Source organism: Vigna umbellata, chromosome 10 (genome assembly GCF_029865625.1).
Source record: "Vigna umbellata cultivar VRB3 chromosome 10, Vumbellata_1.0, whole genome shotgun sequence".
In the NCBI taxonomy this organism is placed as follows: Eukaryota; Viridiplantae; Streptophyta; class Magnoliopsida; order Fabales; family Fabaceae; genus Vigna; species Vigna umbellata.
The window spans coordinates 18,765,678-18,837,766 of NC_142174.1; the positions used below are offsets into that span (position 1 = coordinate 18,765,678).

General features: G+C 32.3%; 4 protein-coding genes and 1 long non-coding RNA gene across 5 annotated transcripts; 2 read left to right on the plus strand and 3 right to left on the minus strand.

Annotated features, from left to right (window-relative positions):
- Positions 1-8,055: 8,055 nt before the first annotated feature.
- LOC124830705 (uncharacterized) lies at positions 8,056-10,091 on the plus strand. The gene is made up of 3 exons (XM_047304502.2): positions 8,056-8,215; positions 8,693-9,024; positions 9,508-10,091. The coding sequence occupies exons 2-3, from the start codon at positions 8,709-8,711 to the stop codon at positions 9,759-9,761; spliced, it is 570 nt and encodes a 189-aa protein (XP_047160458.1). The 5' UTR covers positions 8,056-8,215; positions 8,693-8,708; the 3' UTR covers positions 9,762-10,091.
- A 9,119-nt stretch (positions 10,092-19,210) lies between these two features.
- ABCE2 (RNAse l inhibitor protein 2) lies at positions 19,211-24,594 on the plus strand. The gene is made up of 12 exons (XM_047304503.2): positions 19,211-19,439; positions 19,535-19,620; positions 19,698-19,795; positions 19,887-20,004; positions 20,088-20,177; positions 21,651-21,955; positions 22,069-22,264; positions 22,622-22,807; positions 22,892-23,164; positions 23,574-23,819; positions 23,922-24,059; positions 24,140-24,594. Exons 1-11 carry the CDS (start codon positions 19,337-19,339, stop codon positions 24,039-24,041), a joined length of 1,821 nt encoding a protein of 606 aa, XP_047160459.1. The 5' UTR covers positions 19,211-19,336; the 3' UTR covers positions 24,042-24,059; positions 24,140-24,594.
- Positions 24,595-25,773: 1,179 nt separating this feature from the next.
- LOC124830707 (Tetratricopeptide repeat (TPR)-like superfamily protein) lies at positions 25,774-28,825 on the minus strand. Its single transcript, XM_047304504.2, has one exon. It carries the CDS (start codon positions 28,502-28,504, stop codon positions 25,904-25,906), a length of 2,601 nt encoding a protein of 866 aa, XP_047160460.2. The 5' UTR covers positions 28,505-28,825; the 3' UTR covers positions 25,774-25,903.
- Positions 28,826-29,100: 275 nt separating this feature from the next.
- LOC148192087 (arabinosyltransferase XEG113-like) lies at positions 29,101-36,980 on the minus strand. Its single transcript, XM_088100508.1, is given in 14 exon segments — positions 29,101-29,580; positions 29,690-29,776; positions 30,370-30,412; positions 30,414-30,490; positions 30,583-30,681; positions 32,399-32,512; positions 33,691-33,744; positions 33,840-33,934; positions 34,087-34,222; positions 34,377-34,633; positions 35,158-35,263; positions 35,647-35,852; positions 35,990-36,286; positions 36,626-36,980. Coding segments are annotated over 14 exon segments (1,884 nt in total). The 5' UTR covers positions 36,771-36,980; the 3' UTR covers positions 29,101-29,412.
- Positions 36,981-40,316: 3,336 nt separating this feature from the next.
- LOC148192088 (uncharacterized) lies at positions 40,317-43,034 on the minus strand. Its single transcript, XR_015782683.1, has 2 exons — positions 42,744-43,034; positions 40,317-40,543 (listed from the first exon to the last, which is right to left on the minus strand). It is a non-coding gene; the product is annotated as an uncharacterized LOC148192088 (long non-coding RNA).
- Between the last annotated feature and the right edge of the window lie 29,055 nt (positions 43,035-72,089).

The window sequence follows — 72,089 nt, forward strand, 5'->3', positions numbered from 1 at the left end:
GATATTCTTATTATATTGTTTAGAGCAGATGCTTTTATATTTTTATATAAGTCAAATTAATTTCCTTTTCGAAAATAAAACTATACATATTTGGCTTTTGTCCAGTTAATTTATTTAATTATAAAATTACAAACTTATTCAATTATAAAATTACAAAACTATAAAATCATAAAGTAATAAAATTATGAAATTACGAAATTATAAAGTTATGAATTATAACATTATAAAATAATATATATTGACTATGAAAATAACAATCACTTAAATAATATAACTGAAAAGTTTAATAGTTCAAACTTAATAAATTAATAAAAGTAATTAGGAGTTAAATTGAAAGTTCCTAAATAATTAATAATCAAGCTTAGATCTAATTACAGTATAACTTCAAATTTCTTAAAAATTCATACATCTAAGTTTTTTCTTGTATAAAACTTAAAGATAAAACTTACACACACTTCCACCATAAAAATAAAAGTTTAAAATACTTCCACCACAAAATTAAAAGTTTAAAATTTGATATTTTTATGTATTGTAAATTAATAATTTATTATATTTCCAATTTTGTTTTTTTTTTCTTGTGTCACATTTCATTTTTAATAGTAAAATACTACTAAAATGAAATATTACATATATGATAGTGAAACCACTATATTAAAACAAACTTACGCAAGATAAGATCTACACTTATAGAATCATTTGACTTTCCAACTGTTTCACCCTCACCTGCTGAAGTAACGGTAAAGAACATCTCTCTAAGCTCACACCATTAAAGTGATCATCGCAAAAGAGAAAACATACACATAGACTGACAACACAAAAGCAAGGGTAAACCAGTGATAAAAGAGTTCATCATAATACAATAACATTTCATTATACATTATATTACACACATAATAAACATACATCATAATCATATCACAACATTTGATTTGACTCATCCATATATAGTATGAATGTCGAACTATGGTGGTTATTGCACTTGTAGTGGTCTCTACTACTCTGCAAAGCCCTTATCAATGGGTTTCACCCTACTACTAACAAAGTTAGTCCTCAAACGCCCTTTTGCCAACTCGAGAAAGGCCCTTCAGGCTAAGACCTTCTGCTACTCTCCACGACATAATCATCCATCTCTACTTGAGTTAGGCTTATTGAGAGTGTCAAGACGAACCACCAATACAAAACTCCATACATTCATACAACAACAACACAGGGCATCACCATGGATCCTCTCCATAAGAATCATGGAATTACGTTCATTAACACCATTCACACAATCAACTACATATTCATCATCAACATGTCCCTCTCATAATCACACACACACACATACTTCACACAAATATTGCATACTATCACTTGAAACCTCTGATTATACATTAAACATCTAGAAACACCCTTACAAGTAATCAGAAGTCACATAATAACATAAATTTTCTTTATAACATATTGATACCCACATTAGGTAAGGAAAACAACTTGAAAACTCACACCAACAACTTTGGAAAGGTCTAAAAACCCCCCAAAACGACCTAAGAACATCCAAAATTGATATCCAAAATCCTAAAAACCCCTCAAAAACTGGTGCAGTGACGCTCAAAGGGCGCTCTAGGGGCTGGCGCTCAGTGCCCTAGCCATTGGAAATCGGCGCTCAACTCTGGCGCCTCTAGAATGGGGCGCTTAGGGGGCGCCCAAGCCCCATGACAACACCCAAAATACTTCGAAAAAGGATTTTTATGCTCGCGGAACTTGTTCTATTGATCAAGTTGATTCTTTAAACATTATAATTGATAGGAAAACACATTTATAAGTGGAAATAAGTATCCATTTGATCAGTAGACTCAAGATTAGTTGCATCAAACCGTTTTTGACACTCCAAAATACCTAAACTAAGATTTACATCTTATACACCAAATTTTTGCAACCTAACCACTTGAACAAGTCCTAATAGACCCAATAACATATTACAACTCATCACTTATAGCCCAGAACTTCTAATTTGAAATCTCACTAGTTGAAACTCCTAAAATTGAACCTAAAACCATACAAAACTCAATATTTCAACTACTAATTCATTCTACCTCATATTTCTCTTAACTAAGAGTCTAAACAAGTTTCAAATGACTCCATGACAGTACTAAACCAGTTATTTGCTTATTCCAATACCTATCTCTCAAAATTCAAGAATTGGTTAATTTTCACTCCAACCACTTTGAATTCAATATTAAGCCTCAATACACTTCGTTATACACAATCATAATAGTAGAATTATTACAACTATGTCATACCAAACATTCAACCATCACATAGTCAATAATCATCATTTAAAGGAACTAATACTAACCAAAATATCTAGAATGCGATCAAATCAAATTATCATACATGCAAGCTGTGAAAGTTTGAGAGAGAAAATCTAATGGTAAAAATATTATTATTGTGTTTGTTGAAGTTTCTATTACACAAAAATGTCCTATATAAGGAACAATGGACCAGCACCTAAAAGCCCAAAACTAAAAGCCCAAAACTAAAAGTCCAATTATACAATACAATATATTTCAACACTTCCCCTCAAGCTGGAGCATATAGATCATATGCACCAAGCTCGGAACATATAAAATGAATCCTAGGCCCCCTTAGAGATTTGGTCATAATGTCTCCAAGTTGTTCATTAGAAATGACAAACTCAGTAATAAGTTCCTTAGTCAACAACTTCTCTCTAATAAAATGACAATCAATTTCTATATGTTTTGTTCTCTCATGAAACACTGGATTGGAGGCAATATGAAGGGTTGCTTGGTTGTCACAGTACAGTTTCAATGACTCATTTTCACAAAATTTCAACTCTTGGAGAAGTTACTTGATCCACACAAGTTTGCATGTAGTCAAAGCCATAGATCGGTATTCAGCTTCAGCACTAGATCTAGCAACAACACTTTGTTTCTTACTTTTTCGAGATATAAGGTTCCCTCCAAGTAGAACACAATATCCTGTAGTAGATCTTCGATCAATTGGAGAACCAGCCCAATCTGCATCACAATATCCTTCAATCTGAGTGCTTCCCTTGTCCTCATACAACAATCCCTGTCCTGGATTTTCTTTTATGTATCTGAGAATTCGAATCACTGCATCCCAATGGTCAACATGTGGATTTTGCATAAATTGACTCACAACTCCCACTGGATAAGAAAGATCAGGTCTTGTTATTGTAAGATATATGAGTTTTCCAACCAGCCTTCTATATCTCTATGGATCTGAGAAAGGTTCACCTTGATCTCTCATTAGCTTTTGATTTGAGTCCATAGGACTATCAATAGGCTTGCAATTTGTCAAGCCTGTTTTCTCTAAAATATCAAGAGCATATTTCCTTTGTGAAATGATGACACCTTCTTTTGACTGTGCCACTTCAATACCAAGGAAGTATTTTAGACGACCCAGATCTTTAGTCTGAAAGTGGTTGAACAAATGATTCTTTAATTGAGTAATTTTAGTGTTGTCATTCCTTGTAATAACAATATCATCAACATACACCATGAGATAAACACATTTGTCAGCAGAAAAATGACCATAAAACACTGAGTGATTAGCCTCACATCGTTTCAATCCAAAATTTTGCACAACCCGACTAAATTTACCAAACCAAGCACGAGGTGATTGTTTCAAGCCATAGAGGGAACGACATAATTTACAAACTAACCCAAACTCCCCCTGAGCAACAAACCCAGGAGGTTGCTCCATGTATATCTCCTCTTCCAGATCACCATGAAGAAAGGCATTTTTAATGTCCAACTAGTAAAGTGGCCAATGATGAATGGCAGCCATAGCAAGTAAAATACGAACTGTACTGGTTTTAGCCACAGGAGAAAAGGTATCACAATAATCAATGCCATAAACTTGAGTATATCCCTTAGCTACTAGACGAGCTTTTAGACGATCAATTTCACCAGTAGGACCAACCTTAATAGCATAAACCCATTGGCAGCCAACAGGCTTCCTACCAGGAGGAAGAGGAACAAGGTCCCAAGTACCATTGTGGTCAAGGGCCTGCATTTCATCAACCATGGCTTGATGCCATCCAGGATGATCAAGTGCCTCATAAATATTATTAGGAGTCTTAAGGGAGGATAAGGAGGAAACAAAAGAGAAATAGGTAGAAGACAAACGATGATAACTCAAAAAATTATAAACAGGATATGGATTACGAGTAGAACGAATACCTTTCCGAAGGGCAATGGGCAAATTATCATCTGAGTCAGTAGAAGACGAGGAGGATGAAGGATCCATGGTCTGGTGAGCTGATGGAGGAGGAGATGAGTCTAGAGGATCTTCATTGTTCTGAGCTTGAGATTGTCTCCGACGCTGATATGTGAGAAGAGGTGGAGGAACAATGTCATTCACATTTTGAGTTTGAGGTATAGAAGCAGGAATAACCAAGGGATCACACGATGGTAGAGGAAACATTTGTTGAACAGATGAACCATCCTCCACAGAGGACGAGAAAAACGGTGTATCCTCAAAGAATGTGACATCAGCAGACATATAATATCTCTTGGTGGAGGGAGAATAACATTTATACCCTTTTGAAGACGAGAATATCCCAAGAAGACACACTTAATAGCCTTTGCGGATAGCTTATCAAAACCTAGAGAAACATTATGGACAAAACATGTACACCCAAATACACGTGGGGAGATATGATATAGAGTGTCATTTGGAAAAATGACAGAATGAGGAATTTTATTCTCAAGAGAGGAAGAAGGCATCTTATTGATTAGAAAACAGGCAGTGAGGATTGCATCGCCCCAGTAATGCACAAGAATATTAGTATTCAACATCAAGGAGCGTGCAGTTTCAATGAGATGTCTATTCTTCCTCTCTGCAATACCATTTTGTTGTGGAGTGTGAGGACATGTTGACTGATGTAAAATTCCTTGGGAAGATAAGAATGAAGAAAACGCTGAAGAAAAATATTCCTTAGCATTATCACTACGAAGGATTTTAATTGTCTTCCCAAATTGATTCTTAATTTCATTAATAAAGGACACAAATATGGACAAAAGTTCAGATCTTTCTTTCATTAAATAAACCCAAGTACATCGAGAGAATTCATCAATGAAGGTTACAAAATAATGAAAACCAAAAGAAGTAACACGACTTGGTCCCCAAATATCAGAGTGAATAGTTGAGAAAGGAGAATTACATAGTGTCTCAAACTTTTTAGGATGAGAAGATCTAACATGTTTTCCTAATTGACACGACTCACAATCTAAGACTTGAATGTTCTTGAGACTTGGAACCATCATCTTTAACATGGATAAACTTGGATGGCCTAACCGATCATGCAAAAGTTCTGGGGATGAAGTGGTAAAACAGGAAAATGAAGAGCTATGTTTCAAAAAATAAAGTCCTCGAGACTCATGTCCTTCTCCAATCAGGCGACTCGTACCATGTTCCTGCATAACAAAGGAATTAGCAGTAAAGGTTACAGAACAATTTAAGGAACGAGTCAATTGGCTCAAGAAGATTAAATTGTAAGGACAATAAGGAATATACAAAACATAATTTAAATTTAGTGAAGGAGATAAGGAAACTCTGCCAATTCCCTGAGATGCAACTTTGGATCCATTGGCAACAGTAATGAAATGAGGGATTTTCTGATAGGACATGGAAGAAAATGAAGAAATAGTACCAGAGATATGGTCTGAGGCACCTGAGTCAAGGATCCATGGATTGTAACCTTCCACAGATTGAGATATACAGGCAGTTGACACATTGGACATGGAAGAGGATTGGTCCGGATTAGAAGATTTTCCAGACTTATACTTCAAAAATTCTTGGTATTCTTCATTTGAAATTTTGGGTTCGAGATCATCATATTTCGAAACATGAGCGACTTTGTCTGGATATCCATGTAAGGCATAACATTTCTCTCGAGTATGGCCTATCCTCTTACAATATGTGCACTGAGGACGCATACCACGACCACCACGTCCTCCTCGGTTGCCTCTACCTCCTCCTCTTCCTTGTGGTGCTACCATAGCTGATGTTTCAATATCACCAATTGAACTTTCGTCTTTAACTATGAAGGTACCCGAAGAAGTTGAGTAACTAAGCTGTCCATTGATGGAACTTGATCACCAACTAACATTTGATCACGAACATGATCAAAATCTGAATGTAGACCTCTTAAAATTAAGACCATGTAAAACTTATCAAGCTTCTTGTTTAGGCCTTCTAAAGAATCAGCCACAAAGAAATTCTTCAATTCTTCTACAGCAGCACGGGTCGTTCCTATGTAAGTAACCATATCATGATTATTTTGTTTGAGGGAAGTCACTCTTTGAGTTGCATCAAAGAGACGTTGCACATCGTTAGCAAAGATATCCTGAGCTTTTCTCCAAAAGGAGGAGTACGTTTTGTAAGGTCTCAAAATTTCTAAGACTTCTTGTTCAACAGATTGCCATAGGACAACACATAGTTGAAAATCAAGCTTCTGCCATTGAGATTTCTCTTCTTCAGGAACGGTGGAAACATCTTGTTGAAGATGATCATGGTATCCTTGACCAAGAAACCATAACTCCACGGAAGAAGACCAAGATAGATAGTTTTTCAATTGAGTTTTGTAGAAGTAATGGTTGGAGTAGCAGAGAGAGACGATGTTCCAAGACCAGCCATTATAAAGCCAAACAAGAAAAGAGGGGAAAAAAAGATTCTGGGAAGAAACCCTAAACGGAGCAATCCTCAACGAAACAGCAAATCAGATACCACAATACACCCAGGAGACGGAGGCGAAACGACCGACAGTGGCGCGGTGAAGATCCGACACGGGAGAGGCGGCGCGTGGAGCCCACACGCTCGAGAGATGTCAGAAAGAAACGACGCATGACGGCGCGTCGAGAGAAGGATGAGGCGGCGACCACTAGGGATGGGTTGCGCTCGTCGAGGCGCACCGAACCCTTAACTTCGCCGGAGAAAAGGCTGCGACGGCGACGGAAGCGACGGTGAACAACGACGGATACGGAGGCGGACAGTGAGCAGTGGCGAACGGCAAACCCTAACCTGTTCTGATACCATGTGAAAGTTTGAGAGAGAAAATCTAATGGTAAAAATATTATTACTGTGTGTGTTGAAGTTTCTATTACACAAAAATGTCCTATATAAGGAACAATAGACCAGCACCTAGAAGCCCAAAACTAAAAGTCCAATTATACAATACAATATATTTCAACACAAGCACTAAATTTACACAACAATCATAATAGAAATACAAACACTAGCTTCCCTTACTTTACACCGGTCAACGGAGCTCTAAAACGCTGACTCCTTGCATAAAATTCAAGGAACTCTAGAAACTTTTACAAAACGTCAAATTGAAAATGGAATGAGTCCTTAAGACCTCATATTACAAGATAATTAGGAAAAGAAACACTAAAATGCATGCAACAAAGAATCACTTCACGTGATTTCAAATTAGAAAAGAAAAAAAAAAAGAATTAAATTTTACTTATTTTATCTAAAAATTGGTGAGATACTCTATTCTAAAAATTGATCAAATTGAATTAGAGATTACTTTTGCCCTATTTCATACATAATTTCCTTACCAAAAGCATGGAAGGGTCAAGGGAAAGGAAAATCTTGGAGAAAATAATAAATTTTTAATTAACGTTAAATTTATTTATAATATATATTAGTAAAACACATGTTTTCACTTTTTCTATAACTTAATAAAATTATAATTATAAAAATAAGTATAACAATTTTATAATTTAATTATGATACTTTTGATTATTTAGTAAATTATCTTTATTTATTTAATTTAAAAATTAGTTTAATTTAAATAAAACTATAACTTAAAAAGTAAAAATGAAAAAAAATTAACACTAAAAATATTCTCTTTATATATATAGATATAAATCATAAAAAGAAAATATAAAAAATTTATAATTATAGAAAAAATTGAAAGGTAATTAGTGTAAAAAATATTTTATTGTCAAAATATCTAGAAATTCCACGTGTATCTCCACGGGCTTGATTGCTTATGCGCGTTCCTGACGCGTAAGGCTAACTCCTTTCATCAACCCTCTTTTTGCCCATATATAAGACACATTTTCCCCTTCTTATTCCCAATAATACTTATTATTATAAATACCAATTTCTCTCCCACTTTCTTTCTTTTCATTTTTTTCAATTTCTTCATCGCCTTTCTGCAAAATCTGAATCTGTGAGTTCTTTCTTTTTTCTTTATATTTTCCCAATTATTCGGAACCCTTAAATACCAATTTTCATTCAATTGTGTTTTTTTACCTTCTTCATCTGCACGCAAGTCTCCCTTTTCTTTTGTATATTTGCGATGCTATATTTCTTTTAATTCATGATGTATACAGGAGTGCTGGTTCAATGTTTTTGTGTTATGATTGATAATTCAGCGATGCTTGTTGTCTGATAACGTTTCTCCTAAAATATGGCACCTTCTGATGTTATTGTGTTTACAATGGCTTAACCAATAAAGATTGTGAAAATTCGGTTTTGCACCCAAGATCTGTGCGGGATTGTTTAATGTTTGTGTTGGATTGGAGAATGCCCATCTTTTTTAATTTGTAAAGCAGTGTTTGTCTTGTGTGGTTTTTTGTTTTCTTTACATATATGTGATTAATGCGTTACTCTTTTAATTTACTGATTCTTGATTGTGAATCATCAGCTTTTACCTTTGAAAGATGGGAGGTGGCAAGGACAAGCATGATGAAGAAGACAAAGGACTGTTCTCAAATCTGGCTTATGGGGTAGCTCATTCTGCCCATGGGTATCCTTCTGGGGGCTACCCTCCTCCAGGGGCGTATCCTCCTCCTCAAGGATACCCATCTGGTCATGGCTACCCTCCACAACAAGGTGGTTATCCTCCAGCTGGTTATCCCCCTGCAGGTTACCCTCCTGCAGGTTACCCTCCTGCCGGGGGTTACCCTCCTGCTGGTTACCCTCCACAACATGGCTATCCTGCGCCATCTGCTCCACATGGTTATCCTGCTCCACATGGTATTATTGCTTCATTTTTATATATCTGTATCAAATCTTTTAATCGACAAATGGTTGCAATTCAATTGTATAACTCTTGAAGTTACACGGAGCTCATGATTTAAAACGATCTTATTGGCATACTGGTGTCTTATAAACCAAAATATATGTTGTATGATTTACATTACAAGTTTCATTTAACATAAAATTGTTTTGCTGATAACAATTCATGGATGAGTATGTGTTAACTCTGACTCATGATAATGGGTTGTTAATGCTTTATGGCCACATTGTTGCTCTCAATTGTTGATTAATATATATTGTCTACAATAATGTTTTCAAAATTTCAATATGTATCGTGACTCTCCTCTGCTATATTTGGAATTTGTTGTGTATATTTAAACTCAGTTGACCTGTGGATTGCCTATTTAAAACTTTTTTCCCAGCTGTTGGAATTTTCAATAATATACTTGAAGGAAGCTAACTTTCATGCTTTGTCATTAGGATCTCATGGGTCTGGACACAGCGGTGTGGGGACAGGAGCATTGCTTGCAGGTGGTGCTGCGGCAGCAGCAGCTGCCTATGGGGCTCATCATCTTTCCCACGGTCACCATGGATATGGTGGACATGGTGGATATGGACACATGCCGCACGGCAAATTCAAAAACCATGGCAAGTTTAAACACGGGAAATTTGGCAAGCATGGAAAATTTAAGCACGGGAAGTTCGGCAAGGGTATGTTCAAGAAGTGGAAATGATGATAGTTTGAGTATATGCAACAGCTATTCTAAATGCTGGTGCGGATTGCCTTTATAAATAAACTCTACTTTGTTTGATGTCCATCCATACTTTGGTGGAACTCTAGTCTTTTTAATTATTTTTTAGTCAGACAAAGATGCATCATCGATTCCTTATGAACGGCAAATAGATCCCTGGATGATATGTGCGAGGTTGCAGTTCCTTTAGCAAAGGATTGATTAATGTCTATTGTGTTTTCTTGTGTGTACCATTTTAGTTTTAGCCTGGGTTGATTCTACTGAAATGAGAATGGATTCATGACTGTCTTTATAAGAAGACATTAAACCCAATATCTTGTATGTATGGTTTATATCTTGTATATACTGTATGTTGTGTATATATATGTACTGGTTAAAATAGTTCAAGGGTGGTTTATATATATAACAAATAGTATTCTGATGAATGCTGTTTGAATGGGACAAAGTCAAAAGGGTTGTCTTCACACCATCTATTCATCACCATTTTGTCCTCCTTTTCCCCTTGTAGAGGTTTAGACTTGATCCATGGCAGGTTTCATCTGCGCATCCAATTTTTCTATTTATCTTTTTTAAATAATAAAATTAATATGACATGTATGTTCATTTTAAATTTAAATGTTTATTTCTTATTGTTACATATGATATACTTTATTCTATTTCTTTCTACTGTAGAGTAAGAAATGTTATTTTTTAGTATGAATGGCAACTTATATCTTTTATTTTATTGTGTAAGGATTAAAAGCTGTTTTATAAAATTGTTATGTAAAATAAAAATAATTTAAGTTGATTTTAATTCTTCAAATTTCAGAACTTGTTAAGCCTGTTTGTTTTTTTCTGAAGGCAAGAACATAACATGTAAATTAGTGGCCTAATGGTAGTAAGCCTTTGTATCTTCTGTTTAACTATTTGGTATAGAATGAATGCTCATGAACACTAAAGTTGGAGTAGTACTGCAACATAAATAAATGACCTGCATCGATTTGTGACTGTGCTTTATTTATTCATTTTATAAGAGCAGAAAGCAAGAGATTGCAGGAATTGGTATCAGGGTACTGCATTGATTCATCAGTATAATTTTATTTTATTTTCCGGAGGGGTCTGTTTAGCACATTATAGAGTTTTATTTTGTTTTTAGATCAGAACAAATTAAATTAAACCTAGTTTCCTTGTTTGGTTTAAACTTGCAAACCGATTGATTAAAAGTGTTATTGTTATATTTTCTTTGCTTCTAAGCTTTTCTCGAACTTAACTTCATACATACATACATATACATACATATATATATATATATATATATATATATATATATATTAAAAAAATAAATATTTGATAAGTTTTAGTGTTGTATTAATTATATAATTTTCATACTAATTTTGAAACATTTTTAACTAGACGATTTTACTTTTATTCAAATTTAAATAATTGTATTATTTAATAAAATATATGATTGTATAATTTTTAATAAGAAGTGATCGCATAATCCATTAATTTAAAAATAATATCAAAATTTATTAATTTTTTTATATCATTATTTATGTTTATTTAAATGATGTTTTTCGTACATAAAACTATAACCACACATACACAAAAAACCATGAGGTTACCATGCAATAAAAATAATGTTAATTACATCCCATTGACAAATATAAAAAAGGAATGGATATTCCTGTAACTACATGAGCAAGAGAAAGGCCATATTTCACTTTTATCATTTTTTTTACCATAACAGAATAAATTACTATAAATCAAGTTACAAAATAACGGTTACAAACATTAAAAGTGAGACAATAAAAATTTATATGAAAAATAGTTATAAAATTATTATTTTATTGATTGTTATAATTATAAAACTGAAGAAATAGTTATCGATATTAAAAGTAAAATAAGAAGAAAATAGATGAAAAAATCAATTAAAATAAGTATAGCTGTAATTTAGTCTTAACTATGTCGGTTAGTGAGGTAGTGTATAACATTTTGAATTATGACATAAGCTTAGAAATAAGAAAACAGTAAAACAATGATAGTAATATTTTCCTTGTAATAATCTTTTCATGTTATTTATTAAATTTTATTATCAATTTATTAAATTTCATATCATATCTATGTAATTTTATTTCAGTAAATTATTAATATTAGGATTATTTCAAGGCAGTTAGCTTACAAAAATAACTACAAAAGATTTGTTATATGTAACATCTCAGTTAAATAATATAAATACTATAAAGAAACTATCAGATAATTAATAAAATACAATTAGTAAACTTAAAAATATATAAAATATCAATAAATTATCCAACATCACTGTACATAATATATGTATTTAGAAAGCTCTAAAGAAGAGTAACAGTTCCTCAAAATATAATTATATTAAACTAATTAGAATGTTTCAACTATATATTTGGACTATCACTTCTAGCACATACTCCATGGAGACATCTTCAGCTTATACCAACCATATTATCATTGCAAAAGAAATCAAACACACACAAATAAACAAGCATGAAACACACAAAAAGGGATAACTAATGTTAAAAAGAAATAAACACATAATATCATAATTTGTCATACATCACATTTTACACACAAAGTTAAACAAATATCTTAATAATGCCATGAACCTAGACTTGACCATTCGAATATAGTATGAATGTCGAGTTATGGCAAATCATGCACTTGTGGTGGCCTCTATTGCTTTGTAGAGCCATTACTAATGTGTTTCATCGTACGACACACACAAAGTTAGTTCGTTATGCATATTAGAGCACCTAGACTTGGACCTCCAACTACTCTCACTACATGATTCACTCTTCTCTAATTGAGAATAAATGCATACATTCATACAAACAACACTTGATACAACCACTTAGAATTTCTCCTTAGAAACTTTTATTCCATCACACCTTGATACATACATCAACCTCATTCACAACCATTAATAACATTTCATAAAGCATACTAAACATATTATACAATATCATTCAATCCTTAAGAGAACCCACAAAAACCAAAATTAGGAGAAAACAAAGAAAAAAACCATGCAAACTAGCTGAGCGACACCTCCTCACTGTTAAGTGTCATTCCTCTCGCATTTTTGGCGCCTGAGCGCCACCCCTTGCAGCTGGGCGCCAAACCTCTCGCAATTTTAGCGCTTAGGCTCCACCATGTTGAGCGCCACACCAGAATGTAAAATACCTCTAATTTCACCTTAATTGCTCTTCACACTTATCTAACTAATTAATATGACCTCTTAGACACTATGAACGATTTAAAAACATGTTTCCAATTCAAAATAAATACCCCAAACCAATTAACTACTCCAAATCACCTAATCTCACTTCTACTCTTTCTATTTCATAAATTAACAACTTAGGGGTCTAAACCAGTTAGAAATTATCCAACTACAGACCCCAAACCCTCTACTTCAGCCTAAACCTACTACATTAGAATTTTACTAGCCAAAACCTCTAAACTTGAACCTAAAACCTTCTAAAATCACCTTATTTACTAACCATCTTTTCTATTTCAGATTTATATTCACTTAAGGTTCAAATAAGTTTCAAATGACCCTAAAACAAACCCAAGGACTCCATTCTTCGCATTTAACCCTTACTTCACAAACTCACCTATCAAAACCCCATATTTAAGGTCTAAAACTCAACTTACACTTTGTATACTCTTTATTTCTCAATACAACACTAATTTTATATCATTAAACTCCACAACCACAACATTCATCATATAAATTAAGTCTAACACATAATCATTCAATGTCAACAATCATCATTTGGTCAAACACGTTCATCTAACAACAATTTACATTAACAATCATTTGAGTCACAATAATTCAATATACACTAACTACACACACTAATAAATATCATTTTATACTTCATAATGCAAAATAAAACGAACACTAGCTTCCTTTACCTAGTTAGGAAAAAATACCGCAGTTCTATACAACGCACTACCTTTGTCTCACCTCAAGGAACTCTAGAAACACCTACAAACTACATAACAATGATCAAAGTAAGTTCTTAGGACCTTTGATCAACAAGGAGTTAGAAAAAGAGCTTAGATGACACATGCTAGAAATCCTAATTACATGTTTCTTAAACTAAGAATTAAAGAAAAAAGAGTAAAATCTTACTTGCTCTAAAATTAAAATTGATCGATAGATGATGGAGAGCGCACTATTGTGATCTCCTAAACACATTATGATCGTAAAAACAATGTGTTGATAGGGGGAGTTATCCAACCCTTAATATCTATGTTTTTTATGATGAACAAAAGAATGATTTTATAGTTTCTTGAACAAAAAATGGCATAACAATTGTTTTATCTTTATTGTGTCTGTGCTTGATATATGAATTCATTGTTTGTAAATGAATCATGCCTTAAACAAATTGAACATATCATTTCTAGTAGAAATAATCAATTAAGCAAGTATATAATCTGTTAGATTTCTTCACATATCATTGTATGCTTAACAAGGGCAAACAATTGTGTAGTAATCGATTACATAAGTTGGACAATCGATTAAAACACGAAGCTATTCCAATATATGTTTCATTCGTGTATTGATCTATTTAGAATGAAAGTTGATTTGAAAATTTGCTTAAGTGTTGACATAACCGATTACATAAGTTTCATAATCGGTTAAATATGTTTTATATGTCAAAATAAATTTCATTTAAAGCCTGAACTATTTTAACGGTCAAATGAATTTATTGTTGACTTATGAGAATTATACAATCGATTGCATGTGTTGTATAATCTTTTAAAATCAATATAAGAAAACCTGGGAGAATATGTTAAAGCAGAAGAAAAAGTTTAACATATTACATAAATTTCTTAATCGATTATATTGCGTTAGGATTCAGAAAATCCTATAAATAATTGTCTTGTGCGTTGTTTCAAAACAATTCAATTGCAATCAATTTCATAACTAACTATTTTTTGAGTTTTTATTACAAGAGCGTCCAATAATTTTCTTGAGGAATCAAGGATCAATTTGGGTTTCATATACATCAAGATTCTATCAAGAAAGTGTGTTGAACAGTTATGATTCGATCTACACTATTGGAGTGTGTTTAGAATATCATATTCATCTTATACAATCTGTGTTTTGTGTTCATGTGCTAGTGTGCTAGGGGATAAAGTTGTGATTGTTCTCTATGAGAGTTGGGATTGTTCTCAAGGTGTTGAGAGAGTTGGGATTGTTCTCAAGGTATTGAGAGAGTTGTGATTTTTCTCTATGTGGTAAGAGTGTGAGAGTGTTCACCTCTTGTTTTGCTATAGTGATTTTGATTATGGTGAGAAGTACATTGAGAGGGAATATCTTTGTATTCTTGTAACTCTATCATTATAGTGGAAGTCCTTCAACTAAGGTTGTTGAAGGAAGACTGAATGTAGGTTTGACTGAACCAGTATAAATTTATTGTGTTAATCTTTCTCTATCATTTTCTCTTATATTGGTGATTCATCATTTCTTGTGTTATTGATTTCAAGAAAACCAAAGATTTTGTAAAGCTTTCGAAAAGATCAATTTTTTTAAGACAAAATCCAATTCACCTCCTCTTGGTTTAAGATATAAGACATCTCTTTTCTAACAAAATGAGCCAAAAGTAAAAAAATCTTAGAAAGAAGGGTTAAGAAACTCGGATAAAGAGGTATAGAGATGGTGAGTGTTTTAGATAATGAAACATGTTTATAAAATTCTATTTATATTATTGAATTATTTTAATATTAAAATATTCAGTCTGATTATTTTAAAACACCTATCAACTTTAATATTCTATTTTTTAAGATTTTACTACATGAGTTTAGTAATGGTATGTTCATAAACATCTTATCAAACCCGAAAGAATTCAAATATATATTTCAACAAAACATTTTGTAGTGGTTCCATCTTAATGTTGAATATACTTTTAATGATTAGAAATGTTAGATATACTTTTAATGATTAGAAATTATGTTAGACATAATTAATGACAATGTTGTTATAAAATTTACAGTACATGATCGTTTATTATTGAAAAAATGTAAATATTTTTCATACTTTTTATTTTTATATTAAGTTAAAAAATCACCGATAACTTAATCTCAATATACGTTATTAGATATAGTTGTTCTATACTGTTTCTTGAGTATACTATAACAATTTTAATTTCTTTAAAGATAATTTGCATACATATAGATGTAAGGGAAAAACTGATATCTAAAGAATATTGATTTTAGTTTTATGTATCTTTTTTCATTTTCAAGATAATCTAATACTAGTTCTTTCGTGAAAGGATCTTCGAGTGAAAAAATTGGAATATTGTGTACGAAAGCATATTTTAAGAACAACCACTCAATTTGAATTAGTATGAAAATTCATGTTTTTCCCTTTAATTTTTTCAGTCTCAATAATCAATATTATGTATTATCTGAAAAATATAAAAAATAAAAGAAAAAATAAATAAAATAAACAAGTGAAAAAGTAACACAAACAAATTTGTTTTAGAGATGATTACTTCCCAACAATGTTTCTTTTGTTTTGAAATACAAATATGATTCATATTTTTCAAAAAATAATTAAATAGTATTAACTATGAAAAATGAGTTAAAAAGAAACCATCTAATTTAACGAACCATGTATTATAGTTGATGTTTAGTGATTTGTTTAATCAATTCAAGTTATTAAAATTAGATTTGGTCGTTCTATTGTTATAAAATAAATTAATGCATTTTTAAACTTTTAATTTTATACTATATTTTAGCGAAAGGAGTTTGTAATGAAAAAAAAAAACACAAAGTTTGACCTATAATGTATTTTAAATTCAATATTTCATCCAGATCAAATACTATTATATATTTTTATATGACAATGTTTAATTTCTTGTGATATTATAATATTGTTTAACGTAATTTGATATTAAATTTAATTTATCGTGAGGGACAAGAATTAATTAATTTTTACTTGAAAATAGTCATATACTTATTGAATATGTATTAGGATGATACGATAAAAACCTAAAAAATACATTTTAAATGTAGTATTATTTTGATTATTTTAATATTTATTTTTAATATAAATAGTTTTGTTATAAGCGAGTTTTATAATTTTAAAACACATTATTTATTTTATGAAATTTGACCTGTTGAGTTGGGTTAGACGAGTTGAATTGTCCTTAGTAATTGTATGTTGAATTGGAGACATGTGTGTATATTTGAGATGTCATTTAAGATGATTTGAGTCATTGAATTATGTATAACATGATGTTTGGTTGTTTAAGCACACTTGATTAGTGTTAAACTGGTCTTGCAGTGTTGGAATAACATAAATCTACTGAATCTTATTTTTTAGAATTATGCAAACTCGTTGGACGAATTTATTCTTGTTGGACGAAGTCAAAGTTAGAGAATTCACTAACTTGATAGTCGCTAAGCGAGAATATACTCGTTGGGCGACTTTTGAGAGGATTTAAATCAATAAGTTCCATTGATATTCTCGTTGACTGAGCAATCTAATCGTTGGGCGAATGTGTTGTCAGACACTACTCACTGAGAGAACAAATGTGGTGGCTAAGGGAAAATATCATAATTTTAACTAAGTTTACCTATACCTCTTATGATGTGCTTAATGTATGTGATTATGTGAATGATGAAACGATAGTTGGTTAATAACATGATTGTGAATATGTATGATATTTATTCATGTATGAGATTGTGATGATGATGAGTTTATTATTGGTTGTGAATATGATATATGTGTTTGGAGTAATTCCATAAATCTCGTGGAAAGATTTTATGGTGGCGTTTTAGCAGTGTATGTATTGATGCAGAGATTCTGACTTTGGAGTTATTTTGACACTCCAATAACCATCAAATCTCAAGTAAAGAAGGCTGTGGTAGAAGTAACAGGAAGTTTTAGTTTAGGAGTTTTACCTTGGCCTAAGGCGTGAATGAACTAACATTGTGTATGGTAGAATGAAACTTATTGGCTTTGCAATAGTAAAAGCCAAACATAATCTGCCAGAGTCCAACATCAATACACATGTCCCCATGGTCAAGTATAATATATATGATTGCATGTATTTAGATTCATTAATATGAATATTTATAAGTGTTAATATTTATATAATGTTGTATGCTTACTTTTTTTCAGCGCATTAATAGTTCATTCTTTATTTCTTTTTAGCGTATTAGTTCATTCTTTATTTTCTATTTGTTTGATAATATTGTTTGCACTGATTATTTATATATAAATTTATATAAATGTGATTTGATAAATATGTTTTAGTTAGCAATGTAAAGAATGAGAGAAAACAATAACTTAATTAAGATTTCTTCTATTATATAATTTTTTTAAGTTTTAAAAAAAATAAAAATAAAAATGATAACCTTTTAATGTGTATATAACTTCCTATATTCACTCTAGGAGTGGATGACTATATTTTGTGGATTAGTGTAATTTAAGAAATGTATTTTTGTCTCACCTGCCTCTGGAATATCACTCATGTAAGTTTTATTTAGTAATTTTTTTCTATTAAAATAGAATTTTATAGGTACTGAATTTATTTCCGTTTTTTGACAAAAAAATATATATTACATCAATTAAATATAAAAATTATTTAACGTTTTCATTGTATATACCGCTTTTGGCGCGTGTACTTATCTTTATACTTCTTTTCATTTTAAATTATTAAAATAACTTTAGCTCAGTAATGTAAAAACACTTTATTTATATTAATATAGTTTATTCTAAAAATTTTGTATTTTATTTTTAAGTACACATTATCAATTTTACTTTTCTTCTATAATCGTTTCACATATGTAGTAATTATTAATATTTTTATTTGGCATTTATATATAACTATAAAACTTTTATCAAGATATTAAAGAAAACATGTATATCATTTTAATATAATTTTTTATATATTATATTTTTTTTATTTTTTATAAAAAGTGTTTAATTAATATCTAAAATAATGAAAAGACAAATATAAATATAACAATGAATAAGAAAATGTTGCAAAAATTTCATAATTATTAAATTTATACCAGGATGAATTTTTACTTGAAATAATCGCTCTCGTTAATACATCGCCATTGCCATTAGTACCAGAAATAATTAAAAAGAACATGAAATGTAAAGACAAAATAAAAAAATAATATATAGTTTAATATTACCTTTTTCAATATTAAACACTTTTTCACATAATAAATATATACAAATTAAAATTATTATTTTGTAAGAAATTTAAAGTGTTATAAAACTGTTATGTAATAACAATAGTTCTTTATAATCAAATACTATTATTGTGATTAATTATCATGATTAAAAAGACTTTTTTGTTTATACAGTAAGACTCTAGTACAAGAATCCGTGTAAAACCGACCCGATAGTGAAACCGACCCATATATCCAATTTCAGTTGCAGGTTGAAGCTGGTAACCCTAATGCTATATGCTTTTCTGAAACGTTCTCACCACACGCCTTTTCTTTGTCACGGCTCTGCTCTTTTCCTTTTGAAAGGGTAAACGAATCTCGTCCTCTTCAACTCTTCCACCGCCATGGCCGATCGCTTGACGCGTATTGCCATAGTTAGCAACGACAGGTGCAAGCCCAAGAAGTGTCGCCAGGAGTGCAAGAAGAGTTGTCCAGTGGTCAGAACCGGTAAGATCTGATTCTTCCCCCTTTCGATGCCAAACCCTAATTTTCCTCATTTCCTCAATACGGACGGCTTTACGGGGGACTCGCTGTCATTACAGGTAGATTGTGTATTGAGGTTACTTCAGCTTCGAAGATTGCTTACATTTCTGAGGAATTGTGCATTGGATGCGGTATTTGTGTTAAGGTATTGTTGGAGACGCTGTTACTGTGTTTTCAGGTGGTACTTTTTTTATGTGATGAGATTGTTGTTTGTTTGTGTAGAAATGTCCTTTTGAAGCTATTCAGATTATCAACTTGCCAAAGGACTTGGATAAGGATACTACTCACAGATACGGTCCCAATACTTTTAAGCTGCATAGGTTAGTCCATTGTATTGTTTTGTAGTAAAAATTTGAGGCTGTGGGTTTTGTTGTTTGTGATAAACTGTATTGTATTGTGTTGTGGTGGCAGGTTGCCGGTTCCAAGGCCCGGACAGGTGCTTGGATTGGTCGGGACGAATGGGATTGGGAAGTCCACTGCCCTTAAAGTTTTGGCTGGGAAGTTGAAGCCGAACTTGGGTCGATTTACTGTAATAGCCGGAACTTGCCTTTCTTTACTGCTTTACTGTTTGGGTTTTGGGTTGCGCTTGTTGATTTTTGTTTTTGGTGGCAGAATCCCCCTGACTGGCAGGAAATTTTGACATACTTTCGAGGATCTGAATTGCAGAATTACTTTACTCGTATTCTCGAGGATGATTTGAAGGTGAAGTCTGCGTCCCTGTTTAATATGTATTAATGGTCTAGTCTCTGGCAGTCTAATACCGACTAGATAGTGTGCTCATTGATACCAGTGTGATTTAATGATCTGGATTTGTTTTCTTCTTCCCATTATTCTACTCGCTGGACCAATTGCCAATTATGTGATGTTAGTCCGTGGAACTAGTCTGTTATAATTGGTTTGACTGAGAGGGATGAATTGATTTTGGGATTGGGAACGTAGTTGGGATATTGATAATGTCTGGGAATGAAGTTAGGAGAGTTTATTATTGTATTGCAACTTTTTTTATGGTGGAGTGCAGTGTGGGAAGGCAACTATCCATCCCAAAATTTTGACCGATGGTGATGCCTGATAGTCGGAGAAGCATGATGTATTTAACGGAAAATAACATCATATATTTATACACTACACCCCCGTCCCCCTTCCCCCAAAAGTGCACTTAAAAACTGTAGGTATTACAATAAAAGAGAAGTAATAGATTTATATATGAAGATCAATAAACTATAAACATTTAAAATTAATATATAGGTATCCAAAGGTAATATCATAAATCTCAAAATAGTTAATTAGTTCATTATCATTAGAAAAGTAAACAATCAAGTTCAAGTATAAAGCTGAATGGTTAGAGCACAAGTTGATTAATGCTATATCTATTGCTCTATTTGGTTTGTTTTAAATACTAATTAACCAAATTACTGAATGACTCTTTGTCATACATTGATTGATACATCAAAATGCCATATTTTAAGAAATAAAGTGTCTCACTACATATCATAAAATGCATATTTTAAGGTAGAGCACATATACATGTTAGCTTATCAAATGCCACTAATTGATAGGGATATGGGTCAATTGTCAATCCAAGTTGATGTGACTAAACATTGACTAGTTTGTAGTTGGAGGAAAAATGGGAGACATGGAGGGGGGAAGTCTAATATAATGTTATAAGTGAGTCAACCGCCAGGTGTCTCAGATCTTTTAGTCTTTTCCTTGTTTTAATTCCATACATGCTCATGTGAGAAATTCATTCATTGTTACTATTCTTTGAAAATTCACTTCCTGAAATTAATGTAATGTTCAAGAATGGAATAATTTGTGTTTTGTCCTACATATTTATTATGGTCATACAAAATTTGAAGGCCTTGTAATATATAAAGACGTGTGATTGAACTGAAGGCATTGTAATCCCTCTGTAGTTATCCTACATAATTTTTAACCTTTCTGAAAATTTTATCTTGTCCTTACTGGATGTCTCACTTTTGCCGTGCATACATTTTTCTGAATATTTGTTCATTAAAATCTAGTTAGTTGAATTTTTTTTCCAGATCACACTAAAACAGTGTTATGATTAAAATATGGCTTTTCTTTTTTTATATATATAGTATCACCAATCTTGGTATGTTGACCACATTTGCCCAGGTATTTATATTTTAATATATCTGTATATGATTTATGTAGGCTATCATCAAGCCTCAGTATGTTGACCATATTCCAAAAGCTGTGCAAGGAAATGTGGGCCAGGTGCTAGACCAGAAAGATGAGAGAGACATGAAGAAGGAGCTTTGTGCAGATCTTGAGCTTAATCAAGTTATAGATCGTAATGTTGGGGATCTTTCAGGTGGTGAGCTCCAAAGGTTTGCCATTGCGGTTGTTGCAATCCAGAATGCTGAGATATACATGTTTGATGAACCGTCCAGTTATCTTGATGTGAAACAGAGGCTGAAAGCTGCACAAGTTATTCGATCATTGCTCAGGCCTAATAGGTTTTTTGCCCTTTTCTCTTAGTATTACATGCTTAAAAATGTCTGTATCATATGTCCTTCACCAAACTACTTCCAATATAAATTTGAATATGTTTGCTTCTCTCTTTTTCCAGTTATGTAATTGTTGTAGAGCACGATCTTAGTGTCTTGGACTACTTATCAGACTTTATTTGCTGTCTATATGGCAAACCTGGTGCATATGGAGTGGTGACACTTCCTTTCTCTGTCAGAGAAGGAATTAACATCTTCTTGGCTGGCTTTGTTCCGACAGAAAATCTGAGGTTCCGGGATGATTCGCTAACCTTCAAGGTATATTATGCTTCATGCATCTCCCTTCTCTCATTTGCTTATTATTTTAAACCATTCTGGTGAGGTAAATGAAAATATTTGGTGCTGAAATTTAGTGGTGACTGTTTCAACATGCAAAAAATGTTAGTGAAAAACTGAATATTCTGTATGTGGGAGTTCACTGAATATATTCGGCAAAAATTACTTCATGTAGTGTCACATCATTTATATTATTAGATGCTCATATTTTCTACACCTTAAAAGGTAAATATTTTTAAATTAAACATTATAAATCAGTGCTTATTTTTCATTACTGTATGTTTCAGTACTGAGTTTTTAAATTTTATCAAACGCACCCTGCTCTCTTGCTGTGTCTAGGTTGCTGAGACTCCACAGGAAAGTGCTGAGGAAGCTCAGACATATGCTCGATATAAATACCCAACAATGACCAAAACTCAAGGCAATTTTAAACTTCGTGTAGTTGAAGGAGAATTTACTGATTCTCAGATTATTGTGATGCTGGGTGAGAATGGGACAGGAAAGACAACATTCATTCGTATGCTGGTATTCTTTTGGTCATACTTCGTTCTCAATGAAACTGAGTAATTCTTATTGCTTTGGTGTTCACCTTGCTTTGGTATTATTCAGGCTGGTTTATTGAAACCTGACAGCATAGAAGGTGGATCTGATGTGGAGATGCCTGAATTTAATGTTTCGTACAAGCCTCAGAAGATTAGTCCGAAGTTCCAATCAACTGTTAGGCACTTGCTACATCAAAAAATACGTGATGCATATACTCATCCCCAGTTTGTTTCAGATGTGATGAAGCCACTTCTTATCGAACAGTTAATGGACCAAGAAGTGGTGAATCTTTCTGGAGGAGAGTTGCAGCGAGTTGCTCTGTGTCTCTGTCTTGGCAAGGTATTATAAGCTTCATCCATGATAACTGTTTGAGATTATTTATTCACCTGAATCCTTGTTGCTCTTTTCATATATTTCTTTCTCTATACATACTTTGAATACTTCCTGTTTTCTATAGGCAACTAGTGTCAAGTTTGGTGTCGTTCCATAAGGTGAAAATGAGTTTGGTGCTAATCCTGTTGTCAACTTTTGTGGGATTGCATGGATTTGTTGCATGCCTCCAGAATCTAGATAGAAATAATGTTCCTGGTGCCTTACTGTTCTACTTTAGTGGCCTGTAGACATATCCATGCTAATTATGTGGCCTGATTGTTTGAATTGTATCACTTGGTTTTGTTGTGGGCTTTGATCACCCTTAAGATGCATGCATGCCTCTTGTTTCTGATCTGTTGCTATCCTACCATAACAGCCTGCAGATATCTATCTGATAGATGAGCCAAGTGCATATCTAGATTCTGAACAGCGAATTCATGCTGCCAAAGTGATCAAGAGGTTTATTCTTCATGCAAAGAAAACGGCTTTTGTCGTTGAGCATGATTTCATCATGGCAACTTATCTCGCAGACAGAGTTATTGTTTATGCTGGTCAACCATCAATTGATTGTGTTGCAAATTCTCCTCAATCATTGTTGTCTGGGATGAACCTTTTCTTATCGGTGAGTTTCATACCTTGGTTCCTATACTTTTTTCGTTTTGATCTGTTGTGCCTTTTGCTTATACATGCATAATATATATAATGTAATCCTTCATTTCTGCAGCATCTTGATATCACATTTAGAAGGGACCCAACTAATTTTCGCCCAAGGATCAACAAACTTGATTCAACTAAGGACAGAGAACAAAAGTCTGCTGGGTCTTATTATTACCTTGATGACTGATTCCATACTCACAGGCTGGTTCGTCCTTGTGCATTTTTATTCCTCTTAGAATGCATTACGTGGCACATGGAAACTGACTATATTTTGTGATGTTGCAGTTGTTCTTTCACCATTACAACATTGCATCAGTTTGAGCTTTTCATGGGATCTCAGATTTAGTTAATTTGATGCCTTGAAATATAAGATTGCCATTTTTACCAATGGCATCTTTCTCAGTGAATAGAAGAGCCTGCATACATGCTTTATGTTGGTTGGTGCATTTGTACATTTACCCTTATATTACTGCAGTTACTTATCACCAGTTTTGCTAGTACTTGGGTGGGTGAATCTGAATATTACATGGGTTTAATTGGTCGAGATTGGAACATCATGACGTCAGATGGGGTTTATCGCCACTTTGGCACATAATTTCAGTTGAGTATGTAACGAAGTTTACTTTCATTTAGATAGATATCTCCTGTTTGGAATATATTGCCGTTGAGAAAGTTGTTAATCTTGATGAATATTGTTTTCCCCTTGAAAAGTGGAGATTATTGTCGATTTAATGATTCAACTGTTAGACAAAATACCATAGAAGTATATTCGTTGTGATTTCTTCCGACAATTTTATTAAACGGTAGTTTCAACTGACTTTTTTCTTGTGGATCATCCTGTTTTGTGGTTACCGGATGATGGGATATAGCAGAAATTTTGAAATGAGCACATAAAAATCTTTTCATAATTTATGAATGATTTCATTTATTCTTATTTTCGTTTCTTTTCATTTCATTCACTTGCAATAAGAAATAACCACAAAACCTATCAAATATGAATATTTGGTAACATAATAAGATTGTTACTAGTTTAGTTTAATTATAATTTAGAGTGATTAAAGAATTTTATAGATACGTTGAATGTACTTTAGTAGTCTATTTTGGAATTTTAAAAAATGTACGTTATGTTTATAGATCATATAATCCTTTCCTTATTATATGTCATCTTTTGGTATTTTTATCTACTGTTATTTATTTTAATTTTAATTTTATAGATATAATTAATGCATTATTCTTAGTATTTGTTTATTTGTTTTTAATTAATAAATTTTAAAAAGATTAAAATTATATATTTTGGAAACTAATGTTTTTTTATATAATGTCATAAAAATTGAAGAATTCAATTTTATTGCAAAATGAAAAATAAATTTGATTAGTACTTATTATATCATTATATATTATGTGTTTGTGTGTACGTTATAATGTAATAAAAATGTGAATATGTACATTTTAAATATAGTGATATGTTCAAATAAAAAACGATGTAACTTTAAAAAATAAATAAAAATATTAAAAAAATTTGTAAGAATTTAATTATTTATAAAAATATCTTTAATTATGATTAGATAATAATATATTTTTATTTAAAAATACAAATTTCTTTCATACAATAAATTTTATGCAATTATATATTATTTTATGTTGGGTAATATTAAAATTTGTTAACTAATTTACAAAATGTTTTTAATTAAATAAATAAATTTAGAATTTAGAAATTTTATCGACTAAAAAATAATTTATTAACTAAGAGTAACTTATTGGTTATCAACTAATTAAATCATCGACTACCATGGTTTATTTCACTACTAGTTTAATTCTCGTTGCAAGCATTTGCAATCTGTAAAGGAAAATATTTTTTTGATCCAATGCACCACTTGATAATCCACTTGTAGGAGTATTTTAGTCATTAGAAAAGTGAAATTTTGAATGAGAAAATAGGGAATATAAAGTGGGTGTAAAAATATATTTGGCTTGAAAGTAATAGTGTCCATCTGTAAATATTGCTATTTATGCCAAGGTGTTGTTGACCTCGAAGTGAATCTCCTTTTATCAGAAATCAAAATCAATAAGACTATAACCTGCTGTTTTTCTTAAACCTAAATCCTGGATTGATTGTCTCAAGTCAGTAGCATCTTTCCAGCTTCCTGCAGCTACATACATATTTGACAATGATATATAATATCCAACATTGTGAGGTTCCAATTGAAAGAGATGTTGAGCAACTAGTTTTCCCAACTTGAGTTCTCCATGATAGTTGCATGCACTTAGGAGAGTTCCCCAAACACCTGAGCTGTCACACCCTTTAGCAAACTCGTAAGCCTCATCCAGTCTACCTGATCTCCCAAGCATGTCAACCACATATACTTGATGCTCAGTCTCAGGTTGTACTCCATATTTCTCCAACATACACTCATAATACCAAATGCCTTGCTTCACAAGTCCTGAATGCCTGCATGCAGATAAAAGGCTGACAAAAGTGCTTTTGCTCACCCTTTCTCCTGACTCACACATTTCATTGAAGAGTTTGACTGCCTTCTCACCCTTTCCATGATATCCATATGCAGAAATCGTCGAATTCCAAGTTGATTCTGACTTCTCCTTTGCATGTCTGAATACGTGTAGGGCACTGTCCAATCTTCCACAGTTGCTGTAGAAATCTATAAGAGCTGCTGATATGAAGGAATTATCTCCAATGCCAGTCCTGAACACATGGGCATGAGCCTGTTTTCCATGTCTTAGGACACCGATTTGTGTGCAAGCAGAGAGAAAACTAACAATGGTGATCTCATTTGGTTCAAACTGAATATGGCGAAATAGTTCCAATGCTTCTCTACTTTCTCCATTATGAGATAAAGCTGAGATTATGCAATTCCATGAACAAAGATTGGGAATGGAACAGAATTTGAACACTACTTTGGCACTGTTGATGTCTCTGCACCTGCCATACATAGTAATTAATGAGTTCTGAACCCGAGTATCTGATCCCAAAGGAGTCTTAAGTGCAAGGCCATGCAGAGACTTTCCTTGGCTTGATAGTTCTAGGTTTGCACAGGCAGACAAGATATTTACAAGGGTTATGGAGTCATAGTTGAAAGGAGGTTCCTGTCTCATCAATTTGAAAATATCTAGAGCCTCTCTGATATGGTCGCATCGCACACAACCCACGATTAGTGTGTTCCATGAAGCTATATCTGCTAATGCAGAATTCTCATACAAAATTGAAAAACTGGCAGCTAAGTATCCACAATTGATATACATATGCATGAGAGAATTTATTAAAAGAATGTGGTTCAAAAATCCAGATTTCACCTGCCAGCAGTGAACTGATTTTCCAAAATGGAGACTGTTAAGGGAGTCGCAAGAAGAAAAAATAGCAAAAAGGGTCGAGGAGCTGCAGTTTAGGCCACAACGTAGCATCTCTCTGAACAATTTTTGAGCTTCATCAGAATACTTGTTATGGGAATAGCAAGATATCATTATATTCCATGAGACCGAGTCCTTCTCTGTGGTAGAATTGAACAAGAGCTCAGCTTTCTCCACCAGGTTGCACTTTGAATACATGTCTATCAGGCTGTTCAGTAACATAACATGATGAGATACCATCATCTGTCTTCTAATTGCAAATCCATGGATGGTTCTTCCTTCTCTGTAGAGCATCAGTTCCGCACAAAGTGGAAGTATAGTAGTTAATGTCACCACATCAGGTGGGAACGACCCTACTATTTGCATTTCAACCAGAAGATCAAATACTTCATTAAATTTTCCATTTGATGCAAATCCTTCCATCATTGCATTCCAGGAAACAGTATCTTTGAGTGCTATTTCTCTGAACACTGTTTCAGCAGCTTTGATGTCTTCACATTGTGAATATAATGAAATGAGAGAGTTGGCAACTGAAACGTACGAGCTGTCCTTGTAACCTAGCTTGATTCCCAGCCCGTGAATGGACTGGCCAAGAGCCAGCTCTCCCAAACTTGAAGATGCTGAAATGGCACAAGATAGACTGACACTGTCTACTGTTTCTTCAGAAAAACTCACCCTTTTGAAGTAATACAATGCATTCACTGGATCACCATTGTAAATACTGCCTCTCATTATCGAATTCCACGAAATAATATCTTTACCTTCCATCTCTTCGTATACACCCTCGGAAGAGCTTAGATCACCACACTTAGCATACATGTCAATAAGAGCATTACCTAAACCGATATGCTTTAGCATCCCAGATTTTATACTCACACAGTGAATTACCCGTCCTAGGTCAAAGCTTTTTATCAGTGAAGAAGCTGACACCATAAGCAATAGAGTAGTGGAATCAAACCCAGTTTCGGCCTTGATCATTTTCTCTAAGAAGTCCATTGCTGTTCTATAGCACTTATTTTCAAGAGATGCTGCAACAATAGCATTCCAAGCAATCACATCTCTGTTGGGAATCTCATCAAACAAACTCTTTGAAGAGGCAAAATCTCCAGCCCTAGAATAAACAGTGAGTAGAGATGTCGAGTTTGGGGGGTGAGCTAGAGCGCCTAACTTTAATGCTGCACAATGGGCAGCAGTGGCACTCACAATTTTTGGCTTTCTGAGGGACAGTTTGATATAATCAACAAGCTGAAAATGAATATCACTCGCACGTAGAGTTCTGTGTAGCATTTCCTCAAACAGCTGAATGACACTGAGAAAACAATGACATTAACATGAGAATACGGGGACCCTGTGTCGTCGTTTAACAATGCTGAAGTTCCCAGTTTGGTGGTTCTGCGAAGAAATTGAATGGAATGATTGTGATATTCCAGGTCCAAGGCTAATTTTCCATTAGCCCATTTTGTTATATACTTCAACGTCAATTCGTGGACCACCCAGAATTTCATCTTGACTTCATTATTGATTGCAGGTATAAAAAATCCCGTCTTGCGCTGAAGAACGTGAATTTGAGAGCTTAGCAATTTCCAAAGGCCATGCATAACAATAAATAGCTCCTACGTAGTAACTCTTCCATTCATAGAACATACTGTAGCAGTGTTTTTCCGTTGCCAAACTCTATTTTTTGTATTAAAGATTTAGTTGTCTTGGTCTAGTCACGTGATGCTAGAGGCGAAACTGGTTTGATTAACAGTAGTAGTTCATCAGTATCTTTTGCATCAAATACTTGTGCTTTTAACTGACTTTTGTTCTTTAATAAAATATTTTTCAATTAGGGAGTTCTAGGAATGTTATTCCCAACAGATAATGCTAAATAGTGACCAAAATTTGAAAAGGGGTGGTGCATTCAGTTGTTCCTGTTTTAATAATTACAGCAATTCAATGTCAACAGAGACATCAGGGCTGAAAAACTGCAATGTTGGAAACTTGGTACGAAGCATGCTCTTCCACTGTTACACAAGAATGACATTTTCTCATCTCTCTAACAACTAGCATCATCAATGTGGACACAGATTCCGAACTTCTGTGAGTAACCTTGGTCTTGGCAATCAGTTGGAAACCAAATCACCTTTTAATGAAATCTCTTCCTTGTATCTCCTGTCCTTAGTGTTGAAACAAACATAAACCTGAAGTTGACCTCACCATGGTGGATGATCATCTGCAGAAGTTTGAGGAGGGAGAGGCTTCCATTCAGGCTTCTCATCCCAGTACATATCGTAATAAATGTGGCCAGGAGTGTGATCAAACACGCAGCACCATATACCCAAATACCGTTTAACACGGTTTCTAAATTTGTCCTCCCTTTCCTGATAAAAGTATGGATGGCTCAGGACATGATAATCATGAATGTCTTTGCATTTATTTTTGTCATAAATACAAAAAAACTTCAAAAGAAATGAGTAAAGTAGTCCTTGCCTTGTCGCTAAAACCTGTGAAAGCGTCTTGCATTGAAGAGAACTGGATGACTTTTACGTCCTTGAATGATGAAAATACTTTCATGTACTGCAAAATCAAAATAAAAACAACCGGGATCAACGTTTTTTATATATAACCTGAAAATTGTGCAAAGCCAAAAATATATTTCCAGGACCAGAAAATGAAAAAAAAAGTATTTGATAAACCTAAGGGCTCAATTTTGATGGCATGAGGCTGTGGTATGGGCGGTCTCTACCTACATGAAAAGGTCCTCCTATCATGCAATTCTTAGAACAATGTTTTTCTTATTCCAGGAAAAAAAGGGTAGAAAGCTGCCTACAGAAGAGAAAGTCTTCACTTGAAGATATTACGCAGGAATTACTTTTGAAGGAAGAAAATTGAGTTATATGTTTCAGTGATTGGTAAACATTCCAGCACAATTACAAGTTGGACACCAAAATTACTTATTTTGAGATTCAGATTTAATTTTCACACTGCAGACATAACTAAAATTTCTCACACCATACTCCAAGTGAGCATTCCGAATCAGCTGCTTATCCTTAATTTAAGTTTATACTTGGTATAACGAAAAAAGATCCGGCACACGAATATGTACTTTGCTTATAGGGTTGACTTTGAAGTACATAAAACAACCCTTAAATGGAAAAAATTTTAAGTACCGTTTCTTCATCGCTATGCCTTGGAAATTTGAGTACTCCCCCAATAGTAGGTATTATTTGATGCAAAACAATCTTGAGCTCCTTCCTTACAGAGCTGAACATCAAGCCATGAATTCTTCACCTGAATTCAAGAAACCCCGCATAAGTTTCCCGAGTAACATACAAGAAGAAAGGAAAAATCACAATTTCAAATGAAAATGACATGTAATTCACCTCTGAGGGGAGGGAGGGGTTGTCAAGTAACGAGTACTCTCTAATATCTATTCCGGGGCCGAACTCTTCCTCTGGAAGTTGTTTCAACATGACATTTACCTGCAACAGAGTACATTTTCACAGCAGAGCACACGACAGTGAGAGAAAATGTTTGATTATGTATATAGAAGAGGCAAGAGATTACATTAAATGTTGTAAACTCGTGCACAGATAATTACAAAGGGTGTATATTATTTAGTATTACTCTGCAGAGTTCTTCTCTCTATATCCTACTTAAGGACTACATCTAATTCATGAAAACATGGAGATCTGAATTAGTGAAAGCCAAAAAATTTTAAACCATACAAAAAATTAATAAAATAAAATAAAGCATAGAATTTATCAGTTAGTTTAAAGCATCGAAGGGACACCATGTTTAATAAGAATCGAATGATTAAAATAATTATACAAGCTTTCTTAAAATACAACTAATCATGTAGATTATGGACTAGAAGTGGTGAGCAATGTAGTCAAAATGAAATATCATTTCCACTCTTCAAGCTGACTCCAGTTCCCTTGAGCTTCTTTTAAATTATAATGGCATATATGATCCACAATTACATCAAAGGGTAGGCCTTGTCAAATAGCAGTAACTGATATTTGTTACAAAATAATTAGCACAGTTTCTCCACTGGTAGAACTAATAAATTATTGAAGCAGCCAAAAATTAATTGCTTTAACCAACGAGGTTTCCAAGAAAAAATTGAAATCTCAATAATGTTTAGGGGACGACTACCAACTTGGTTTGAGAGAGATAAGTAGCCTTTACTCAGTGAAAAGTGCTTAGTATAGTAATGTTTAAGTATCTGACCAATTCTATGGAAGCAGGTTTTCAAATTTAATAGTGATTTTATACGTAGCTGCTATTAGAAGCATGTTGGCATATGGTTTTCCAATCGTGAAAAGTTACATTTTATTTTTTAAAGTAATTAAAAACAAATAATACCATTAAAATACTTTTTTTGTCGTAACTTCTGTCATTGACTCTTAGATTTTCCCATGTTTGTCCCATATTTCTTCATCACTACTCTAATGCCTACAATTATAACAAAATCCTTTTATTTACATATATGAACTTATTCTTCTCTTGTCATCCGACAAATTGAAATCCAAAAGATTCACATTCAATTTGATTGGAGGAACAGGAAGGGAAAGGGAGGAATTTTGGTGAAAAAATCCTTTCTTGGTTCAGAAGTTTGAAGAAGAATGGAAGAGAAATCGCAGGGACAAAGACCATTCCCTCCCACTTTTTCCTCCATTTTAATATTCAAAGGATTTGTTTTCTCTCCCTTTCTTCGAAGCAAGCTATCCGTGAGAAACAGATATTACATATGGCTTTGATGTCTTTCTGATACCCAATGTCCCCGATATCAAGAACATTATTCCTTGATTCACATTCTCAGTTTTTGACATCTAAAGCAAATACTACCATCGTGCCTAGTTCATGCAAATATGTAAAACATCAATTTCGAAAAGCTTTCTTGCGGAGGTCTGTTTGGGCAAACTTTTCTATAATAAGCCAATTCTAGAAGTTCACTCATTTAGTTTTTCTAAATTTTTATTTTTTAACATTCATAAGCTAATTTTAAGTTATGAAGAAACTCATTCTATTTTTTCTTTTCTCTTCCAGAAATCCTTATGTGGAAGTTTGTCCAAACAAACCCTGTGTACTTGTGAACAAAATTTCTAAGGCTGTTATTCATAAACCCGGACAATATAAAGATAAGTGAACAACGACAATAATAATTTAGGAGCAACTTGATCAAACTGGAAATACCTCAAATACATGATCCAGTGGACAGAGAAAAGGTTGTCTAGTCATAGACCCCTCCAAAACACCAGGATGGGGAAACCATAGCCTATCAACCCTGCACCATAATGGAGGCACAACCTAAACATATACACATAAAGAACCCACTTAAGATCAAATTATATTCTTTCTGAAATGAAAATACACTGCAAAAAGAAATCTTTAATCATAATCATTAAGAAACCCCACACCAGCTGTATCAAATGCTCTAGGAATAAAAGTTGACCACATATATCAACCAAGGCAACATGTTATGTAATAAAAGAATTATTACAATTTTTTATTTTGGATGATAGGACTGCTTAAGAGCTTAAGCATGAGAAAGTCAACCCCACACACCCTTTGTTTACACCAATAACCTTTAGGCATCTATTAATGGAATCTTAATTATTAAAAGGAGATATTAGCGGGAGGGTGAAGAACTCGGGTGTGAAAATATGCTAGTTCTTTTAATTAAATTGACTAATAAGAAATTAATTACATTACATCAATAAGACAGAGGACAGAAAAGCATGAAGGAATCAGGAAGTAGAAGATATTACTACTGTCCTAAATGATTTTTAGAGAAAATACTAAAATTGGCTCTAAAGTCATAAGCATCAGCACATCAGTCCTTCATGACAAAATTAGTCTCTCAAAAATCTAATGCCACCAAATTAATCCCTTAAAGATCTAAATGTCACCATAACATTACTGTCCTTCAGAAGGACTACATTAGGGTTGCACTTCTATGGATCCTAAATTATATTGGGAATGCTCCTGTCAAAGGCCTCAATTGCAAAGATAAGGGAAATACTCAAATTGTTGGATATTTTGATGTTTATTGCAAAGGGTCACCAAGCTCCACTTTCAAGATATTATGTTCTTGTTGGAGGTAATTTAATATTGTAGAAAAGTAAGAAATAAAATGTTTTGACAAGATCAAGTGCAGAAACAAACCACATGGCAATAACATTAGTCACTTGTGAGCTCATATGGCTAAAGCAACTTATTAAAGGGCTTAAATTTAAAGAAAGTTCCCATATAAACCTTATATGATTAATTACACATCACCAAGTCTCTAAGAGAACCAAGGAGCAATTATATTATCATCAAGATGAGTACATACAACTTATATGCTCCATCTTGAGGGGAGTATTATAATTATAAAATAAGGAGCATATCATATATTATCAAGAATATCAAGATTATATATATATATATATATATATATATATATAAGCATTTTATGATACCAGAAAATAGTTCTCACTACTCACCAGTGTTCTGTTCAAAAGGGAAGCAATAGCAAGCGCTGTTCTGATCTGTTTTATCTGGACAAATTCATGTAACATAAATGAGGAGATGCAACATCACAATTTCCATTGAAATTGCATAAGTGAAAAGGATCAGGTCGATACATGCATACTTGGTAATTAACAAGTGTAAAATGTGATTCGATGGTATGGTTCCCACTTAGCAACAAGCTTTTTGGAATAGATGGCTTGAATGACAAGAACCCCCCTGCAAAGGTTACTCATGGGGGAATCAATATATCAACCACATGCAGATAATGAAAATAATGCATTGAAACATTAAGTACCAATTATGGGTTTTCAGCAAGAATGCAAAGCAAATATATGCTAGCTAAAATTGAGGGAGAAATAACTAATTACCAGAAGGATTATAGTATTCTGGTGGGTCACGGAAAAGCATGGCTTCACGAAGTCGGTGGCGCTTTCCTTCAGTGCCTGCATATTGAAATGTTGTATGCACTGCATATGGTTCCAATCTGAGTTGCTGGTACATAGCCTACAATCATGAATGCAAGTACATTCTTAGGAACAACTGACACAGTTTGTTTCTCTAAGGTTCACTCAGACAGTTAAATACGTAAAAGAAAACATAAAGTATATAACATATATAATTCGAAAAGAAGGAATATGAAAATAAAATTTGATCCTACCTGGACAAAATATGTATGTCCACTACAAAAGATGCTTGAAGGCAAAATTCCTAGCTTTAGAATTCCATCATAAGCATAAACAAGTCCGCTGTCCTCATCAACTGACGGTCCTAACTGCCTGTGAACAAGATCATTGAAACCATTCTGATCCCATATCTTGTCATCAGCTAGGAGCAGTTCTTTCCATTCCTTCGCTAATTTGTTTGCAGACTCGGTAGGTCTCCAATGGAAAATTCCTATGTTGTAAGCAGCACCGACTACACAAGGTGATAGACAAAAATCATGGATATAGTATCTGTTCCATTAAAGCTAATAAAGTGTGATAATAAATGTGATAGAATGAGGGACCGAGAGGTTAAATAAGTGAAAAAGAGCTTGAGATTCAAAGCAAAAATCAGGTAGAAAACAACTTCAGTGTGTGGTATTTTTAATTTGATATGCCAAAGAATGTGCAATAACTTCAATAAGATTGTCTGTTGTTCCTAAATAGAGACAAGACATAATATAATAAAAGTTTTGGAGTCTTAGACGTAGTTTGCATATTGGATAGTGTTTTTTGTGGGCTTCTAATGACAAGATATGGAATTTGTAAAAAAGGTTCTCCATCATTCATATAAGACACATTTTCAAACCGTATATGTTATTTGATTTTCACTTGCAGATATAGTTCAATATAACTCAAAATTGTCGGAAGTGAAGAACTAGTACCAGAAACCAATATGGGAACAGTAAAAATCAAAGAAGTAAGTTCTGCTCACTATACTGTACCAAAAATATTCACCTTCTTGCCAAATTTCCAGACTATCATCAACCACTGTTGGAACAACTTGATCACTGGATGTTAAAACATCTGCTCCAGGATAACGAGCTAGATATGGAAGTGGGTTCTGCTCCATGATCACATAATTACATATAAGTTTTAAGAATGAAATATATCTCAGACGAACAATTACATAATGTGGTAGGCGATTTCCTTAAAAGATGATTATGTATATTGAATATAACAGATAAGAAGTCCCACAATAGTTGCACCCAAAGAAGTGTGAACAAGATAAAGAAAGGACACCGGATATGAACAGAGGAATTAACAAGCTGGAAAAGAAACTAATAATACATTGATAAAATAATTAAATAAAAAGATGAAATGCTGTAATAGTAGACATTTTGCAGCTACTAATAAAATTTGGATGATTCATAATAAACACAGCTAGCATATGAATCACCCTTAAAAGTTAAAACCAAACATGTATTGAGAAATGGAGAAAAGCACCTTCAACCAAACCATGTCAGTGTCACACATCAACAGCTCGTAGCCGAGAGGCAAGATCAAGTTGATCAGAATAACTTTTTCTCTCCCCATTTTATGAAATGTCGGAGACCCCCAGCCAACATCTTCTGTACTCATATGGCTGCCCATGTCAAAAACAGGTATCCCTTTCCAATAAAGCGCCTCCAACAACTTGGTGTCCATTGCACCTAAAAGGTAAGTTTCAAATCCTTTTTTACAAACTATGATCAACCGTACACAATGCCGGCCGGATACGCATCTCTATCAAGGGCGATAAGAAAACACGTGATAGTGAAAGTTAGAAGCTTTAAATTGAAACACTCACCCACAAGATAATTAGAAACTTCCAGATCATTCAACTGTTGAACCCAGGTCAAAATAAAGTCCATGAAGGCATAGTTACCAAAGGTAACTATTATAATGTTATCTTTCACCCTTTTCTGAATCAATTCTTTGGTCAATCTGAAAGCCTCAAAAGGTGGCATCTCTTTATTGCGTGGAGGAACATCCAAAATAGGTCTTGTCCTCACATTTCGTGCCTCCGGAGGAACAGAAGGCACAGCATGTCCGGTTGCTAACCGAGAACCGTTGAGCGTCTGTTCTGTAAGATGAAAATCCTCATCTGAAAAACATGCAGAGTTCAAGGTTTCAATTTGAATCACACCCAGATATGAAACAGATAAAGGGTCAAAAAGGAAAACACAAAAGAAGCTCAATGTATTGGAAAGTGTCATACAAAAGGACCCCTTAACAAATAACAGTGCATTAAAGGACACAAAAGTGGAACCAATGTTAATTACTCAAACATTCTGTATCTCCAACTAAGGAAGATTGACAACACATTTAAAAGTGACAAAAGGATATGTGACGTTGACAGGAAGTAAGAAAAAAGGTGTGAATTTGAGGAGAAAATGAGTATGAATGAGAGAGTGTGAAAAAGGGTAGAGTTAAGTGAAGATACTTGAAAGCGACCAAGAAGAGGGGTTGGTGGAGGGATAGCGAATGGCGGAGAAGACGTAGAGTGAGGAAAAAACGATGCCAATTATGACAACGGTGTAGATCGTGAGGAACAGAGGCCTCGAATGAAGCACTTCCTCACACGCCATCAATGGAAAGAACAAATCACAGAGAGACTCAGATTTGCATCTTCCAATTTCAGTCTCTTATTATGGCAATGAAAGGTCAACCCTTAATTCATCCCTCTCTCTTGAGTTCAACATCATCGTCTGTCTCAGCATCCAATCTCTCAACTACTCTGCTTCTCTTCATTTTCGATTCCAACACAATCACTCATTCAGGCAAATAAATTTTCATAATGTGCAGTTTGTTTAAATAAGAAAATAACGAAACAAAATAATACTTCCATTCCATATATATATTATATATATATATATATATATATATATATCCATGATCTACTACTTTATCTACTTTTTCTTATAAATATAATGGTTAAATATGATTTTAATTTTTGAAAATTAAAATTAGTTTGTTTCTAAAATTTTATATATGTCTTTTTAATTAAATTTTATTAAATTTATTTAAAGTTTCAAATATTTTAAAATAATAATTAAATTATTTATATAATTTGATAAATTTTTGTTTAAAATTAATTAAAAGAATGTATTAGAAACGTCAAATAAATTAAATTAAATTCTGTTTAAAACACTAAATTCACACTTTTTTTTAAATTGAAAGACTAAATTAAATTACAATTTTAAAAAAATACATTTTAATTTTTACATAAAATCAAAGAATTAAAAATATATTTAATTCAAAATCATTTCTAAAATTCTCTAACTTACAAAAAAGAAGAAGCAAAACAATAGAATATAAAATCGGATTGAACAAATGTTAATCAATTGCCATATTTTTTTTAGAATATATGTTTTTATAGTTTACCTTTTGTATTATAATTGAATGTGGTTCTTTTATTATTTTTTAGCTTATTTTCTCTTCTCAAAATATTACTACCTACATTCATATACAAAAACATGCTATATATTATAATAAACTATACAATGTAATACAATATTATATTATTTATGACAACTAAAAAAAAGTAATAAAATATTTTATGTACTTACTACTTGAATTTATTTATATATATTCAATTAAATTATCTAGGAAAATTAAATTAGTTTATTTATATATATTAAAGGGGTGTTTGGTTTGACTTTTTTGGGGTAACTTCTAGTTAAAATATTTTAGTTGCAATCAAAGGTTTACTTTGATTAGTTAATTTCTTTGTGTTTCAATGTGATATCCATGTGACAAATTAAATAACCTAGAATTAAATCTCAACTTAAAAAACAATAAAGACTGCTCATAAATGATAAAAAAATATAACATAAAAACTTAATCAACATTAACCACTCAATAGATCAGAGCATGTGATTTGAAGAAATAGAAGTTATTTAAAAACTTTTAGATCGAATGTAGATTATGAATTTATGGTTAACTTAAAACGATTCTTATGAAAAAAGAAGAAGAAAGTTACCATAATCAATCAAATTAGTGATCACCTAACCTATTATGGGTCCCCATACCTTAGGGTTTTAATTAACAATGGACGACAACATTAATTAACATTAATTCCCTGCCATTAAGCATATAGTGTATCGTATAATGCTTAAGTTTGACTTAAACTACGGTTAATTCACTGCCATTAACCAAACCATCTAAACCACCGTGGTTAACCCAAGATTAATGTATGGATTCATTAAACCTTTTTTATTTTTTTATCAACTTTAACTTTATAGTGTACTTAACGGGCTTCTCATGCTTAATGTCACTTGGGTGTTATTCCTCCACCACCACATTTTCTCCCTCCACCTTCCCAATTCTGTTACATATTTTTTGAATTACAAAACTAACCTTTTATAATTACAAAACTAACTTTTTTACTTTTTAATCCTAATTATTTACTTTAATCCTAAAATCTATCCTTTTACCCCTTTTCACCCACCTCCCAACCCTCTCAGATTCTCATCCAAACTCCATCACTTTCATCACATTCGTTTCTCATCTTCCATTTTTCCTCCATATCCGTTTTCTTCCTTCTTCAGCGGTTCGGCGGTGTATACTAATAACAATAAAGACCCTCAAAAGTACATTATTAAAATACATCAAAGTATATTCAAAAATAATATATCAAAAAATATAAATTATATTCTTTAAATATCTTCAAAATTAATATAAAAAAAACTGTAAAATATAAACCGTATAATCTTTAAACGGATGTTGACATCCGTTGACGGATGCTCATATCCGTTTAAAGATTATACGGTTTATATTTTAGGGTTTTATTACGCACCTTGACGCCTCTGAACCTTTCACGCCTCTAAACCAGCACCTTGAAGCACCACCACACTCACGGCTGAAGATGAATTGCTTTCCTCACTTTTAATCTTACTAAACACAAAGTTCACCACACTCTCACGTCACAATTCTATAAAAGAGAAGAAGTGGAACATGAGAGACAACCCAAGGGTAGTGGAACGTAAGAGACAACCTGAGAAAAATAATAAAGAGAAAGAGGAAAGAATGATAAAGAGAATGAATGTCCACGTGAGATTTTAAATAATATTAACTCTAAAATTTTAATAAGGATAAAATAGGAATGAAAAAAATAAAGAAAAGGGTAAAAGGGGAATGAGGTGGTGGAGGAAGCAAGTTGTGGTGGTGGAGGGTAGAGCTGTCAAATGAGCCCCTTTAATAAGATTTGGCCCTAGCCCATGTGGGTTGGGGCCAAAAAAGCCCACAGGGCCAAAAAAACTCTTTATTAGAAAAGCCCACAGGGCTAAAAACCCCTAAAGTCCTATAGGCCAGGGCCAGCCCATGGGCTTTCCTTTTTACAAAATTTAACGTCTAAAAACATAATATCATCATACAAGTAATCACAAATCATATGTATTTTTTATCCAGCTTTCATTTTATCTTTGTTAGTAATAACTTATAACCATAATTGATTCATGTATAATTATATTTTTTATCAATAAAATTAATTTTCTACTTCATAACTGTTTCTATATTAATTAGTTTAATAATAATGCTTTTATACAATTATTCCTTAATTTCCAAATTTTGTTTTGATAATTTTTTCATCTTAATTTTGGTTTGTAAATTTGACGGTTCAGAGATATCCACATAAAATAGGTTTAAAAGTTAAAAAATTTAATTTAATATGTAAAATTTTGATGGACTAACGAATTTATTTATAGATGGTAATCTATTTTATCACTAGTTTAAATCAATATCATTCGATTAAGATTTGTGATCAAAATTACATTATTTTTAATTGGTGTAAAACATGTTAAAATTTTGACTTAATAACTTTTTAACTTTTTAAATTTTCCAAATTTAATAAAATTAATATTTATTATTTACAAAGTTATATAATTCTTTTAAAAAAAATTTTATGAAACGTATTATTTAGTCATTTACATCAATTTATATATTTTTATGTCTTTTTCATATATTTTATATTATATTCATTTGTCTTTTTTATTAGTTTCTTATTAAGAGACATTGATGTAATTTATTTATTATTATAATTTTTATAATTTTTATTTATTTTATATGTTAATTGTAACACCCCTTATAGGATATATTAATAATAATAATAATAATAATAATAACCTTGAAGCATGAATCTTATGAAAGTGTTTATTTTTTTTTTTCTTAAAATATACCACACATAAACAAACCATACACACATCATAAGTTCATACATTACATCAAACCGAATCTTAATTGTTTCTTAAAATAACAAAATCAAACGAACATAAATAAGAAAACATTATAAAAATCCCAATAAGTTTTATTCCCGTCTCTCTCTCGAAGAGCTATTCCATTCCAGCTTTATCTGCAATACCATCTACTCCCGTACAAGTACGATCATCGTAGGTGGAAACCACAACCACAACATTTCAGGGTGAGAAACCAGAAATATCACATCATAAACACATTACATATAAACTATATAATTTCCATGATTTAATATAAATCGACACACATGATACTGCAGACTAGTCTTTCATAAACAATGTCGTTTACTTGTAATTCGTCGTCATAACCTGCTCTCAATAACAGGCGACTCGAGCCGTCTTCCATCGCGACTTCAGACCTATCTCCCCGACTCCTCAAGGACTAACGAGTAAAAACATCGATACTACGCGTAACGATGCACTATACTCAACACGAGCCGAAGTCATTGGGCGAGACATTCACCTTCTCGCGCAGAAGAAGGTGACACTCGAATCTCAGTCTCACGCGAGACTAGCAAAAATGCTCAAAAGACAAACGGAGTTACAAGTAAATAACATAGTGTATGTACCTCCTCCAAATAAACGTGCTCAATCACGAATTCATACATATTCTCAATAACATGTATAAATAAACCAACAATAGACCAAGATAATAACCAACAATTCTCAATAATTGTTTTAAAATAATACCAAAGAAATTAACCAACAATTCTCAAAAATTGTTTAAAAGAGAGTTTTTTTTTTTTTTTTTTTTTTTTTTTTTTTTTTTTTTTTTTACTGGCGCACCCCTTGAAATTGCTAAGTTCACACCCCTGTCTTCAAAACAGAATTTCTGGGCACACCCTGACCGACGGAGTCCACACCTCTATCTATTAAGACAGATTTTCTGACACACCCCCTATAATTACGAAGTTCACATCTCTATCCACTAAGACAGAATTTCTGAAGTACCCCTTAAAATTACTGGATTCACACCCTGTCTACCAAGATAAAATTTCAGATGCACCACTGGAATTACTAAGTTCACAGTCCAACCCATATTCCAACATTTCTACAACACCCCCTTATTTTCCTATGTTCACCCCCCTATAATTTAAAATAAAATAAAACATTATTTCTCCATGGTGGGGCCTACGCGGGTCCATCTAAATTCCTAAACTTCACTTCTTTTCTCTCTCTTGTTACGTAATAAACTTCTTCCTTTTTTTTTTTTTTTTTTTTTAAAACCAATTCCCCAAACATTATACTTTCTTCTCTCACCATCTTTACGTAAATCATGTAACCCATCTTTTGTCTCTCTCTTTTTTTTTTTAACTACCCCAACATTTAACTCCATTTATTCATCACTCTCCCTACTCTGTAACACCCATTTCTTTCTACTATTTTATTTCACTTTTTCAAACAACCCCAAATCCACACTTTCTAAAACCAAGGGTCTCTCCCTCACATATCTACTCTCTCACATACTACTGGAATATAGATTCTTCATGCACATACATTCACTTTGTTTTCACTTGATTTCAAAGACCCATCTCTTACCAACCCCTTCTTCCATTTTAATATCAAAACCTCACCACTTTACGTAAAACATGTACCCCTCCCTTTCTTTTCCTTTTAGTTCATTCTTCCCACACAACTTCAACTTCTCCAAAACTACACTTAGAAACCTCTAACCCACAACTACCACTCTTACTCTTCATCATCTCCTCTTTCTCCAACTAAACCTAAACCATTCTTTTTGTTTTCCTCCTCACTTTTGTCACTCACATGCACATAAAACAATCTCTTTTGGTTTCACATAAAGTCACCATGCAAACTCTCCATCTCTCATTATTCCACCTTACGTAAAACCTATACAACCAAACAACCCCTATTCCCTTATTTTCACTTCTTCTTACTTTGCACACAAATACAAGACAAAAACACACACACACTCATTCTCTTCCTCTACCTGCAAGAGAAAACTCAAACCACTTACCCACAACACTCTTGGTTAAAGGGTGTAGAAATGTGCCCCTCAACAACCCCTCTCTCATTTTATGTAAAGTAAAGAGTATAAGGAAAGAATACAACCATGGCTTAAACATACTCATAAGAATAAACACATACCTGCAACATCCCAAAAGAACCAAAACATGCACATCTTATCAACATGCATAAGTTTCAAAACAAGCATGGTTAAGTTCCTTCACGTAACAGCCCAACATACATCTATACATGCACCATCAAACATACATATATATAGTCTAGTTTTTAACTACCCCAACATGCATACATACAGTTATATGAAATCCTAGTTTCCCCCCTTACCTCTAGTTCCAGTGAGTTTCCACAACCCTTTGAGGTTCAAAGCAAAGACCAAGATGGCTTCCTTTCCTTGCGTAGCAGTGCTTCCCACAATTCAAAACTACACTCCCAACCTATGATTTAGCATAGTATTTGTGTATTCCTCTACTCTCTCACATAGATTAGAGTTTATATAAGAAAATGGTAGGGTTCTCCTCTAAGTCAATTTTCACGATTTTAATATGCACCATGTAGCTTAACTATATATTTCCTACTTAACTCTATAATCTATCCAAAGCCCTACAAAACAAAAGAAGCCAAGCTATGGAAAAAATATTTCAACACCTATTGTCGACAATGTCACCTTCAGAAACGCAAATTATGCAAAAAGAGGAAACACAAGTACCAATCTATGCTCTCTCTCCTATCAAAAATATGAAAAGCCAAAAGCATAAAAACTTTAGAAAATTCCCTCCAAGCCTCTTACACTTTCACGTGCTCTACCCAACAAAGCCTTCTCACCTTTATTTTATTTTATCACTATAAGACCCACACCTCCCCACCAATGAAAATAAAACAACTAGGAAACATTACTCAACCATTCTTTCAAACAATTTTCTAAAATTAAGATAACATTAGTTCTAATTAATTTATTTTATTCACTTTCTTAATATTTTCATTACACAAACATATCATAATTAATTATCTAGTAACACAAAATATAGTAAAATAAAAGTATATTTTTATTTTACACAGGTCTTACATTAATAATTAAATACAATAATAATTTTAATTTTAGTATTATAAATTATAACATTATATTTATTTAAAAATATTGTATCTATTATTTAATTATTTTTTATTACAATCGGCTCAATTATGATAAATAATTCAATAAAAACGATCTTTGTTGGATAAAGATAAGTATGATTTTAAAATATTAATTTAATCTAAAAGGTTAGAAAAAAAATATTATTTTATAACCACTAGGATTACATCTAGATCTTGTATACTAACATATATGATATTTATAAGAATTTTGCCTAATAAGGATTTTCACTAAAAAGTTAGTTCTTTTATTACGTGAAATTAATTTTAAACTTTACAAAGTTTGTGGTTTAATTTTTTAATGTATATATATCTATACAAAACATTCAACAAAAGAATTTTATATGACAAACTATAAAAAATAAAAATTTTACACCCATATTAAAAATTTATCCAATCAGTAGATTTGAATTTAAAATCTATCCATAATTAATATTTCAAATATTTATATAGATATTAGAATTCGATTATTGAAAAATCGAATTTTCAACTGTTACTTTTATAATTTATTTTTTGAAATATTTTTCATTTTCTTTTAAATAAAAATAATAATAAAAATTTTCTTTTTTAACTTTCCAAAATAATAAAATTATATATTTAAAATATAATTATAATTAAAAAATCATTTTAAATAAGTTTTAATAAAATCAATATTTATACATTTATATTTAATTAAAAAGATATTAAATATCATGTAAATTTTGAAAATTATTAAACTTGTAAAGTAAATAAAAGAAATAACTAAAAAAACATTAAAAGTGAATTAATTTAGTTTGGGGGCTAGCCCCATCCTAACCCTACCCCAGCCCACTTTATGTGGGGCTTTAGGGGTTGGGGCTTTTAAAAAGCCCCCTATTAAGGGGGTTAGAAAATTGGGGCTTGATTTTAGAAGGGGTTAGGGTCAACCCATGGGCTAGGGGCTCAAATGACACCTCTAGTGGAGGGAGTAAAATGAATGGAAATTAGATCAAAATTAAGGGAATTTCTTTTTCCATTCCCATATCTTCTTTCTGCAACTTCATTAATATAAGAATTTGCATTTAATCCTTAAAAAGGACTTCTAAGTTATATAATAAAAAAATTGCCATATTTTTTTAGTTTACAATCTGTAAGTCATTTTTAATTTTCAGATGGTGCAATCCAAACATTTTTTTTTTATTTTTAAATTGAGCAATTCAAAAAATATTTTTTGCATTAAAAAATGCTTCTGAATTGCATTATTTTTTATTTTTAGATTGTTCAATTTGACAGTTATTTTTTAGTTCATATTATACAATTTGGAAACCTCTTTTTCTGTAAAACGTAAATTTCTTATTGTACGATCCAAAAATCAATCTGGAATACTTTCTTCTTTGGTCCATTTATAACACAACAAAGAAACAAGTGTAGCAGCAACGACAAAAGGATGGTCGCGGCATCACTTGGAAGAGGGTAGTTTGGTCTTTTAACCACTTTCATGGAGGTGTACTTAAAAGCTATGTGGTTCAAAAAGAAATTACCCAAGAACAATTAAAATGGGCCAACTAGTACTTAAAAACTGAGTAAGATTAGAAGGGTAACTAACTATATTCACTATTTTGTCTAATTATCATTCATTAGGCTGTTATTTCTTGAATTCTATCATTTAATTTATATTTTAACTAATGTTATTTAGCATTTGTTGTCATTTATACTGAAATAGTAATCTAAATAACCACTATCCTAGCAAATAATAAAATTCTTATGACTAATAATTTGCTCCCATTGTTCTTCACTTTTCAATGCCAACAATTCCATGCGTTTCTCGTACTATTATTATTCGAATTTTCGTATTGGGGGGTTTGAACAGCAACCAACCAGGGGTGCAAAAAAAAGAACAGACAAAATGCCCAAACCCAATATCTGCTGGGCTCAGCACCAATCAAAATCAATATATTATAATAATATGAATTGTGAATTTGATTTTCTTCACAATTGTCTTATTCTCTCCCTTTCACTCTTTACTTGATAGTACCAACCTTAGTGGTCCATCCATCATCCACAAAGTCTTAATTTGTTTAGTCTTTTTTAACCAGGGATGACAAACCAATTAAAATTCAATGAAATATTTGTAAAAATAAAAAACTCGCTAAATAAGTATTGGTCCATATATACATAGTTATCCACACAAAAATAAAATAAAATTATGAGTAGATGATACAAATATCCTACCATCCAACTTGCCCAATACTATCACAACTTTTCAATACATTAAATTTCACGAAATACTATATTACACTAATTATATATTATTTTTAATAATATCTCGCAATTATATAGAATTTTCAAAATAGGCTAAAATTAACTCGGTACATCACATATTCGAGAAGGATTTGATTAAAAAAATTGTAAATTTTGACACGGGTGAAAAATGAACTCAACCAACTAAGAACTCGTCCACCCAGGTTAAACGCGTGATGAGTCGATTTGGCTCACCAACCCACTCATAAATTTTAAATATTAAATTGTATTAAAAAAATGAAAACCTAAATGTTCTCCTATATCTAAATGTATCTAGATTGTATAATATTTTTGTAATTTTGGATTGTATTTGGAGTTTAACATAGTTTTTTATTATATTTGGATTGAACTTTATTTAGATTTTAATTAAAAATAATAATTTATTTTTGGAATTGAAGAAAAAAAATTGTAATTAAGTGAGTTAACTCGTTTAACTCACCAACCTGTGGTGAGTTAGGTCAAGTTTAAAATTTTTTGAACTTGTTAATAAGTGAGTTGAGTATGATTGAGTCACGGAGTAATCAATCTATAATGGGCTAGGTTAGACCAGATAATTCATTTTGACAACTTTATAATTACTTTATTGAAAGCTAATTTTATTTATAGAAAGAATTGAACTATTTATTATTTGTTATTTAGAAGAGTTTTCATTATAAAAGGATTATTGACAAATTTCTCAATGAACATTCTTTTATGATGATGTTTAATTGACATACCAAATGTATAGGTTTATAGATGTGTCATTTTATAATTTTGTTAAAGTAGATTTAAATTTATTTAAGTTATTAATAAGAAATAAATGTAAATAATATTTTTAATCCAATGATATTTAAGATTAAAGTTAAAGTTAATCAAATATCTGTTTGGGGAATGTCAGACCTCGGAAATTTAACCCAAAACCCACCTGTCTAATCTCATTAAAACGCACCCAAAACCCCTCTGCGCTGACGCCAAGTGTCAAGAAACGAGGATTTGAAATCAGATAGTAGAATGCAGGTGTCAGCAGGAGAGCGGACGCTCGTTTTACGTGGGAAGAAAAATGATTTTTCTGAAACCTTCTTCCCACTCTCTCTGCATGCACCCTTCATCTTCCAAAAATCTGATCTTTCATTTTCTCCTCCTTCTCACTAGAATTCCTACCTTCTCTCTAAGGAAACTAACCTTTCCTCTTCTCCGATCATCATTCAGAAACCGTAGAAGTGTTCCCGACGACCCAAGCTTCATCTTGAACCGAACAAGTTTCAAGTTTGAGCCGGTAAGTTTTCTCCCCTTAGTCGTTCGTTCTTTTATTACATGCAAACCAAGTTCTGGTTGCATGCAGGGGTATAGTTTAAGTTATTTTTGGTTCTTTATGTTGTTCGGTTTAGTTTGGAGAATTGTTGATCGTTGAGGGTAGAAAGTTGTAGTCGGACGAACCAAGGACCTACATTTAGAATTTACAAATCACGTATCCAGGTAAGGGAAGCTTATTTGATTTAATTCGTATGTTGTGCTTTGTATGAACGTTCGTTATTTTACTACATGAGTATAATGCATGATGTTTGATGTGATTGAATGGCATGAACGTTCGTTGATTTATGAGTGGGAATGAAATATATGAAATTACATGATATGGGTTGTATGAAATGTGAAAGTTGATGTTGATATGAACGAATGGAATTATGAAACTGTATGATGATAAATGAACTGGAATGTAAATGAAAACTGAATATGAACCTTCCCAATGATAATATACGTTCGTTGCTGAACGGTCCTTGACCGTTCGGTTTTCCTGGTGAAAATAGTTAAAATGGGATTCTTTCATTTGGATAGAACCCTAGTTGAGGACGAGCGTCCTCGTGTTAAAATACTATGCTTGAGCGTTCGGCCAAGCACAGTCGTATCTGGGTATCCCTTGATAAACTCCATTCCTTTATATATATATATGTTATAGTATACTTTCGCCGTTCGTAAATGTTATGTCGACAGCCTTTAATTATATTTATCAAAATCTGGTATTTTAAGGTTATTGGTGCTCGGTCTTATACCAAGCGCTCGTACGAATAAGTGCTCAGTCTTACACCTAGCGCTCGCTCTAAGTGGTGCTCGGTCTTATACTGAGCGCTCACACTCATTCCTTGAAAAATTAGTCTTTATGAAAGAGCGTACGTCCAACTTGAGTAGAATTTTCCCTTACCATGTTCGGTCATTGACTGGCAGTGGATTTCAGTATGAGAACTATTCTAAATATGATTCGTTAACGTCTTGATGTGTCTACCCTTGATGTATTTGGCCTAGAGCCTCCACCCTCGGTTTATTCCTTGAAGTATTGGTTTGAACTCACGAGAGTCAGTTCATTCAACTGATTCACATGATAAATAACGTTCGTCACTTGGAACCTGATATTACCCAAATCTGATCGTAACTCTGTCGTTCGTACTCTGATCTAGAACGAGCGTCTTTTGGTCCCGTCCACAGTATCCGTCCTCGTTCTTATTGGGGACAGAACGTTCGTTATTTTATGGTCTTCAAAGTGATGATAAAAATGAATGTAAAATGATGAATGAGAAATGATGAAGAGTATATGAAATGGAAAGAAAGTTGTGACTTTTGAACGAGCGTTCCGGGGAGGAACGACTCTTGGATGATTATGAGAATTGTAAAGTATGACTTGTGGGAAGCTAATGCTGGCTGTTCATCCTGATGTTCCGTGAGTACTCGTCCTCACGTAGAGGAGGGTAGGTCATGTGTGGGAACGGCAGGAGGTCCCGTCCTTAGGGGTACTTTGGATGAATAGGACTAACCTCGGGTGGCAGCTGATGAGAGCATTCCAGTTACTACATCACCCGGGTGCACGAACGCCTGTAGCTACGCAGATTTCATACAGTCCGGACAGTCAGTCTAGTATCAGGGTTTGATTGAATCTTATATTGAAATGTATTTGATATATTTGAATGTGAGAAATGCATGTTATTACTTGAATTAAATTAAATAAGCTTACCCTGTGTTTCCTTGTGTTGTCTTGTTGTACGTCCGTCTTGTCTTTGCAATGATCATCCGTGTGGATGTGAGCAGATGATAGCGCGCTACTTGAAGAGGCGCTGGAAGAAGAAAATTTGGAAGATGCGGACCTCGTTCACTGTGGAAGTAAAGGCCGAACAGTAGGACGTTCGGTTGTAGTTAGTAGTTTAGTATAAAGTGACCGCTCGGTCACTTTCTTTCCGTTTTGTTATTTGACCGATCGGTAATTTGACTTTTGTAAGCCGTTCGGTCATGTTTCCTTGAATCTTGTACAGTTTATCTTTGGCAAGCGATGTAAGGCCGTTCGGCCAAAATCTTTGGTTGGTTTAGTATAAAACTGAATTGGGTTATCATTAAATGTAATTAATTCTATTATATGGTTTTTACTGTATTTTTGGGATTTTATAATTAAGAGAAAATACGAAGATCCAACACCTTATAAAATATTATAAAATATCAGAAATCAAGAGCAAATTACCACGCGTGAATAAAAATCGAAGAAGAGGAAACATCCATTTTGAATCGGTTAGTTGTTCTTGACTGTTTTAAATATTGTTTGAGACACCGAGTGATGGTGGTGATTAAAATAATCATAGTCAATGGAAAATTATTTTTAAAATACAAAATATAAAAATAAATATTAATTAATGCGAAACTTGGAGCAAATTGAGGAGAGTCACAGTGAGAGATCCGAAGGTGATGATATTATCAGACACTCACATTAGTGTTACTGAATTGGTGGCATAGACGTGGCATTGAAGCAATAGAAAGGGAGAATCTATGCACACTCACATATTAGGTTTACTAATAACGTCCTTTGTTTTTTGTGCAAGTGGTTTATTCTTAAACCCCGGTCTAGTCAGCAGCTAATCCTGTGCCTAATTTTGATTAAGTGGTTGACTATTCTTAAGCAATACTAAATTCAGCATAATCAGTATTATTATTATATGGGGAAAATTTAAAATGTTGAATTGTGCATGCATGATTGATTGAGACCCTTAATTAGTTGTTGTTAGCATCATTCTGTCAAAGCATTAAATGCAGCTGGGTTTTTTGTTTCCGTTTGACTAAATGCCATTTTTGAATTGAATTAAAAAATTGACATACCCTGTAACAAGGATGCTTCCCCTTCAATTCTTTTCTGTATCTATACTTGCGTACAAACTGTGTACAAACTGTGTACTTCAATGTGTACCCACATTAAATCACACCATATAACTTCCAACATGTCACATTCACTTACAATGTCTTTAAATTCAACACATATTATTCAATAATCAAACTCATACACCCACATGCATATTCAATTAATTCTTCCCATTAACATATATTTTTACACAAAACAACTCTAGCAAATTGTATTACTTTTATTCATAGTTCATAATGCATTAAACACGAGAAAATTTTCTCTCATAAAATATATATACATGGTTGTTATATAATATTTTTGATCAAAATTTAATAAATTAAAAGTTTCACATTGACTAGAGATAAAATCAAATTATAATACATAAATTATAAAATCGATTTCATGAAAAATCATTTTCTAACATGACACTAAAGTTAGAGTTAGGTTTAAAAATAATTTTTTAATACAATATACTTCTTTAATATCTAATTCACATTTTTTTAATTTTATACCATATTTAAAAATATGTTTGTTATTGTACTTTCCATACTCGATAATCTTACATAAAATCAAGGTAAAATGCATTTAAATATTCTTTTATCTTGTAACAACCGAGAACTTTTACTTAAAAGTAAAAAAAAGTTGATGCGTGTATTTCATAATGGCAAGTGTCATCAAAATTTGCAAATCTATTTTGGCAGCATTATAAACTCAATCTTTGCGGATATGTCAAATTGGCATGAGTTACATTATTTAATGTCATACCTTTTTTTCTTTTTATTTTGGAAGTAATTTAATTAATTATTCTTTTTTAAAAGAAAATAGAAAATCATTTTGAAGCAACTTATTTAAAAGATGTGTAATTAATCTATTGAAGTATATTGTAATATTAAGAAAAGGTGAAAGTAACTTTCCCCGTAACTATGCACGCCACTTTGGCTGGAATGAACTTTCGTATTATATGTGAAAACAATACGTGTAAGAAAAAACACGAGTAATTGAACTTTTGTTTATTTATGTTGAATTTATTTAATCAATCTTATTTATATTTATGAAAAATTATATTTATAAAAGGAATTGTCTCTCAATATCTCATTTCTCACCAAATCAACCTCATTAAATATCATTCTTAGCAATAATCATGCCACAAGATAAATTTGTCTGTTATAATATTTTTTTTTTGTATTTTCTTATTTCTATTATCAAGACATGATTGTATTTCCTTGATTAATTGGTAGGTACTTTATATGATTATTCTTAGATGGTTATCACCAATTGAAATCATTATGTGAGATCATTATGCTAAATAAAATTGTTTAGTGGTCTTTATATCACTTTGTTCTTTTCGTGCATCCACTATTATTTGCTTCTTCATCCAAATTCGTGTTATTCAAAATAAAATTCATGCTTGCTTTTATGTTGGAGTATGCTATTTCAGATATTTTCATCATTTTTTTCAAAAACTAGCTCAAATTTAAATTATTTTTCCTTTTTTGGTAAGAAGTAGTAATAACGAAACGTTCTTGGGTTTTTCTAAAGTATTATAAAATTCACATTGTTATCGTTTTTTTAAATTTGTGCTTCAATTTTTTATCACTTAAAATTTAGTTAGTCACTAAATTAAAATTAAAAAAATTATTCTTTAAAACTAGAGTCTTAAATTTAGCATTCCTTCCATACTATATTAACATGTTTTAATAGTAATTTCTTATAATAAATATATTTTAAACTTATTAAGAATCTTAGTATAACAAGTGCATTAGACTTGGGGTAGAAACACTTTTTTACGAACACTAACACATTTGTAGTGTTACTTAAGAAAATAATGTTAAAAAATGGATAATAGTGTGTATGAAAGACATATTTTTTTAAAAAATATATACGTTATATGCAATACGAGGTCGGTAATTTGATGAAACCAAAACTCAATGAAATTTGATATTAAGAAAAGATACAATCCCAATCTCAACTTTGGCATGAATTTAGGTAGGGTGATATACACGACCTTGCTTATGTTTAAGTTTGTGAATGGGTTAGTTCAAGTTAAACCGAATTTAGGTTTGAATGATTTTTTTAATATTAATTCTAAATTTTATTCAATAACTATATATATATATATATATATATATATATATATATATATATATATATATATGAGATAAGATAAGGTGGTTTTTTATTTGACTCAACTTTATCTATTTAAAAAACAAGTAATTTGTAATGCGAGCTTTAAATATGGATTTAAAGTTAATAACGTACTGTAAGTAAAGTACAGAATTATAGTTATCAATTAAATATTATAATTAAGATTATAACAAAGTATATAAACGTAATTGAGAATATATACATACAAATGTACAACAATACACACATATTACAAATTAAACCCTGAATGTTATATACATAACAAATATTATTTTTCATTTTTCTATCAATGATTATAACTCGGTATTTTATCATCAAAATATGTACCTAATGGTCACTACTTAGAAAAGTTAAATCCTAAGTAGACTTTTAAAATTACCTATAGACTAATAAACTCAATCCTTTAAAATAAGGGGTCGAGCCAAATATATATATATATATATATATATATATATATATATATATATATATATATATATATATATATATATATATATTCAAAGACAATATTATGGGTAAAAAGAAAAAAAAGGAATAAACTAACATAATAATAATAACAATAATTATAATTATAATCACACTTATTAAGTTTAAAATAATTTATTGAATAAATTTAATTTTACCCGTGTTTTTACCTGGGTTTTTAATTTAAGAGAAACATGACTAATTTATTTAGATAGACATCGATAAAGTTAGACCTAACACAAAGAATTAGGCCATAGGCTTATCTATCATGTGATTACTTATCTAATTAAAACTAATTAGAATTAAATTAAAACTAATTAAATTAATGTTTATCTATAACTATTAAAATTATAGTTTCTATAAGTAATCATTTTGTAATTTTAATCTTATACTATCTTTAATGTTTAGACTAAAAGTACGATAAGATTTAGTGGAAGAGATTAATCTTATTTCAGTCCTTTAATTTCAAATACACTTCGATGTGCAGTGCTACTGTATTACAATATTTTGAAATAAAGAATCAAATCGTAGTTTTTTTTAATAAACAATGTTACATAAATTCAAAATGCTAATTTACCAGTTTCATATGGTTGGGTTCATTTCTGGAAACGAAAAAGTAATATTGTAAAATTTATCGGAATTAAAAAAAAGTTATGACCAATTTTCTAAGAAAGTTTTCTTTCGACAAAAAATAAATTTTAACAAATTCATGAACTGTATAACATAAAATAATAATTAAAAATTACTGCAGTAATATGACACTCTGGTCAATTCACGTAATAAAAATTCGATCAATTAAGAAATGTGAATCGAACGGTCTACCTCTCAGACCTTAAACATGGTCTAGAATTAAAGACAATTATATTAAATTAAAACATGATTATTAGAAGTTGGAGCGTAATTAGACCGATACTAATTCGACTCTGAAATCTATAAATACAAGTTTGAGGTATTGCGGTAAATATGTTATATTTAATTATAATGACTTTTATATGAGAGTATCTTTTACATATAACTTTCAAGTTTGACGAAACAATGACGAGAGAGTGAAATGAGAGATGAATGATAATTTGTGTTTGGAATTAAATGAGTGGAGGAAGGATAATTATTGACCTCGATCCTATAAACCAAAACATTTACAATAACAATAATTTTAAATAAAAAAGTCGTTTTTAAGCCCTTAAAATTTTATAAAAAAAATCTGTATCTTAATTAGAAGAGACGTTATTTTTTTTTTCACGAAAAAAAATATGTGTTGAGAGTCCGTATGAGTCTAAGTCTCAGATAAAAATGAGAAAGTAGAGCACTATATAAAGATGAAAGATCCATTAACTCATTGTCTCAAGGTTTTGATTAGAGAGTAGTGTCAATCTCTTATATGATTGGACTCAGATATAATTGGTATTGTGTGAGCGTAATTTCTTTTCTTCTTTTCTTTAGCAATGTTATAATTAAGAGTATAGATCCATTCATTTTATGCATTCACATACTTAATTAAAATTTATTAACACATATATTATAAAGCGATATAATTGAATTAAGCCATAGTTGGGTCTCCAAAAGGCAAATTTCCTAAACCATATCACGCATTGATTTGATAGGAAAAATGAAAAACAGTTGGGTGCTTTTTCATTTCCTTTGTCCGTTGTGGATAAACGCACTTAACTGGTAAAGGAGGGTTTTGATCTGGATAAGAATTTTAAAACTGCATAATTTGCTGATAATAGAAAATTAAAGGCAAGAATTAAGATGATTTTCATTAATATTTTTAAAAAGCAAATTATTACTATTTATTTATTTTTTCTCACCCTCCTCTATATGCAGTAAGAAGAAGTAAGCATGGTGTGAAGATGTAAGTCTATTTTGATTTAAGGATTGAATATATATTTTTTCTTTAATTTTGAGTAAAAATTAATTTTTTTAAATTTTGATTAATTTAATCTTTTATTCTTATAATAATGTAAATTTAATTATTTTAATCAAATTTTGATAAATTTATTTACGTTTTAAATATGTTTTCATAAATATTAAAATAGAAATGTATTAAATTGTACAAATAATTTAAATATTATTATCAAACGTGTTTAAAACTTTAAATACACTTATAATTAAAAAAAATTAAATTCATATATTTTTTAAGTTAAGAAACTAAATTAAACCTAATTCTAATTTTTACTGAAAAACACAGCAAAAATTGGTTTTCACTGGAGAAAGTTGCATATCAATGGAATTGCATCAACGTAGGGTCATGGAAAAGAATTTAATTTCACAATTTTTGTCTTTATTCCCATATCGCAACCCATTTCACTCTGTCCGATATTCATTCCTATATAATATATAAATATAAGACGAAGAGAGAGAAGGCAAGATTGACCACATTGTATTATTGAAATGGCAAAAAAGTAGTGATGCACACACATATTATATGTTTTTGGTAAGAGGAGGAGGAAATTGAGGATCTTAGATGCCAAAAGGAGTCCTATTTAGTCAGGGGAGACAAAAATAATTGAAAAGGTGTAAGAGGATTTGAGCTTATCTCATTCCATACAACCCCAAACTCCACACTATACAAATTGCAACAAACTGGCTTTGACCCATGGTTTTCCTCCTATGGGTGGTTTTCCTTTCACCAAACTCAACACTTCCGGTTTTCTTTGGCCCATAGAAAAATCATCACAGATTTGGTATTGCTTACAGCTAATTAACTTGTTTCAGGCACATAACTCTACTTGGACAATTCGACAATAGCATTTATGAGAGATAATGACTAAACTCTACCATTCTTTTTTTCTCTATAAATATACAGTCCCCACCACACCCTCACAAAAACACGCGCATAAACTCACTCAAACATTGACCACATTCAATATACCTCTAACAAATAACACCATTTCGGTCAAATTTCCTTCATTTTGAATTGCACCTCGTCAATCGTCCACTTCTTCTATAGCTGAATTGATGTTATATACATATCGAATGTGAAACTAGACATTAGTTCAATAGTGGTCCAATAGTGAACGAAACAATATATCTAAACAAACAACAAATATCGTTAGGATAACAAATATCGTACACTAGCTGAATTCATGTTATAACTTCACTTTGAATATACTGTTTGTTAGACGGTTAAGAAGTGAGACTTTCAACACTCTCCTTACGTCGAGGTATATACATATCGAGCGTGATTGATGTATATACATTTCGAGCGTAAAGCTAAACATTAATGGGTAATCCGATAACAACCAATAGCAAGTGAAACAATGCCCAACAAACAACAAATATCGCTAGGATAGACTCTAACTATAGCTCTGATACCATGTTAAGAAGTGGACTTTAAGCCTAAATCAACTTCACAAAACAAACTTGTAAAGAAAGGTTTATACCCACTTATATGTTATAAATTGGCTTTATCTTTAATCAATGTAAAACTTTTACTATAGACTTTTTTAAGTAACTCTATTATCAATCTTCTACTATAGTAAAAAGTAAAAAACAGTAAAAAAAAAGATTTGTATGAATTTATATGTAAAGTATTTTTGTTTGAACAGTGTTATTATAGATGAGGATGAATTTGGAGAATGGATGAAATGGAGAAATTAGGGTTAATTAATAAGATGATGATGTTGTTGATGAAGTGAATGTCGATTTTGATGAAGTGTGAGAAATGAGTGGAGTAGTAGCAGCAGCTAGTGGGAAGTGGCATGTCTCAATCAGTATCTCTTTTATAATTTACTTTTACACAGGAAAGATACAAAATGATAGCTGGAGGCAAGTTAGAACTCCAGAAAAGGAAAGGAGGGGCCAAACATTATATAAATTCATTTTTCTCATTTTCTGGCATCCACACAGTTCAATTTCTTAATCAAGACAAACCCAATTATCTTTTCCCACAAAAACTAAAACTGCTTCTGCCACGCACGCTTAAATGGAGTACTTTTCGCTAATGTTTCTTCTTCTTCTTTTAAATCCATTTAGTTGCATTTTATACGCTTTCTTTTGCACAAGATTCGCTTCCTTTTTATTAATTCTTTCTCATGCATGCCCTCATGACACCTAATAATCTCTTTGTCTTCTCTTCATATTTATTATACATTTAATTCTGCTTCACACACTCAGTTAGTTGTTCCATATTATTAACATTTCTAACAATGGACAATTACTTTTTGTACTACCTGATTATATGTTTATTTATAAATGCTCACAACATAACGTACCCTGTTATTTCTCATCTTAATTCATTTTCTAAATCTTATTTTTCATTTCATAAACTTTTTTATTTTACGGTTTTTAAAGAATAACAATTTTTTTTTGAGTATGTTTTAATCTAAAATAAAAAAAATAAAATCAAACCTCTAAGTTATTTCCTCGAGATATTTGACTCCATCTTACTTATACAAGTTTTCTTCTTTGTATATTGTGATATTTACTGTAAAGCAATATGAGAGAATTACGTATGTCTTAATGCTTAATTACTTTGTGTCCCACTATACGAGTTTCGATGTTTACCCTCAAAATGACAAAAAAAAAAGATGTTTGGAAAAAGTGCTTTTGGAAAAGACGTTTTCATGCCACATTTCGTGTAATTTTAAAATCAGGTGAATTAATTTACATTAGTCTGACATTTATTACACTCATCCATTATTAATAAGTGATATATTTTGTTGGCTCAAATTATTCTGTTACTTTGGTTATTTGATATTTATATTAAACTTTTCCAAACTTTTAAATAATGAAATAGATTTTATTTGTGCATATTTTGAAATAAGGTCGTAATGTAATTTTTATTTTGAAATTGGATGGATACAATAGTTATTGATCGAGTTTGAAAAAGGAGTTAAGTATGAGATGGAATCTAAGTTTATAGTTTAATAAGAATGATTATTAAATAAGGTTTGGATGGTTTTGTGCAGACGTAGAAAGACAAGTAACGTTAGCATGGCATGGCCACTTGCACCTTTATCACTCGTGGATCACTATAACAAATCCATATGAACATGACAATAAATGAGCTCATGCATAATTCAACCATTTTCAACATATCAATATATATATATAGAGAGAGAGACAGAGAGAGAGTGTGTGTACTAATGTATGAGTGTTGAAACATACGAACAACTTAGGACATATGTTTGAATTATATTGGAGAGTAGTGGTTATATATATCTTATCCGAAGCAAGACAACTAATACGTGAAAATAAAAAAAGAGGAAGAAAAGTTAAAATACTACAGCTGTGGGAATTAAAGTCAGAGTGCATGAACTGCACTTGGACATTTTGACTCTCCAAGAGTCAAGTTTTTATTCATCTAACATTGTGGCATCTTTGCATGTTGTTACCATGCCTATAATTATTTTCTTTTTTCTTCCAAACAATTTCATGCCGTGTTCTTCAAATCAATGCTACAGAATACTACTCCCCACAAATCAGGGTTGCTGCTCAAACTCAAAATTTTAAATATTTCTCTTTCTTATTCTTCCAAGAAATTCACACATATATTTTCACAATATTTTCACACAATTTATATATAATATACCATTATCCTTAGTATCATTATGGCTCCTACTTCAAAGATTTAAGTTGAATTTTATGTGAAGCATATGCTGTTTAGTCATTTCTAGATGTTTGTTTTCTTCCTTCTCTTGGAAGAATTAGCTTGGTATAGGAAAATGTGGAAAATCTACAGTTATCAATATTTCAATGACATACTGTATTATAATTATTTTGTTATTAGTATGTCTTTCAATGTTTGATATCTTTAAATTTTCATTAGATGAATTGAATTCATAAATTCCGTTGTGTGCGGAAATATCTTTATTTCATAAAAGATCTCTCATTAATTTCATTCACATTCAATTTTATAACTTTTTGGTATTTCATTTAGTATTTCATCAGTCATTACGTTATATTGAATTAAAACTATCATAAATTTTGTTACATACAAAAATATCTTTGTCAAGATAAGATTAATTTCTCTTTTTATAGTTTGGATATTGATGTATAATATTATACTTATTTTATAATTAAGATGTCATTTAATTATCAATATTGAATTATCATATCAAATTCACAATGTTAAATTATATATATATATATATATATATATATATATATATATATATATATATATATATATAAATTTAATAATCTTATATTATTTAAAGTCGAGATTAAATAATTTAAAGATGTTTTTCTTTCTTTAATGATATGAAGTGTCTTTTATGTAAACAAGATTCCATAATTGATTATAAGAATATTATTTCAACAAACTTATACCTACATAATTTAATGACATGAACGATCATTTTTATGGGTCAAGTCTCTACATATATTTAAACCTTAATTGAGATTAGACATAATCAAATTATTCTTATTCCTATAGTTGAGTTCAAGCTGATAAAATTCCATCGAAACTTCAATCTCAACCTTATTTAAAGACATTTAAATATAAGTTGAATGAACTTAAGATTGATTCAACCCTAAAACTAATAACAACTTATAACATAACTATTTTACAAACTGAGTTTGAGATAAGATCAATGTAAAAGGAACAATTAAAATAGTTTTAAAAACAATTTAATTATAACTTTTTTATAACATGTTATACATATTAAAATTTAAATACAACTTTCACAATACATTTTCACACAATTGTAAAGGATAACAACATTTTATAAAAATATAATAACTGAAATAAAGAGACTCGTTACCTCTCATTAAAATATTTGAATTTTAACTTTTCAAATTTACATTGTGATTGTTTGGTATTATATGAAAGATGCAAGGTGTATAACGAAAAATGCGATAGCTCTTATTGAAAATCAAAAATAGGTCTTTTGTATTTTTTTTATCTTAATTGAGTTCTCATTTTTTTCAAAATTGTTCCAATTAAAGAAATCAGGCCATCGTCATTAGAGTGACGTTCAAGTAACATGATGATGATGCAATTTTTAATTGACGTGGGCCAGTTCTTTCGTTTTGGTGATTCTGACATGTATATTAATAATTTTTAATTAAAGAAATTGGGGAAAAATTTAATTATACTCAAGACTTTCTTCGAATTAGGAATTACGAAAAGAAACCACGAACCACTAGTTCGTATTCATCGCAAGCCTCGCACCACCACGAGCTACCAAAATCACTATCGCTAGCCACCATAGAACAACACATCGCCACCACCAATCCACATTCGCGCAACATTGCACCAGGATCGCGCCTCAATGAAAACCTACAAACCCAGAATACAAAAATCCCTAATTTGAAAAACCCTAAATCGCACAAATCTTCATTTTCTCCATCGAACCAACATCGCAGCCCCAATTTTCAGAAACACTTGCCTTTGTCAGAGAAATTGTGCCTCCATAAGCCAACAAACCTGCAAGACACCAACAAGAACCCAAAAAAAGAACCAGAATCGCAGAATCACACTTCATCATCTTCTTCGCACCCAAATCATGAAGTTTAGAAATCAACAAACCAAATCGCAAAATCCTAACTCATGAGCCACCTTCGTCTTCATCGCGCTATGGAAGCCCTAAACCCCTCCCTCTCCTCCATTCGCACAGCCTGCAACCAAAAGAAGAACTAGTGACCACGATAGAAACCCTCTTCTCAGAATCGTGATCTTGCGAGAGATGCGAAACCCCAACGCGAAACCACGAAAAACGAGATTAGGGTTTTGCTTTTGCCACCCATTACATGTGGAAGACGAACATGAATGGGTCGTCTACAATTGATTCCAAATTTCCTCCTAATGAACCCTAATTTGAAGAACGAAGTTTGACTCTCTTTTCGCAATACCTAATTTGAAGAAAAGGGTCTGAGTTTAATTCAGGTTTTCTCCAATATCTTTAATTAAAAATGATAATATACACATTAGAATCACCTAATTAACAAAATAACTGGGTCACGTCATTTAAAAAAGCACCATTGACATGTAGTGTCAACGTCACTCTAACGACGTTAACGGTAGAGCTCTAACAAGATAAATTTTTCAAAAATGAGGATCCAATTGAGACGGAAAAAAAAGAGTAAGAGACCTATTTGAGATTCTCACAAAAAAAAATGACTTTTTCATTTTAATTTTTTCCTATTTTTGTTAACAATAATATATTTAAGTGGATTAACTAGACAAAACTAATAATCTGTTTCCTAAAATATGAACTTAACCTTTTTTTTATCTAAATAACTTTTTGAAAACACATTAACCTTAAAGTGACTTTTATGATAAATATATCATATCATACAAGACCTAGACCATATTCATCCTATCTTTTACCAACACAAACAAATTTGTACCAACCTCCAATCACACAATAAATAGAAAACAAGCTTTGGTCATTAGTGATGGCTTTCGAACATTGCTTCTTTCATGAATCATAGCATGCACGTAATGATTGCATCTGTAGGGTCTAAAGTAACTATGAAAAACAGACTAACATTAGTCCATTGTGGGTCAAGGTTTGTTCCTTTGTACTTGTACACTGTAAATATTTTGATCTACTCTATTTTTGATTAATAATTAGTTTAGATTTATTTTTCTTTTACTTAATATACTCTTCCATTAATGGAAAATAAACAAGAACAATATTACTAAACTATTGCTATCTTTAAGAAGGACTATACTAAGTTGAAGGCAAGGAAAACAATTAGAGATTGTTTCTGATGAACCCTTACAAAAATAAAAAATGGAAGAAGTTAATTTTATATTAAAATTCTAAAATCATGTGAATAATGGAGGAATGGATGTGAAATAAGAAGACTATTCTGAAAGACAAAATGTTACGCATTATTTGTCGCACGACAAATATTATGATGAGAATGTTGGACGGAACTTCGCTGTAAAAAGTAATATATTTTTATCTAAATGACACATTTCATTTATGAAATGTAGTTATATTATATATATATATATGTGTGTGTGTGTGTATAAACTAGTTTAATAATTATATACTTTTAATAAAATAAATTATAGTTTACCAATTCAGAGCTTATAATTAAGAAATTATTAAATAAAATCTAATTTATCAGCATAAAATTTAATATCTTACCTTTTAGTTGAAGAGTTAAGGTTTTTGGATCATTTAATTTATTAATTACTAAATAAGTTTTTATTTTATTGGTCTACTAAACGAGGGTCTTAAAAAAAATCCTAGTTTTCAAAGTTTTTTTTTAAATAGGTAAGGTAAAAGTGAGTTTAGTTTCACCATAAATTTTAATAGGTAAGGTAAGATTTTAATTAAATTTTAAATATAAGATTTTAAATTTATATCAAAAGATCAAGGTCTCTTACCAATGGATGTATCTTATTTATATATAAACTCATGTTCATCTCTTGTTTGATTTAATGTGAGACTTTGTTTGTATTCTAACACTAACTTCAGTCTATCTTTGGTCTTAGTAGACTTACCTCCCTAATGTCCTATTATGGGAGGGGGCCAGCGTCAAATGTCTTATTTTTTCACCAACTCTAGAATGCGAGCATCAATTACGCGTTTTCTCTTTCGCTGCTTCGTCTTTTTCCTCTTGCTTTCTCGTTCGCCATCACTCTTTAGGTACGTTTTCTTTCACTTTGTATTGTTTAAAATCATTTTGTACTGATTACCTTACATTTTGACCCATTCTATTTCATTTTGCAGTTTCTTGTGCGTGAGTTCTTGGACCTCGACGGTTGCGCTTTCCCTTTCCATTGCTTATGTCCATTCTCTTTTAGTGATTTCCATTTTCAACCCTTCAAGAAGGTTAGCATTTTGGTTGGTTGTTAATAGTTATTGGATATGATATTGGATATTGGTTAGTTATTGGATATGTGAATTTTAGTTTTAAAATGTGATTGGTTATTCAAGATATGATTTTTTGTTATTGGATATTGGTTATTGGTGATGTGATTTTTAGTTTTTGTATTACACACTGTCTCTTGAGTATGCATGAATGATTGATTAAGTTTGATGTGTTAATTTATGATTATAGTATGAAATCATTAAGTGAAACTTAGTTTCTGTTTGAGATTTAACACAAACGATTAAATTTTTAATCGTTTGTATTAAATTTTGAATTGTCCAATCGAAAAGTTTGAGAAAATTATTTATCATAATTTGGTATAACATGTTCGTTGGAGTTTATGCAAAAGTTTGATAAAATTTTGGTTGAGATTATTGTATTGTTCTCCGGATGCATATTTGAGTGTGGTCATCCATGACCACTTTCATTTCGTGTATTTTAGAGACCAATGTGAAATTCTATCAAATCTTATCAAATTTATCATGTTAGACTTCTTTGTATGCGTGTTAGCAAATTATGAAAAATAATCTTTACGAATGGCTAGGGTCTAACCTTGTGAGAGTTAAAAATTTGAGACTGATGAAGTTTGTTACGAACATAATATGGATTGAAGCTAGATGAATGAACGTCGCATATGTCAATATGAAAAAGGAGTTTCAGAGTTCTTGTAATATGTTCAACAAAACACAAACTGTGTTAACGAGACATATTTTTGTCCTTGTGTTCGTTGTCTTAATCAAATACTTTAAGACTTAGACAATATGCATGACCATCTATTCTTGTTTAGTAAAATGAGAACTTATACCGTTTGGAATTGACACGAAGAAGTACTAGACAAGCCTACAACGTTACGAGGAACAAATTATGTGAAAGAATGATTAAGTGATCATTTAGAGGACATGATACGTGATGTTAGTGAAGAAAATTTTGAAAGATTTTATTTGTATGATTCTCTTAAGAATGATTCAGAGCAAGAGTTATATCTAGGATGCTCCAACTTTACACATTTGTTTGCAACTTTGAAGTTGTTTAGTTTAAAAGCAAGGAATGGATGGACCGATAAAAGTTTCACAGAGTTGTTGGAGTTGTTGAAGGAGTTGCTTCCAGAAAATAACACTTTACCTATCCGTAATTACGAGGCAAATTTTTTTTATGTCCAATGAGCCTAGAATATCAAAAGATACATGTTTGTCCTAATGATTGTGTTTTGTACATAAAGGAATTTACTTCACTAAAGTTGTGTCCAACATGTGGTTTATTATAGTTAAAAAAGAAAATTGATAGAAACAATGATGATGAAGGCAATGATGATACACTTGCTAAGGTGATATGGTACTTGCCTATAATACCTATTGAAACAATTGTTTTTAGTTAAAGAAGATACAAAGAACCTTAAGTGACTTGGAATCCATGCTACAAGCGTAAGTGTTTCTCTTTTTATGTTTCAAATGTTACAAATTCATGTTGTAATGGTTTTTTTTATGAGAAAATATAGTTATATTAATATTATCCTATGTTTTCAATGTAAATAGAGTTATGGGTAAACCCATAGGTCAGCTAGTTCAAACCTTGTATCCAAAGGTTGTAATTCATTTATAGTTTTTATTCATTTTGTATGTTATTGTATGATCTACATATGTGATTATTTAGTGTAACAAGCAGATAGATTCATGGGAATATGGTTATTATGTCATGCCTGCATTAAAACCATCATTCGAGCAAGAATTACAGATGATTGTCTTGAGGTAATAATACTTACCTTCCATACATTACAAATCAAATTTAGCTTTGAACATTTGTATGCAAACATAATGAATTTCACTTAATTTTGCAGCGCTTCAAGAATTAATCACCTATATCAGAGGACACAATTAAGAAGATACGACAAAAGTGGACAATGTATCTTCTACAAAGATGGACTTAGGACCTATGACCATCCTTTAGGAACAATTTTATTGTTGTTGAATACATTAATTAGCTTACTTTTTATAGTTTAAGTTTTAGATTGATTTAGCATTATAATCACTTGAAATGCATAGTATATATACTTTTTTGATTTGCTGGGATGATTTTCTGTATTTCAAGTGTGGTATTATTATGAATTTTTTTTTAAAGAAGAAATTGGACATCGGTTAGTGTCAAAATAATGTCTATTGACGCATGGTAATGCATATTCCAACATCTTATTCATTCCAATGGCTCACCCGAGGACTTTCTCGCTCATCAAAGGTAGAGGCGCGCTAAGTGCCATTCAACCTCGGTTTAGTAGTGGTCCGATGTCACTTTTGACGTCTGTCCACGTGGTAGTCGACGTTAGTTCACTAGTGCAGCGAAGGGCTTTTACCGCGGTTCATTTTCACTATACGTCGCGGTTCTTGAACCGCGGCATATTCAGCCGCGGTAGTAAGTCAGACACTTTATACCGCGGTTCGAACCGCGGTATATAGGCTGCGGAATATGCCGCGGTTGTCTAGGGAACCGCTGCCTAAACCCTAAAAAAAATTTAAAAAAAAAATTAAAAAATGCACTATATGCCGCGGTTCAACCGCGGCATATAGGCCGACGAATATGCCGCGGTTAGTGTCAAAACCGCGGCCATATGTCTCGTTTGTAAAAAAAAACGAAGCACTATATGCCGCGGTTGTGGTTAGAACCGCGGCATATTCCCCTGCAGTTTTTTAAAATTGCAGGTCTGTTTTTGTGATATCCATTACCACAAAAACAGACCTGCATATAAAAACATTTACAGAAATTCAATTTCAACATAACAAACACATGTTCAAATGTATTTCAACATCAAATAAAGTAGAGAGTCTAAGAAAATTCTATCTAATCAAATGCATTGTTTAAATCTAAATCTAAGAGCTATTGTATAATCTAACTATATACTTCGCAGCAGCGTTCCTAATGAATAGTAGTGACTTCTCAGGAACTGGTGTAGTAGTCTTGAATCTCTGCAAAAGACAATTCATTTTAATTAGTGTATATGAATTCAACATTTGTTAAAAAATCAAAATTTGTTAAAGTTAAATATTACCGTTTCCCAGCTTCTTGTGATGTGAGAACGAACAATATGGGTCATCCAATACATTACATAGTATCCACACTCATATGACCCATTTTGTCTGTTACACTACAATATATCATCACAGTTGATAATAGTTAGTGAATAACATTTGTTATAAAACAATTATAACAAAGTCAGACTTTAGCATATGTCAAACCTTGAGAGAAATCCAAGCAATCTTTCTACTCTTAGCAATTGATCTCCCGTCCATCATCATACTTGCTGGAATAGAACTGTATATAAAAAAATGTTTTAGCATTCAGTTATATAACAAAGAAAGTCCAAACATTGAGGTTCTTACCAATCAATTGCTTGTCTGAGTTGTGTGGGAGGAGGCCTGTGCAATGAGCAGAACCACAAAGCATAGTTGTCTTGCACAGACATAACAAGAAGTTGCCAATGGCGCCTGAAATTCATAATAACGTAACTATTAAATATTAAAATCACATATGGAACATTATTATGTTAACAAAGTTCACTTACCCGGATATATAAGGCAAAAAGTATATTTTCTTGCCCCTTCCAAAACTTCTTATCAGACTCATGTTGATATGGTCAAAATCATTTGATTCATGAATTTCTTGGGGATCAATGAATCCATAATCATCAGAACGCCCCAACTTATTAGCGACCCCAAACATATACCTGAAATCAAAAATTAACTTTGATATAAGGATACTTGATATATAAATCAATTTTATATATAAATAATTGGTCATAGACTTACATCGTCCATAGTTGAATAATTGAAATATTCAACTCTTGTGTTCCCGACGCAAGCTCACGGACATCTTGGCTATTAAGGTATATTGGGACCTCAGAGCCATGCCCAAATACATTAGCATCATACTGAACCTCCAAAGGCTTATCATCAAGGATGTCAGCAAGTAGATGCAATGAAGAAAGAGGGTCATCCTCAGATAGAGGAATCTTCTGTTGTTCCTGCGTCTGTTGTTACATGAAAAGATAAGATAAGTTTTGACATCAAAAACCTTTAAAATTGAGAAGTGTAAAGAAGAATTTCATACCGAGGGGTCAGAAACTGGTTTAACCAAAAATTTAGGCCAAGTGATAAACGACTTATATGCTTGTTCCACAGTGAAAATCTCTTCCGTGGACAGTGGAACCGAGGCATCTGGCATGATCATTTCATCCACTGAGACCTTCACCTCATCCTCTAATAGTTGCATACCATGACATACAGTCGCTGACCTAAACTCTGTTCCACGAGCTACCAGCACCATCTCATCTTCTTCTAAAATGTATAGCAGACATGGACTACCATCGTCCATGTCATCCTCTGGGATGGCTGATGCGGAACAACTTCCTTTGCCGCTTCTCCCTGTCAGAGTAAATGTTAGATTATACAAGAGATAGAAATAATTGCACATAAATGTTTATTAAGTTTACCTGTGGGAGGGGGAGGGACCACATGTTCCTCTATAGGAGACTGCATCGGGCGCATGCTCTGAAATTGCTCCTGGTAGAGCATCTGGAATTCAGCCCTCACCTCGGCCCTGATCTCCTGCATAAGGTCTTGTCGGACCTTTTTTGTGATCTCTTCTGTCATCCTTTGTGTATCGCTGTACGAATATGAAGGCTGACGAGAAGAGCTCCCAAAATAATCCGTAATGCCTACTCCAGGACCTGCAGCACGTACACGTCCAGGGTGCTCAGGTCGTCCAATTGCAGCAGCAAGAATATCCTGGCGACCCTCTGGAGTGAATTGGCCTTGGGAGCTCTGCTCAACCAAGGCGTCCTGTAACATTACAAAACACCATTATTCTTTAAATAGTTTAATGTAGTATGTATAATGACAATATTTATTATTTTAGGAACAGTGATAACTTACAATTTTTTCAGAAATCTCTCGTGCAGTGTCGGAAGAGTAGGTGCCCGATGGTCGCATACGGGCCAACTTCCATTTCTCATGTCTAGACGGTGGAGAAGGAGGCTGAGGAGGGCTACCACTCTGAGATGGTGGTATAGCATCTGCCTTTTGCTTGAGGATTTTCTCCTCAAGCTTCCTATACCCACCACGAGATAATAGGTGGGGGTTTTTGTTCTTAGCACTTGTTCCTTGTGCTTTGCTTCTAATTGCCTGTCACATACACATTAATTAATGAGTTCATATGATATATATTTTTTAATGAGGAATTGAATAATATGAACTACACTAACCTGCCATTCCTCTGACATCCGACTCTCTTTAAAAACCCGCCAAGTCTCCTCATCAATGGACTTATATGCATTACATGGAGTTTTATGTTTAAGGTGTCCAAAGATGTACCTTGATGTCAACTTGCTTTTAAAGTTTCTGAAATTTTCTGCAACAGTTGACAAACACTTATTTCTAAGTGTTGGGACATTTGGAATGTCAAATGTCATCTGAAAAAAACATAATAAAGTTGTATTAGTACAAAATTATCAATATAAACAAATTATAATTCAAATGCTATTAACTAACTTACCAATATATCTTGCCAAATAATGTTCCGATCACCCTCGGACACATGATCAAAAGATGGAATGAGAATGCTAATCTTATCACGTGCCACTACTCCAAGGTATGATCGGAAGTCATCTGCATAGGGGCCAGTTGCCACACCCGTGGTGACATTCACATTCACCGGAGTTCTTTCACCACTATTTTTCCTGATTAATAGTTGTTTCATCCTAGTGGGTCCTCTAGTGGATCTGGGTGGGGGAGCCTCATCCCCTGAAGAATGTGGATGATCAGCCATATATCTGTCAAAATAAATAACAACATTAAATTTTCTTTCAAGACTTATGTAATATCATATAAATTAACAAAACATGTAATAGTATCCAAATTGAAAATTCATACATAAAGATATGGATTCATCATATGTATATTCCCTCATCATGATCTGACCGAATTGCATGTACATCATCGTCAACTACAGATTGGTCATCCAACTTTGTTGTAGTTTGAAATGAATGGTTGTCAGCAATATCAATATTAATTAGATTGTCTTCGTTAACTTCAATTTGTTTTTTGCCTTGAAGAGCAACATACCAATGGTCAGACGAAGGATCTTTGACATAAAAAACTTGAGATGGTTGATGTACCATGATAAACGGTTCGTCTCGATAACCCACCTTGCGAAAATCAACCAGTGTCATACCCGAGTCATCTATTTTCACACCACTCTTATTGTCAAACCACTTACACTTGAACAATGGAACGGAAAACTTGGTGTAATCAACCTCCCATATCTCTTCTATTATACCATAATATCTCATTGATCCAAGTACAGGAGATTGATCTTTTGATGTGGAAAATTGAAGTGACTCAGCTTCTAAACTGACTCCACTATTTTGTACTGTGCTTTTATCATCCAAAGTCTTCGTATAGAATGTGCAATTATTGACTTCATAACCTGTACAACACACGACATCAAACTTCAAACCATTTGCAAGCCACAATAAAGTTTCAGAAGAATGTGGCTCTTTGTCAATTTCAGATTTGAACCAAGACATAAATGTTTTGTTATGCTCCATCAATTGCCATTTCTCTGATTGTCTTGGATTTTTATTCTTAACAATGGCTTTGTGTGCTTCCAAAAAAGGGATCACCTCATCTGTGTTGTTCAATATATAAAGATGCGCTTGCAACAATTCTTCGCGATCTTTTGTCACCACATTGACACCTCGGATGCTTTTACTTGTAGAAAATTTATTCAACCATGCTGTGCGAGGAACTCCTATTGGATTCGTTGATGTCATGTAATCTGAACAAAACTCGATACTTTCTTCAGCAATATACCTTTCAATCATCGAACCTTCAGGATGATATGGATTTTTAACGTACCCTTTCAAAATCTTCATATAACGCTCAATAGGATACATCCATCTTAAGTATACCGGTCCGCACAACTTGATTTCTCTAACCAAATGAACAAGTAAATGTACCATGATGTCAAAAAAAGATGGAGGGAAAAACATCTCTAGTTGACACAAGATGATAACAATCTCGCCTTGAAGTTCATCTAACTTTGTAGGATGGATGGCTTTACTACATATTGACGAGAAAAATGAACACAACCTGTTTATGGTGTGCCTAACATTTTTGGGCAAAATTCCACGAATAGCCACCGGTAACAACTGTTGCATTAAGACGTGACAATCGTGAGACTTCATGCCAACAAGCTTTAAGTCCTGCATTGACACTAAACTCTTCATATTTGAAGAGTATCCTTGTGGTACTTTGATACTCTTTAAACATACACAAAAACTTATCTTCTCTTGTCTAGACATTGTGTAACATGCAGGGGGCAAATAAGTACGTTTACCAATCTCCTTCGGTGCCAACTCTTCTCGGATATTCATGTCAACCAAATCCAAACGAGCATTCACTCCATCTTTTGTCTTTCCCTGAATGTTGAGTAATGTACCAATCAAGCTATCACACACATTCTTTTCTACATGCATCACATCTATGCAATGTCGAACATCTAACTTTGACCAATATGGAAGATCAAAGAATATTGATTTCTTCTTCCAAGGGGTCGTTACAGATGACTTCTTCGATGTTTTCCCAAATACATGATGTATTTTATTAACTTTTTGAAGAACTTCAAGGCCAGTAAGTGGATTTGGTGCTTCGTCCCTCTCTTGATCTCCATTGAATGCTTTTTTTAACCTTCGATATGGATGATTACGTTTTAGAAATCTCCGATGACGCAGATACACCGTCTTTCTTCCATGTTTCAATTGATGAGCTGCAGTGTTTTCTTCACATATAGGACACGCTTTATGACCCTTGACACTGTATCCTGACAAATTACCATAAGCAGGAAAGTCATTAATGGTGCAAAATAACATTGCACGCATCATAAAAGTCTCTGAAGCGAATGCATCAAATATTTCAACCCCGTCAACCCACAAAACCTTCAAGTCTTCAACTAGTGGGCTTAGATAAACATCTATGTCATTTCCAGGCTGCTTTGGACCAGATATCATCATAGATAACATCATGTACTTCCTCTTCATGCACAATGCAGGAGATAAGTTGTAAATTATCAATATAACTGGCCAACAACTGTGATTGGTACTCAGATTACCAAATGGGTTCATTCCATCAGTGGCTAAACCAAGCCTAAGATTTCTACACTCTTTACCAAATTCGGGGAATTGTCGATCAATATTTTTCCATTGCTTTGAATCAGCTGGATGACGAAGCAGCCCGTCAATTTTTCTCTCATCTGCATGCCATCTAAGATTTTTAGCATCTTTGGGATTCGCAAACAAACGCTTAAGTCTGGGCACTATTGGAAGGTACCAAACTACTTTCAAAGCAGATCCATTTTTTTCTATCTGACCATTATCTTCACTATTGTTTTTTGACTTGTATCGTGATAAGCCACATTTTGGACACTTTGTCAAAAATTCAAACTCTTTCCTATACAAAATGCAGTCATTGGGACAAGCATGTATCCTTTTATACTCCATACCCATTGGACAAAGAATTTTCTTCGCATCATAATTACGAGTGGGCAGTGTATTTCCATCTGGCAACATTTCATTCAACAACGTCAACAGTTCTGTAAAACTCTTATCAGTCCATCCATTGCTCGCCTTCAAATTCATGAGCCTTAACACCGCTGACAAACGTGTGAACTTAGTTGAACCGACATACAAAGGTGTTTCTGCATCAGTCGACATCGTCTCATACACATGAGCTTTGGCAAAATTTTCTGCTCCAACATCGCGGATCATGTCCTCCAATTTGTCTTCATCCGGTCGATCTTCTTCCATGGTGGAATCAGTAACATTTACACTTTGAGAGTCAGTGGGAAAATCCATTTCTTCGCCGTGCCAGATCCATGTTGTATAGCATCTTAGAAAACCATCACATATAAGATGTTCTCTAATTTGAGTTGCGTTCAACTTTCTCCCATTCAAACAGTTCACACAAGGACATCTAAACTTCACTTCATCATCAGTTCTCCCCTCATTACGTTGCGCAAATTGTATAAATTCCTCTACACCTCTCTCGTACTCAGCACTAATACGTGGTAAATTAATCCAATTTCGATCCATATTCCTAAATATTACATAAATAATATTTTAAGGTTTATAAATAATACAAGAACTACAACACACATTACCAAAACTATAGCAAAAACCATACCATACATTACCAAAACTATAACAATTTCATGCATTATCAAAATTAAAGCAAAAATTATACCATACATTACCAAAACTATAGAAACTTCATACATTACCAAAACTAATGAAGAAATAACGTTAAGAATGCAAAAGGACATAAATACCTGGAAGAGGAACGACGGCGGTGAGGGTGAAAAACGCAACGAAATCACGATTTTGATCGGCTAAAACTCGTTTTTATCGTCAAAAATGAATAATGACCGAACAATTCTGAGTTTAAACGGTGAAAAACGCGAAATCTGAGGTGATGGGTGGTTCGGAGGAGAAGAAACGCGAAAGAAAACAGAGAGCTTGCGCGAAGACGACGACACTGTTCCAAGTTTTGTTTTTTAACTCTGAACGGGGGAATCTACCGCGGTTCCCTACTTAACCGCGGTATAATAGGGGTATATGCCGCGGTTTAACCCCCAACCGCGGCATATACTGATTAAAAAAATTATCCTAAATGGCATTTTTGAAATTATTTTCAAACTATATGCCGCGGTTCAGCGGGCAACCGCGG

Excerpts from the sequence above, each read along its gene's own strand:
- LOC124830705 (XM_047304502.2), top strand. The coding sequence starts at position 8,709 with ATGGGAGGTGGCAAGGACAAGCATGATGAAGAAGACAAAGGACTGTTC. Across the intron at positions 9,025-9,507 it reads TGGTTATCCTGCTCCACATG|GATCTCATGGGTCTGGACAC; the intron begins GTATTATTGCTT and ends CTTTGTCATTAG.
- ABCE2 (XM_047304503.2), top strand. The coding sequence starts at position 19,337 with ATGGCCGATCGCTTGACGCGTATTGCCATAGTTAGCAACGACAGGTGC. Across the intron at positions 19,440-19,534 it reads TTGTCCAGTGGTCAGAACCG|GTAGATTGTGTATTGAGGTT; the intron begins GTAAGATCTGAT and ends CTGTCATTACAG. Across the intron at positions 19,796-19,886 it reads AATACTTTTAAGCTGCATAG|GTTGCCGGTTCCAAGGCCCG; the intron begins GTTAGTCCATTG and ends TTGTGGTGGCAG.
- LOC124830707 (XM_047304504.2), bottom strand. The coding sequence starts at position 28,504 with ATGCTACACAGAACTCTACGTGCGAGTGATATTCATTTTCAGCTTGTT.